Source organism: Syngnathus scovelli, chromosome 7 (genome assembly GCF_024217435.2).
Source record: "Syngnathus scovelli strain Florida chromosome 7, RoL_Ssco_1.2, whole genome shotgun sequence".
NCBI lineage: Eukaryota > Metazoa > Chordata > Actinopteri > Syngnathiformes > Syngnathidae > Syngnathus > Syngnathus scovelli.
Genome location: NC_090853.1, coordinates 19,877,165 through 19,948,541, shown reverse-complemented (window position 1 = coordinate 19,948,541; position 71,377 = coordinate 19,877,165). Strand labels below are relative to the sequence as shown.

Genomic DNA, 71,377 nt, shown 5'->3' with positions numbered 1-71,377 from the left:
GCGTCAGAAATATTTTTGCGGACCTGCCTTTATATATATAAATAAACAATAAATCTATATAAATAAATACTACATTTATAATAAATATATATAAATAGGATTAAATAAAATGATACGACTGGCATAAAAACAAATATAAACCACATAAAAATAAAAGTCACCATTACGTTGAATTATTGGGAGCACCGAGCTTGTTTCTCAGAAACGAGCCGGTCCCATCCAGGCGTAATCGGAGACAATGAAACCCGAAGTGGTTAAGGTTTGTCTTTTAATGCAGGATGCTTGGTCTCCATGTGCCGAAGCAGTTTTGAAGGCTTCATTGGCTTGCTCGCTAGTTTCAGGGGCGATTGTGTCTATAAAATGCAAAATGTTGGGTCACCTCACGGCTTACGGCCATACTACCCTGAGAACGCCTGATCTCGTCTTATCTCGGAAGCTAAGCAGGGTCGGTCCTGGTTAGTACTTGGATGGGAGACTGCCTGGGAATACGAGGTGCTGTAAGCTTTTTCTTTTTCTTATGTGCACTTCAAGCTCTTTTTTTTTTTTTTTTTTCTTATGTGCACTTCAATCGTTTAAGCCAAGACCTTTTTACAACACCCATCACGAATGGCATTCGGAAACTGCAAGCCTAGTTTGAACTCCGACACTGAAACTACAACACGAGTTCAAAACCTCTATGTACAGTGAATAAAGAGCATGGCTCCCTGTGAACTCAAAGCAGCAGTCTTTACTTGTAAAAGAACCCAGCACAACACATTGCGCTTCCATGTAGTGTTTTTACCTTTTTCATGACATTTATTTTGATACAGCCAAATGCAGGTTTTGTGCACTTCACTTTTCCGTTGGGCATTCGCGTAGAACCCTATTCCAGTTACGGCCAGATTCTTTTAGACTAGTGGTCCCCAACCTTTCTTGCGCCACGGACCGGCTACGCGTCAGAAATATTTTTGCGGACCTGCCTTTATATATATAAATAAACAATAAATCTATATAAATAAATACTACATTTATAATAAGTATATATACCGTATTTGCCGGTGTATTGGTCGACCTTTTTCGATCCAAAATCGACCGAAAAAAATCGACCTCGACTTATACACCGAGTCATAAAATTTAACTTCGTATTCATCGCTTCAAATGTGATGGTAACCAAGGCCGTTTCTCATGCATCTCATTGTGCGTTGCACTTAGAAAATTTGAACCGGGCGGCGTGCGCGAGTGCGCGGCCCGCTGGAAGTCGAATGAGGCGCCGCGACCACCTCCGCGGTGCTTATAAACAGCCGATCCGCTCGGCGGGGGCTATTTTCGGCCACTTGGCTCGTGCGCACGGCCTCCCGGATGTGCCGGGCGGGTGCGCGATCTCGCCGGCCGCTGGAAGTCGAATGAGGCGCCGCGACCACCTCCGCGGTGCTTATAAACAGCCGATCCGCTCGGCGGGGGCTATTTTCGGCCACTTGGCTCGTGCGCACGGCCTCCCGGATGTGCCGGGCGGGTGCGCGAGCTCGCCGGCCGCTGGAAGTCGAATGAGGCGCCGCGACCACCTCCGCGGTGCTTATAAACAGCCGATCCGCTCGGCGGGGGCTATTTTCGGCCACTTGGCTCGTGCGCACGGCCTCCCGGATGTGCCGGGCGGGTGCGCGAGCTCGCCGGCCGCTTGAAGTCGAATGAGGCGCCGCGACCACCTCCGCGGTGCTTATAAACAGCCGATCCGCTCGGCGGGGGCTATTTTCGGCCACTTGGCTCGTGCGCACGGCCTCCCGGATGTGCCGGGCGGGTGCGCGAGCTCGCCGCCCGCCGGAAGTCGAATGAGGCGCCGCGACCACCTCTGCGGTGCTTATAAACAGCCGATCCGCTCGGCGGGGGCTATTTTCGGCCACTTGGCTCGTGCGCACGGCCTCCCGGATGTGCCGGGCGGGTGCGCGAGCTCGCCGGCCGCTGGAAGTCGAATGAGGCGCCGCGACCACCTCCGCGGTGCTTATAAACAGCCGATCCGCTCGGCGGGGGCTATTTTCGGCCACTTGGCTCGTGCGCACGGCCTCCCGGATGTGCCGGGCGGGCGCGCGAGCTCGCCGGCCGCTGGAAGTCGAATGAGGCGCCGCGACCACCTCCGCGGTGCTTATAAACAGCCGATCCGCTCGGCGGGGGCTATTTTCGGCCACTTGGCTCGTGCGCACGGCCTCCCGGATGTGCCGGGCGGGTGCGCGAGCTCGCCGGCCGCTGGAAGTCGAATGAGGCGCCCGACCACCTCCGCGGTGCTTATAAACAGCCGATCCGCTCGGCGGGGGCTATTTTCGGCCACTTGTCTCGTGCGCACGGCCTCCCGGATGTGCCGGGCGGGTGCGCGAGCTCGCCGGCCGCTGGAAGTCGAATGAGGCGCCGCGACCACCTCCGCGGTGCTTATAAACAGCCGATCCGCTCGGCGGGGGCTATTTTCGGCCACTTGGCTCGTGCGCACGGCCTCCCGGATGTGCCGGGCGGGTGCGCGAGCTCGCCGGCCGCTGGAAGTCCAATGAGGCGCCGCGACCACCTCCGCGGTGCTTATAAACAGCCGATCCGCTCGGCGGGGGCTATTTTCGGCCACTTGGCTCGTGCGCACGGCCTCCCGGATGTGCCGGGCGGGTGCGCAAGCTCGCCGGCCGCTGGAAGTCGAATGAGGCGCCGCGACCACCTCCGCGGTGCTTATAAACAGCCGATCCGCTCGGCGGGGGCTATTTTCGGCCACTTGGCTCGTGCGCACGGCCTCCCGGATGTGCCGGGCGGGTGCGCGAGCTCGCCGGCCGCTGGAAGTCGAATGAGGCGCCGCGACCACCTCCGCGGTGCTTATAAACAGCCGATCCGCTCGGCGGGGGCTATTTTCGGCCACTTGGCTCGTGCGCACGGCCTCCCGGATGTGCCGGGCGGGTGCGCGGGCTCGCCGGCCGCTGGAAGTCGAATGAGGCGCCGCGACCACCTCCGCGGTGCTTATAAACAGCCGATCCGCTCGGCGGGGGCTATTTTCGGCCACTTGGCTCGTGCGCACGGCCTCCCGGATGTGCCGGGCGGGTGCGCGAGCTCGCCGCCCGCTGGAAGTCGAATGAGGCGCCGCAACCACCTCCGCGGTGCTTATAAACAGCCGATCCGCTCGGCGGGGCTATTTTCGGCCACTTGGCTCGTGCGCACGGCCTCCCGGATGTGCCGGGCGGGTGCGCGAGCTCGCCGGCCGCTGGAAGTCGAATGAGGCGCCGCGACCACCTCCGCGGTGCTTATAAACAGCCGATCCGCTCGGCGGGGGCTATTTTCGGCCACTTGGCTCGTGCGCACGGCCTCCCGGATGTGCCGGGCGGGTGCGCGATCTCGCCGGCCGCTGGAAGTCGAATGAGGCGCCGCGACCACCTCCGCGGTGCTTATAAACAGCCGATCCGCTCGGCGGGGGCTATTTTCGGCCACTTGGCTCGTGCGCACGGCCTCCCGGATGTGCCGGGCGGGTGCGCGAGCTCGCCGGCCGCTGGAAGTCGAATGAGGCGCCGCGACCACCTCCGCGGTGCTTATAAACAGCCGATCCGCTCGGCGGGGGCTATTTTCGGCCACTTGGCTCGTGCGCACGGCCTCCCGGATGTGCCGGGCGGGTGCGCGGGCTCGCCGGCCGCTGGAAGTCGAATGAGGCGCCGCGACCACCTCCGCGGTGCTTATAAACAGCCGATCCGCTCGGCGGGGGCTATTTTCGGCCACTTGGCTCGTGCGCACGGCCTCCCGGATGTGCCGGGCGGGTGCGCGATCTCGCCGGCCGCTGGAAGTCGAATGAGGCGCCGCGACCACCTCCGCGGTGCTTATAAACAGCCGATCCGCTCGGCGGGGGCTATTTTCGGCCACTTGGCTCGTGCGCACGGCCTCCCGGATGTGCCGGGCGGGTGCGCGAGCTCGCCGGCCGCTGGAAGTCGAATGAGGCGCCGCGACCACCTCCGCGGTGCTTATAAACAGCCGATCCGCTCGGCGGGGGCTATTTTCGGCCACTTGGCTCGTGCGCACGGCCTCCCGGATGTGCCGGGCGGGTGCGCGAGCTCGCCGGCCGCTTGAAGTCGAATGAGGCGCCGCGACCACCTCCGCGGTGCTTATAAACAGCCGATCCGCTCGGCGGGGGCTATTTTCGGCCACTTGGCTCGTGCGCACGGCCTCCCGGATGTGCCGGGCGGGTGCGCGAGCTCGCCGGCCGCTGGAAGTCGAATGAGGCGCCGCGACCACCTCCGCGGTGCTTATAAACAGCCGATCCGCTCGGCGGGGGCTATTTTCGGCCACTTGGCTCGTGCGCACGGCCTCCCGGAGTTGCCGGGCGGGTGCGCGAGCTCGCCGGCCGCTGGAAGTCGAATGAGGCGCCGCGACCACCTCCGCGGTGCTTACAAACAGCCGATCCGCTCGGCGGGGGCTATTTTCGTCCACTTGGCTCGTGCGCACGGCCTCCCGGATGTGCCGGGCGGGTGCGCGAGCTCGCCGGCCGCTGGAAATCGAATGAGGCGCCGCGACCACCTCCGCGGTGCTTATAAACAGCCGATCCGCTCGGCGGGGGCTATTTTCGGCCACTTGGCTCGTGCGCACGGCCTCCCGGATGTGCCGGGCGGGTGCGCGAGCTCGCCGGCCGCTGGAAGTCGAATGAGGCGCCGCGACCACCTCCGCGGTGCTTATAAACAGCCGATCCGCTCGGCGGGGGCTATTTTCGGCCACTTGGCTCGTGCGCACGGCCTCCCGGATGTGCCGGGCGGGTGCGCGAGCTCGCCGGCCGCTTGAAGTCGAATGAGGCGCCGCGACCACCTCCGCGGTGCTTATAAACAGCCGATCCGCTCGGCGGGGGCTATTTTCGGCCACTTGGCTCGTGCGCACGGCCTCCCGGATGTGCCGGGCGGGTGCGCGAGCTCGCCGGCCGCTGGAAGTCGAATGAGGCGCCGCGACCACCTCCGCGGTGCTTATAAACAGCCGATCCGCTCGGCGGGGGCTATTTTCGTCCACTTGGCTCGTGCGCACGGCCTCCCGGAGTTGCCGGGCGGGTGCGCGAGCTCGCCGGCCGCTGGAAGTCGAATGAGGCGCCGCGACCACCTCCGCGGTGCTTACAAACAGCCGATCCGCTCGGTGGGGGCTATTTTCGTCCACTTGGCTCGTGCGCACGGCCTCCCGGATGTGCCGGGCGGGTGCGCGAGCTCGCCGGCCGCTGGAAATCGAATGAGGCGCCGCGACCACCTCCGCGGTGCTTATAAACAGCCGATCCGCTCGGCGGGGGCTATTTTCGGCCACTTGGCTCGTGCGCACGGCCTCCCGGATGTGCCGGGCGGGTGCGCGAGCTCGCCGGCCGCTGGAAGTCGAATGAGGCGCCGCGACCACCTCCGCGGTGCTTATAAACAGCCGATCCGCTCGGCGGGGGCTATTTTCGGCCACTTGGCTCGTGCGCACGGCCTCCCGGATGTGCCGGGCGGGTGCGCGGGCTCGCCGGCCGCTGGAAGTCGAATGAGGCGCCGCGACCACCTCCGCGGTGCTTATAAACAGCCGATCCGCTCGGCGGGGGCTATTTTCGGCCACTTGGCTCGTGCGCACGGCCTCCCGGATGTGCCGGGCGGGTGCGCAAGCTCGCCGGCCGCTGGAAGTCGAATGAGGCGCCGCGACCACCTCCGCGGTGCTTATAAACAGCCGATCCGCTCGGCGGGGGCTATTTTCGGCCACTTGGCTCGTGCGCACGGCCTCCCGGATGTGCCGGGCGGGTGCGCGAGCTCGCCGGCCGCTGGAAGTCGAATGAGGCGCCGCGACCACCTCCGCGGTGCTTATAAACAGCCGATCCGCTCGGCGGGGGCTATTTTCGGCCACTTGGCTCGTGCGCACGGCCTCCCGGATGTGCCGGGCGGGTGCGCGGGCTCGCCGGCCGCTGGAAGTCGAATGAGGCGCCGCGACCACCTCCGCGGTGCTTATAAACAGCCGATCCGCTCGGCGGGGGCTATTTTCGGCCACTTGGCTCGTGCGCACGGCCTCCCGGATGTGCCGGGCGGGTGCGCGAGCTCGCCGGCCGCTGGAAGTCGAATGAGGTGCCGCGACCACCTCCGCAGTGCTTATAAACAGCCGATCCGCTCGGCGGGGGCTATTTTCGGCCACTTGGCTCGTGCGCACGGCCTCCCGGATGTGCCGGGCGGGTGCGCGAGCTCGCCGGCCGCTGGAAGTCGAATGAGGCGCCGCGACCACCTCCGCGGTGCTTATAAACAGCCGATCCGCTCGGCGGGGGCTATTTTCGGCCACTTGGCTCGTGCGCACGGCCTCCCGGATGTGCCGGGCGGGTGCGCGAGCTCGCCGGCCGCTGGAAGTCGAATGAGGCGCCGCGACCACCTCCGCGGTGCTTATAAACAGCCGATCCGCTCGGCGGGGGCTATTTTCGGCCACTTGGCTCGTGCGCACGGCCTCCCGGATGTGCCGGGCGGGTGCGCGATCTCGCCGGCCGCTGGAAGTCGAATGAGGCGCCGCGACCACCTCCGCGGTGCTTATAAACAGCCGATCCGCTCGGCGGGGGCTATTTTCGGCCACTTGGCTCGTGCGCACGGCCTCCCGGATGTGCCGGGCGGGTGCGCGAGCTCGCCGGCCGCTGGAAGTCGAATGAGGCGCCGCGACCACCTCCGCGGTGCTTATAAACTGCCGATCCGCTCGGCGGGGGCTATTTTCGGCCACTTGGCTCGTGCGCACGGCCTCCCGGATGTGCCGGGCGGGTGCGCGAGCTCGCCGGCCGCTGGAAGTCGAATGAGGCGCCGCGACCACCTCCGCGGTGCTTATAAACAGCCGATCCGCTCGGCGGGGGCTATTTTCGGCCACTTGGCTCGTGCGCACGGCCTCCCGGATGTGCCGGGCGGGTGCGCGAGCTCGCCGGCCGCTTGAAGTCGAATGAGGCGCCGCGACCACCTCCGCGGTGCTTATAAACAGCCGATCCGCTCGGCGGGGGCTATTTTCGGCCACTTGGCTCGTGCGCACGGCCTCCCGGATGTGCCGGGCGGGTGCGCGATCTCGCCGGCCGCTGGAAGTCGAATGAGGCGCCGCGACCACCTCCGCGGTGCTTATAAACAGCCGATCCGCTCGGCGGGGGCTATTTTCGGCCACTTGGCTCGTGCGCACGGCCTCCCGGAGTTGCCGGGCTGGTGCGCGAGCTCGCCGGCCGCTGGAAGTCGAATGAGGCGCCGCGACCACCTCCGCGGTGCTTACAAACAGCCGATCCGCTCGGTGGGGGCTATTTTCGGCCACTTGGCTCGTGCGCACGGCCTCCCGGAGTTGCCGGGCTGGTGCGCGAGCTCGCCGGCCGCTGGAAGTCGAATGAGGCGCCGCGACCACCTCCGCGGTGCTTACAAACAGCCGATCCGCTCGGCGGGGGCTATTTTCGTCCACTTGGCTCGTGCGCACGGCCTCCCGGATGTGCCGGGCGGGTGCGCGAGCTCGCCGGCCGCTGGAAGTCGAATGAGGCGCCGCGACCACCTCCGCGGTGCTTATAAACAGCCGATCCGCTCGGCGGGGGCTATTTTCGGCCACTTGGCTCGTGCGCACGGCCTCCCGGATGTGCCGGGCGGGTGCGCGAGCTCGCCGGCCGCTGGAAGTCGAATGAGGCGCCGCGACCACCTCCGCGGTGCTTATAAACTGCCGATCCGCTCGGCGGGGGCTATTTTCGGCCACTTGGCTCGTGCGCACGGCCTCCCGGATGTGCCGGGCGCGTGCGCGAGCTCGCCGGCCGCTTGAAGTCGAATGAGGCGCCGCGACCACCTCCGCGGTGCTTATAAACAGCCGATCCGCTCGGCGGGGGCTATTTTCGGCTACTTGGCTCGTGCGCACGGCCTCCCGGATGTGCCGGGCGGGTGCGCGAGCTCGCCGGCCGCTGGAAGTCGAATGAGGCGCCGCGACCACCTCCGCGGTGCTTATAAACAGCCGATCCGCTCGGCGGGGGCTATTTTCGGCCACTTGGCTCGTGCGCACGGCCTCCCGGATGTGCCGGGCGGGTGCGCAGGCTCGCCGGCCGCTGGAAGTCGAATGAGGCGCCGCGACCACCTCCGCGGTGCTTATAAACAGCCGATCCGCTCGGCGGGGGCTATTTTCGGCCACTTGGCTCGTGCGCACGGCCTCCCGGATGTGCCGGGCGGGTGCGCGAGCTCGCCGGCCGCTGGAAGTCGAATGAGGCGCCGCGACCACCTCCGCGGTGCTTATAAACAGCCGATCCGCTCGGCGGGGGCTATTTTCGGCCACTTGGCTCGTGCGCACGGCCTCCCGGATGTGCCGGGCGGGTGCGCGGGCTCGCCGGCCGCTGGAAGTCGAATGAGGCGCCGCGACCACCTCCGCGGTGCTTATAAACAGCCGATCCGCTCGGCGGGGGCTATTTTCGGCCACTTGGCTCGTGCGCACGGCCTCCCGGATGTGCCGGGCGGGTGCGCGGGCTCGCCGGCCGCTGGAAGTCGAATGAGGCGCCGCGACCACCTCCGCGGTGCTTATAAACAGCCGATCCGCTCGGCGGGGGCTATTTTCGGCCACTTGGCTAGTGCGCACGGCCTCCCGGATGTGCCGGGCGGGTGCGCGAGCTCGCCGGCCGCTGGAAGTCGAATGAGGCGCCGCGACCACCTCCGCGGTGCTTATAAACAGCCGATCCGCTCGGCGGGGGCTATTTTCGGCCACTTGGCTCGTGCGCACGGCCTCCCGGATGTGCCGGGCGGGTGCGCGAGCTCGCTGGCCGCTGGAAGTCGAATGAGGCGCCGCGACCACCTCCGCGGTGCTTATAAACAGCCGATCCGCTCGGCGGGGGCTATTTTCGGCCACTTGGCTCGTGCGCACGGCCTCCCGGATGTGCCGGGCGGGTGCGCGAGCTCGCCGGCCGCTGGAAGTCGAATGAGGCGCCGCGACCACCTCCGCGGTGCTTATAAACAGCCGATCCGCTCGGCGGGGGCTATTTTCGGCCACTTGGCTCGTGCGCACGGCCTCCCGGATGTGCCGGGCGGGTGCGCGAGCTCGCCGGCCGCTGGAAGTCGAATGAGGCGCCGCGACCACCTCCGCGGTGCTTATAAACAGCCGATCCGCTCGGCGGGGGCTATTTTCGGCCACTTGGCTCGTGCGCACGGCCTCCCGGAGTTGCCGGGCGGGTACGCGAGCTCGCCGGCCGCTGGAAGTCGAATGAGGCGCCGCGACCACCTCCGCGGTGCTTACAAACAGCCGATCCGCTCGGCGGGGGCTATTTTCGTCCACTTGGCTCGTGCGCACGGCCTCCCGGATGTGCCGGGCGGGTGCGCGAGCTCGCCGGCCGCTGGAAGTCGAATGAGGCGCCGCGACCACCTCCGCGGTGCTTACAAACAGCCGATCCGCTCGGCGGGGGCTATTTTCGGCCACTTGGCTCGTGCGCACAGCCTCCCGGATGTGCCGGGCGGGTGCGCGAGCTCGCCGGCCGCTGGAAGTCGAATGAGGCGCCGCGGCCACCTCCGCGGTGCTTATAAACAGCCGATACGCTCGGCGGGGGCTATTTTCGGCCACTTGGCTCGTGCGCACGGCCTCCCGGATGTGCCGGGCGGGTGCGCGGGCTCGCCGGCCGCTGGAAGTCGAATGAGGCGCCGCGACCACCTCCGCGGTGCTTATAAACAGCCGATCCGCTCGGCGGGGGCTATTTTCGGCCACTTGGCTCGTGCGCACGGCCTCCCGGATGTGCCGGGCGGGTGCGCGAGCTCGCCGCCCGCTGGAAGTCGAATGAGGCGCCGCGACCACCTCCGCGGTGCTTATAAACAGCCGATCCGCTCGGCGGGGGCTATTTTCAGCCACTTGGCTCGTGCGCACGGCCTCCCGGATGTGCCGGGCGGGTGCGCGGGCTCGCCGGCCGCTGGAAGTCGAATGAGGCGCCGCGACCACCTCCGCGGTGCTTATAAACAGCCGATCCGCTCGGCGGGGGCTATTTTCGGCCACTTGGCTCGTGCGCACGGCCTCCCGGATGTGCCGGGCGGGTGCGCGAGCTCGCCGGCCGCTGGAAGTCGAATGAGGCGCCGCGACCACCTCCGCGGTGCTTATAAACAGCCGATCCGCTCGGCGGGGGCTATTTTCGGCCACTTGGCTCGTGCGCACGGCCTCCCGGATGTGCCGGGCGGGTGCGCGAGCTCGCCGGCCGCTGGAAGTCAAATGAGGCGCCGCGACCACCTCCGCGGTGCTTATAAACAGCCGATCCGCTCGGCGGGGGCTATTTTCGGCCACTTGGCTCGTGCGCACGGCCTCCCGGATGTGCCGGGCGGGTGCGCGAGCTCGCCGGCCGCTGGAAGTCGAATGAGGCGCCGCGACCACCTCCGCGGTGCTTCTAAACAGCCGATCCGCTCGGCGGGGGCTATTTTCAGCCACTTGGCTCGTGCGCACGGCCTCCCGGATGTGCCGGGCGGGTGCGCGAGCTCGCCGGCCGCTGGAAGTCGAATGAGGCGCCCGACCACCTCCGCGGTGCTTATAAACAGCCGATCCGCTCGGCGGGGGCTATTTTCGGCCACTTGGCTCGTGCGCACGGCCTCCCGGATGTGCCGGGCGGGTGCGCGGGCTCGCCGGCCGCTGGAAGTCGAATGAGGCGCCGCGACCACCTCCGCGGTGCTTATAAACAGCCGATCCGCTCGGCGGGGGCTATTTTCGGCCACTTGGCTCGTGCGCACGGCCTCCCGGATGTGCCGGGCGGGTGCGCGGGCTCGCCGGCCGCTGGAAGTCGAATGAGGCGCCGCGACCACCTCCGCGGTGCTTATAAACAGCCGATCCGCTCGGCGGGGGCTATTTTCGGCCACTTGGCTAGTGCGCACGGCCTCCCGGATGTGCCGGGCGGGTGCGCGAGCTCGCCGGCCGCTGGAAGTCGAATGAGGCGCCGCGACCACCTCCGCGGTGCTTATAAACAGCCGATCCGCTCGGCGGGGGCTATTTTCGGCCACTTGGCTCGTGCGCACGGCCTCCCGGATGTGCCGGGCGGGTGCGCGAGCTCGCTGGCCGCTGGAAGTCGAATGAGGCGCCGCGACCACCTCCGCGGTGCTTATAAACAGCCGATCCGCTCGGCGGGGGCTATTTTCGGCCACTTGGCTCGTGCGCACGGCCTCCCGGATGTGCCGGGCGGGTGCGCGAGCTCGCCGGCCGCTGGAAGTCGAATGAGGCGCCGCGACCACCTCCGCGGTGCTTATAAACAGCCGATCCGCTCGGCGGGGGCTATTTTCGGCCACTTGGCTCGTGCGCACGGCCTCCCGGATGTGCCGGGCGGGTGCGCGAGCTCGCCGGCCGCTGGAAGTCGAATGAGGCGCCGCGACCACCTCCGCGGTGCTTATAAACAGCCGATCCGCTCGGCGGGGGCTATTTTCGGCCACTTGGCTCGTGCGCACGGCCTCCCGGAGTTGCCGGGCGGGTACGCGAGCTCGCCGGCCGCTGGAAGTCGAATGAGGCGCCGCGACCACCTCCGCGGTGCTTACAAACAGCCGATCCGCTCGGCGGGGGCTATTTTCGTCCACTTGGCTCGTGCGCACGGCCTCCCGGATGTGCCGGGCGGGTGCGCGAGCTCGCCGGCCGCTGGAAGTCGAATGAGGCGCCGCGACCACCTCCGCGGTGCTTACAAACAGCCGATCCGCTCGGCGGGGGCTATTTTCGGCCACTTGGCTCGTGCGCACAGCCTCCCGGATGTGCCGGGCGGGTGCGCGAGCTCGCCGGCCGCTGGAAGTCGAATGAGGCGCCGCGGCCACCTCCGCGGTGCTTATAAACAGCCGATACGCTCGGCGGGGGCTATTTTCGGCCACTTGGCTCGTGCGCACGGCCTCCCGGATGTGCCGGGCGGGTGCGCGGGCTCGCCGGCCGCTGGAAGTCGAATGAGGCGCCGCGACCACCTCCGCGGTGCTTATAAACAGCCGATCCGCTCGGCGGGGGCTATTTTCGGCCACTTGGCTCGTGCGCACGGCCTCCCGGATGTGCCGGGCGGGTGCGCGAGCTCGCCGCCCGCTGGAAGTCGAATGAGGCGCCGCGACCACCTCCGCGGTGCTTATAAACAGCCGATCCGCTCGGCGGGGGCTATTTTCAGCCACTTGGCTCGTGCGCACGGCCTCCCGGATGTGCCGGGCGGGTGCGCGGGCTCGCCGGCCGCTGGAAGTCGAATGAGGCGCCGCGACCACCTCCGCGGTGCTTATAAACAGCCGATCCGCTCGGCGGGGGCTATTTTCGGCCACTTGGCTCGTGCGCACGGCCTCCCGGATGTGCCGGGCGGGTGCGCGAGCTCGCCGGCCGCTGGAAGTCGAATGAGGCGCCGCGACCACCTCCGCGGTGCTTATAAACAGCCGATCCGCTCGGCGGGGGCTATTTTCGGCCACTTGGCTCGTGCGCACGGCCTCCCGGATGTGCCGGGCGGGTGCGCGAGCTCGCCGGCCGCTGGAAGTCAAATGAGGCGCCGCGACCACCTCCGCGGTGCTTATAAACAGCCGATCCGCTCGGCGGGGGCTATTTTCGGCCACTTGGCTCGTGCGCACGGCCTCCCGGATGTGCCGGGCGGGTGCGCGAGCTCGCCGGCCGCTGGAAGTCGAATGAGGCGCCGCGACCACCTCCGCGGTGCTTCTAAACAGCCGATCCGCTCGGCGGGGGCTATTTTCAGCCACTTGGCTCGTGCGCACGGCCTCCCGGATGTGCCGGGCGGGTGCGCGAGCTCGCCGGCCGCTGGAAGTCGAATGAGGCGCCCGACCACCTCCGCGGTGCTTATAAACAGCCGATCCGCTCGGCGGGGGCTATTTTCGGCCACTTGGCTCGTGCGCACGGCCTCCCGGATGTGCCGGGCGGGTGCGCGAGCTTGCCGGCCGCTGGAAGTCGAATGAGGCGCCGCGACCACCTCCGCGGTGCTTATAAACAGCCGATCCGCTCGGCGGGGGCTATTTTCGGCCACTTGGCTCGTGCGCACGGCCTCCCGGATGTGCCGGGCGGGTGCGCGAGCTCGCCGGCCGCTGGAAGTCGAATGAGGCGCCCGACCACCTCCGCGGTGCTTATAAACAGCCGATCCGCTCGGCGGGGGCTATTTTCGGCCACTTGTCTCGTGCGCACGGCCTCCCGGATGTGCCGGGCGGGTGCGCGAGCTCGCCGGCCGCTGGAAGTCGAATGAGGCGCCGCGACCACCTCCGCGGTGCTTATAAACAGCCGATCCGCTCGGCGGGGGCTATTTTCGGCCACTTGGCTCGTGCGCACGGCCTCCCGGATGTGCCGGGCGGGTGCGCGAGCTCGCCGGCCGCTGGAAGTCCAATGAGGCGCCGCGATCTCCTCCGCGGTGCTTATAAAGTGCCGATCCGCTCGGCTTGGAGCTATTTCCGGCCTCCCGTTGGTGCCGGGCGGCGTGCGCGAGCTCGCCAGCCGCGATCTCCTCCGCGGTGCTTATAAACAGCAGCATGCGCACGGCCTACCAGAATTTGAAGACATTTCGTCAATAAATTTCGCATATTGAATTTTGAAGTCTAATATAATGCAACAATTGAGCTCGACTTATACAAAGGATATATCATAAAATCGTAAATTTCCGTCGAATTTTAGGGGGTCGACTTATACACCGAGTCGACCTGTACACCGGAAAATACGGTAAATACGATTAAATAAAATGATACGACTGGCATAAAAACAAATATAAAACACATAAAAATAAAAGTCACCATTACGTTGAATTATTGGGAGCACCGAGCTTGTTTCTCAGAAACGAGCCGGTCCCATCCAGGCGTAATCGGAGACAATGAAACCCGAAGTGGTTAAGGTTTGTCTTTTAATGCAGGATGCTTGGTCTCCATGTGCCGAAGCAGTTTTGAAGGCTTCATTGGCTCGCTCGCTAGTTTCAGGGGCGATTGTGTCTATAAAATGCAAAATGTTGGGTCACCTCACGGCTTACGGCCATGCTACCCTGAGAACCTCCGATCTCGGAAGCTAAGCAGGGTCGGGCCTGGTTAGTACTTGGATGGGAGACCGCCTGGGAATAACAGGTGCTGTAAGCTTTTTCTTTTTCTTATGTGCACTTCAATCGTTTAAGAAGCTATTTTTTACAACACCCATCACGAATGGCATCTGGAAACAGCAAGCCTAATTTAAACTCCGACATTAAAACTATAACACGAGTTTGAAAGCTATATTATGTGGTGACATCCACAGCATTGTAGTTAAATTTTTTACCGCTAGAGAGCAGACTATGTACAGTGAGCATGGCTCCCTGTGAACTCAAAGCAGCAGGCTTGACTTGTAAAAGAACCCAACACAACACTTCCATGAAGTGTTTTTAAACTTTTCAAGGCATTTATTTTGATTCAGCAAAATGCAGGTCGCAACGGCAAATTCGTGCTACCGCATAAAAAGCTGTCAATAACTTTTCATGATAGCCATGTTTCCAGAAAACACCAAAAGCCTTGGAAGAAAGCCTGTTTCGGCCCTGGTTGTCCATCCATCCATCCATCTTCTTCCGCTTATCCGGGGTCGGGTCGCGGGGGCAACAGCTTCAGGAGGGACTCCCAGACTTCCCTCTCCCCAGCCACTTCATCCAGCTCATCCCGGGGGATCCCAAGGCGTTCCCAGGCCAGCTGAGAGACATAGTCTCTCCAGCGCGTCCTGGGTCGTCCCTGGGGTCTCCTACCGGTGGGACATGCCCGGAACACCTCCCCAGGGAGGCGTCCAGGAGGCATCCTGATAAGATGCCCGAGCCACCTCATCTGGCTCCTCTCAACGTGGAGGAGTAGCGACTCTACTCCGAGTCTCTCCCGGATGACCGAGCTTCTCACCCTATCTCTAAGGGAGAGCCCGGACATCCTGCGGAGAAAACTCATTTCGGCCGCTTGTATCCGAGATCTCGTTCTTTCGGTCACGACCCATAGCTCGTGACCATAGGTGAGGGTAGGAGCATAAATCGACCGGTAAATTGAGAGCTTTGCCTTTTGGCTCAGCTCTCTCTTCACCACAACGGACCGGTACAGGGTCCGCATTACTGCCGACGCTGCACCGATCCGCCTGTCGATCTCACGCTCCATCCTCCCCTCACTCGTGAACAAGACTCCAAGATACTTGAACTCCTCCACTTGGGGCAGGATCTCATCCCCGATCCGGAGAGGGCATTCCACCCTTTTCCGATCGAGGACCATGGACTCGGATTTGGAGGTGCTGACCCTCATCCCGACCGCTTCACACTCGGCTGCGAACCGTTCCAGCGAGAGCTGGAGATCACGGCCTGAAGAAGCCAACAGCACCACGTCATCTGCAAAAAGCAGAGACGCGATGCTGAGGTCCCCAAACCGGACCCCCTCAACGCCTCGGCTGCGCCTAGAAATTCTGTCCATAAAAATTATGAACAGAATCGGTGACAAAGGGCAGCCTTGGCGGAGTCCAACCCTCACTGGGAACGAATCCGACTTACTGCCGGAAATGCGGACCAGACTCTGGCATCGGTGATACAGGGACCGAACCGCCCTTATCAGTTGGCTCGGCACCCCGTACTCCCGAAGCACCCTCCACAGAACCTCCCGAGGGACACGGTCGAACGCCTTCTCCAAGTCCACAAAACACATGTGGACTGGTTGGGCAAACTCCCATGCACCCTCGAGGATCCTGCCGAGGGTGTAGAGCTGGTCCACTGTTCCACGGCCAGGACGAAAGCCACACTGCTCCTCCTGAATCCGAGGTTCGACCTCCCGACGGACCCTCCTCTCCAGCACCCCTGAATAGACCTTACCAGGGAGGCTGAGGAGTGTGATTCCCCTGTAATTGGAACACACCCTCCGGTCCCCCTTCTTAAAGAGGGGAACCACCACCCCAGTCTGCCAATCCAGAGGCACTGTCCCCGATATCCACGCAACGTTGTAGAGGCGTGTCAGCCATGACAGCCCCACAACATCCAGAGCCTTTAAGAACTCTGGGCGGATCTCATCCACCCCCGGGGCCTTGCCACCGAGGAGTTTTTTTAACTACCTCAGTGACTTCGACCCCAGAGATTGGAGAATCCGCCTCAGAGTCTCTAGGCCCTGCTTCCTCAATGGAAGGCGTGTAGGTGGAATTGAGGAGGTCTTCGAAGTATTCTCCCCACCGACTCACGACGTCCCGAGTCGAGGTCAGCAGCACGCCATCCCCACTGTAAACAGTGTTGACGTTGCACTGCTTCCCCCTCCTGAGACGCCGGATGGTGGACCAGAATTTCCTCGAAGCCGTCCGAAAGTCATTCTCCATGGCCTCACCGAACTCCTCCCACGCCCGGGTTTTTGCCTCAGCAACCGCCGAAGCCGCGTTCCGCTTGGCCATCCGGTACCTGTCAGCTGCCTCCGGAGTCCCGCAGGCCAAAACGGCCCGATAGGACTCCTTCTTCAGCTTGACGGCATCCCTTACCGCCGGTGTCCACCAGCGGGTTCGGGGGTTGCCGCCACGACAGGCACCAACGACCTTACGGCCACAGCTCCGGTCGGCCGCCTCAACAATGGAGGCGCGGAACATGGTCCACTCGGACTCAATGTCCCCCGCCTCCCCCGGGACGTGGGAAAAGCTCTGCCGGAGGTGGGAGTTGAAGCTCTTCCTGACAGGAGATTCTGCCAGACGTTCCCAGCAGACCCTCACAGAGCGTTTGGGTCTGCCAGGTCGGACCGGCATCTTCCCCCACCATCGGAGCCAACCCACCACCAGGTGGTGATCAGTTGACAGCTCCGCCCCTCTCTTCACCCGAGTGTCCAAAACATGCGGCCGCAAATCCGATGACACGACTACAAAGTCGATCATCGAACTGCGGCCTAGGGTGTCCTGGTGCCAAGTGCACACATGGACACCCTTATGTTTGAACATGGTGTTCATTATTGAAAATCCGTGTCGAGCACAGAAGTCCAACAATAGAACACCGCTCGGGTTCAGATCAGGGGGGCCGTTCCTCCCAATCACGCCCTTCCAGGTCTCACTGTCATTGCCCACGTGAGCATTGAAGTCACCCAGTAGAACGATAGAGTCCCCAGAAGGAGCGCTCTCCAGCACTTCCTCCAGGGACCCCAAGAAGGGTGGGTACTCTGAGCTGCTGTTTGGTGCATAGACACAAACAACAGTCAGGACCCGTCCCCCCACCCGAAGGCGGAGGGAGGCTACCCTCTCGTTCACCGGGGTGAACCCCAATGTGCAGGCGCCCAGCCGGGGGGCAATAAGTATACCCACACCTGCTCGACGCCTCTCACCGTGGGCAACTCCAGAGTGGAAGAGAGTCCAACCCCTCTCGAGAGGGCTTGTACCGGAACCCAAACTGTGTGTGGAGGCTAGTCCGACTATATCTAGTCGGAATCTTTCTGCCTCGCACACCAGCTCGGGCTCCTTTCCAGCCAGAGAGGTGACATTCCATGTCCCAAGAGCCAGCTTCTGCAGCCGGGGATCAGACCGCCAAGGTCCCCGCCTTTGGCTGCCGCCCAGCTAACATTGCACCCGACCCCTTCGGCCCCTCCCACAGGTGGTGAGCCCATGGGAAGGGGGACCCACGTTTCCATTTCGGGCTATGCCCGGCCGGGCCCCATGGGCGAAGGCCCGGCCACCAGACGCTCGCCTTCGAGCCCCGCCTCCAGGCCTGGCTCCAGAGGGAGGCCCCGGTGACCCGCGTCCGGGCGAGGGAAAACTAAGTCCATTTATATTACTCATCATAAGAGGCTTGTGAGCCGTGCTTTGTCTGGCCCCTCACCTAGGACCCGTTTGCCATGGGTGACCCTACCAGGGGCATGAAGCCCCCGACAGCATGGCTCCTAGGATCATAGGGGCACGCAAACCCCTCCACCACGATAAGGTGACGACTCGCGGAGGGGGGCCCTGGTTGTAAAAAAAAAAAGAAAAACAAAAGGGAAGGGTGACCGTCCGGGAATACCAGGTGCTGAAAGCCTTTTTTTTTTTTTTTTTTCCCACGTCAATTGTGAAAGGAAACTTTTACCACAGCCATCAAGTCCCGCCGCTGCTTGGCATGGTTTCAGGGGCGATTGTGTCTATAAAATGAAAAATTCTGAGCGGTCTCACGGCTTACGGCAATACTACCCTGAGAGCGCCCGCTCTCGTCCGATCTCGGAGGCTAAGCAGGGTCGGGCCTGGTTAGTACTTGGATGGGAGACCGCCTGGGAATACCAGTTACCGTAAGCTTTTTTTTTTTTTTTTTTTTTCTTATGTGCACTTCAATCGTTTAAGCCAAGAACTTTTTACAGCACCCATCACGAATGGCATTCGGAAACTGCAAGCCTAGTTTGAACTCCGACACTGAAACTACAACACGAGTTTAAAACCTACATTGTGTGGCGACAGCCATAGCATTGCAGTTCACGTTTTTACCGCTAGAGGACAGACTATGTACAGTGAATAAAGAGCATGGCTCCCTGTGAACTCAAAGCAGCAGTCTTTACTTGTAAAAGAACCCAGCACAACACATTGCGCTTCCATGTAGTGTTTTTACCTTTTTCATGACATTTATTTTGATACAGCCAAATGCAGGTTTTGTGCACTTCACTTTTCCGTTGGGCATTCGCGTAGAACCCTATTCCAGTTACGGCCAGATTCTTTTAGACTAGTGGTCCCCAAACTTTCTTGCGCCACGGACCGGCTACGCGTCAGAAATATTTTTGCGGACCTGCCTTTATATATATAAATAAACAATAAATCTATATAAATAAATACTACATTTATAATAAATATATATAAATAGGATTAAATAAAATGATACGACTGGCATAAAAACAAATATAAACCACATAAAAATAAAAGTCACCATTACGTTGAATTATTGGGAGCACCGAGCTTGTTTCTCAGAAACGAGCCGGTCCCATCCAGGCGTAATCGGAGACAATGAAACCCGAAGTGGTTAAGGTTTGTCTTTTAATGCAGGATGCTTGGTCTCCATGTGCCGAAGCAGTTTTGAAGGCTTCATTGGCTTGCTCGCTAGTTTCAGGGGCGATTGTGTCTATAAAATGCAAAATGTTGGGTCACCTCACGGCTTACGGCCATACTACCCTGAGAACGCCTGATCTCGTCTTATCTCGGAAGCTAAGCAGGGTCGGGCCTGGTTAGTACTTGGATGGGAGACTGCCTGGGAATACGAGGTGCTGTAAGCTTTTTCTTTTTCTTATGTGCACTTCAAGCTCTTTTTTTTTTTTTTTTTTCTTATGTGCACTTCAATCGTTTAAGCCAAGACCTTTTTACAACACCCATCACGAATGGCATTCGGAAACTGCAAGCCTAGTTTGAACTCCGACACTGAAACTACAACACGAGTTCAAAACCTCTATGTACAGTGAATAAAGAGCATGGCTCCCTGTGAACTCAAAGCAGCAGTCTTTACTTGTAAAAGAACCCAGCACAACACATTGCGCTTCCATGTAGTGTTTTTACCTTTTTCATGACATTTATTTTGATACAGCCAAATGCAGGTTTTGTGCACTTCACTTTTCCGTTGGGCATTCGCGTAGAACCCTATTCCAGTTACGGCCAGATTCTTTTAGACTAGTGGTCCCCAACCTTTCTTGCGCCACGGACCGGCTACGCGTCAGAAATATTTTTGCGGACCTGCCTTTATATATATAAATAAACAATAAATCTATATAAATAAATACTACATTTATAATAAGTATATATACCGTATTTGCCGGTGTATTGGTCGACCTTTTTCGATCCAAAATCGACCGAAAAAAATCGACCTCGACTTATACACCGAGTCATAAAATTTAACTTCGTATTCATCGCTTCAAATGTGATGGTAACCAAGGCCGTTTCTCATGCATCTCATTGTGCGTTGCACTTAGAAAATTTGAACCGGGCGGCGTGCGCGAGTGCGCGGCCCGCTGGAAGTCGAATGAGGCGCCGCGACCACCTCCGCGGTGCTTATAAACAGCCGATCCGCTCGGCGGGGGCTATTTTCGGCCACTTGGCTCGTGCGCACGGCCTCCCGGATGTGCCGGGCGGGTGCGCGATCTCGCCGGCCGCTGGAAGTCGAATGAGGCGCCGCGACCACCTCCGCGGTGCTTATAAACAGCCGATCCGCTCGGCGGGGGCTATTTTCGGCCACTTGGCTCGTGCGCACGGCCTCCCGGATGTGCCGGGCGGGTGCGCGAGCTCGCCGGCCGCTGGAAGTCGAATGAGGCGCCGCGACCACCTCCGCGGTGCTTATAAACAGCCGATCCGCTCGGCGGGGGCTATTTTCGGCCACTTGGCTCGTGCGCACGGCCTCCCGGATGTGCCGGGCGGGTGCGCGAGCTCGCCGGCCGCTGGAAGTCGAATGAGGCGCCGCGACCACCTCCGCGGTGCTTATAAACAGCCGATCCGCTCGGCGGGGGCTATTTTCGGCCACTTGGCTCGTGCGCACGGCCTCCCGGATGTGCCGGGCGGGTGCGCGATCTCGCCGGCCGCTGGAAGTCGAATGAGGCGCCGCGACCACCTCCGCGGTGCTTATAAACAGCCGATCCGCTCGGCGGGGGCTATTTTCGGCCACTTGGCTCGTGCGCACGGCCTCCCGGATGTGCCGGGCGGGTGCGCGAGCTCGCCGGCCGCTGGAAGTCGAATGAGGCGCCGCGACCACCTCCGCGGTGCTTATAAACAGCCGATCCGCTCGGCGGGGGCTATTTTCGGCCACTTGGCTCGTGCGCACGGCCTCCCGGATGTGCCGGGCGGGTGCGCGAGCTCGCCGGCCGCTTGAAGTCGAATGAGGCGCCGCGACCACCTCCGCGGTGCTTATAAACAGCCGATCCGCTCGGCGGGGGCTATTTTCGGCCACTTGGGTCGTGCGCACGGCCTCCCGGATGTGCCGGGCGGGTGCGCGAGCTCGCCGGCCGCTGGAAGTCGAATGAGGCGCCGCGACCACCTCCGCGGTGCTTATAAACAGCCGATCCGCTCGGCGGGGGCTATTTTCGGCCACTTGGCTCGTGCGCACGGCCTCCCGGAGTTGCCGGGCGGGTGCGCGAGCTCGCCGGCCGCTGGAAGTCGAATGAGGCGCCGCGACCACCTCCGCGGTGCTTACAAACAGCCGATCCGCTCGGCGGGGGCTATTTTCGTCCACTTGGCTCGTGCGCACGGACTCCCGGATGTGCCGGGCGGGTGCGCGAGCTCGCCGGCCGCTGGAAATCGAATGAGGCGCCGCGACCACCTCCGCGGTGCTTATAAACAGCCGATCCGCTCGGCGGGGGCTATTTTCGGCCACTTGGCTCGTGCGCACGGCCTCCCGGATGTGCCGGGCGGGTGCGCGAGCTCGCCGGCCGCTGGAAGTCGAATGAGGCGCCGCGACCACCTCCGCGGTGCTTATAAACAGCCGATCCGCTCGGCGGGGGCTATTTTCGGCCACTTGGCTCGTGCGCACGGCCTCCCGGATGTGCCGGGCGGGTGCGCGAGCTCGCCGGCCGCTTGAAGTCGAATGAGGCGCCGCGACCACCTCCGCGGTGCTTATAAACAGCCGATCCGCTCGGCGGGGGCTATTTTCGGCCACTTGGCTCGTGCGCACGGCCTCCCGGATGTGCCGGGCGGGTGCGCGAGCTCGCCGGCCGCTGGAAGTCGAATGAGGCGCCGCGACCACCTCCGCGGTGCTTATAAACAGCCGATCCGCTCGGCGGGGGCTATTTTCGTCCACTTGGCTCGTGCGCACGGCCTCCCGGAGTTGCCGGGCGGGTGCGCGAGCTCGCCGGCCGCTGGAAGTCGAATGAGGCGCCGCGACCACCTCCGCGGTGCTTACAAACAGCCGATCCGCTCGGTGGGGGCTATTTTCGTCCACTTGGCTCGTGCGCACGGCCTCCCGGATGTGCCGGGCGGGTGCGCGAGCTCGCCGGCCGCTGGAAATCGAATGAGGCGCCGCGACCACCTCCGCGGTGCTTATAAACAGCCAATCCGCTCGGCGGGGGCTATTTTCGGCCACTTGGCTCGTGCGCACGGCCTCCCGGATGTGCCGGGCGGGTGCGCGAGCTCGCCGGCCGCTGGAAGTCGAATGAGGCGCCGCGACCACCTCCGCGGTGCTTATAAACAGCCGATCCGCTCGGCGGGGGCTATTTTCGGCCACTTGGCTCGTGCGCACGGCCTCCCGGATGTGCCGGGCGGGTGCGCGGGCTCGCCGGCCGCTGGAAGTCGAATGAGGCGCCGCGACCACCTCCGCGGTGCTTATAAACAGCCGATCCGCTCGGCGGGGGCTATTTTCGGCCACTTGGCTCGTGCGCACGGCCTCCCGGATGTGCCGGGCGGGTGCGCAAGCTCGCCGGCCGCTGGAAGTCGAATGAGGCGCCGCGACCACCTCCGCGGTGCTTATAAACAGCCGATCCGCTCGGCGGGGGCTATTTTCGGCCACTTGGCTCGTGCGCACGGCCTCCCGGATGTGCCGGGCGGGTGCGCGAGCTCGCCGGCCGCTGGAAGTCGAATGAGGCGCCGCGACCACCTCCGCGGTGCTTATAAACAGCCGATCCGCTCGGCGGGGGCTATTTTCGGCCACTTGGCTCGTGCGCACGGCCGCCCGGATGTGCCGGGCGGGTGCGCGGGCTCGCCGGCCGCTGGAAGTCGAATGAGGCGCCGCGACCACCTCCGCGGTGCTTATAAACAGCCGATCCGCTCGGCGGGGGCTATTTTCGGCCACTTGGCTCGTGCGCACGGCCTCCCGGATGTGCCGGGCGGGTGCGCGAGCTCGCCGGCCGCTGGAAGTCGAATGAGGTGCCGCGACCACCTCCGCAGTGCTTATAAACAGCCGATCCGCTCGGCGGGGGCTATTTTCGGCCACTTGGCTCGTGCGCACGGCCTCCCGGATGTGCCGGGCGGGTGCGCGAGCTCGCCGGCCGCTGGAAGTCGAATGAGGCGCCGCGACCACCTCCGCGGTGCTTATAAACAGCCGATCCGCTCGGCGGGGGCTATTTTCGGCCACTTGGCTCGTGCGCACGGCCTCCCGGATGTGCCGGGCGGGTGCGCGAGCTCGCCGGCCGCTGGAAGTCGAATGAGGCGCCGCGACCACCTCCGCGGTGCTTATAAACAGCCGATCCGCTCGGCGGGGGCTATTTTCGGCCACTTGGCTCGTGCGCACGGCCTCCCGGATGTGCCGGGCGGGTGCGCGATCTCGCCGGCCGCTGGAAGTCGAATGAGGCGCCGCGACCACCTCCGCGGTGCTTATAAACAGCCGATCCGCTCGGCGGGGGCTATTTTCGGCCACTTGGCTCGTGCGCACGGCCTCTCGGATGTGCCGGGCGGGTGCGCGAGCTCGCCGGCCGCTGGAAGTCGAATGAGGCGCCGCGACCACCTCCGCGGTGCTTATAAACTGCCGATCCGCTCGGCGGGGGCTATTTTCGGCCACTTGGCTCGTGCGCACGGCCTCCCGGATGTGCCGGGCGGGTGCGCGAGCTCGCCGGCCGCTGGAAGTCGAATGAGGCGCCGCGACCACCTCCGCGGTGCTTATAAACAGCCGATCCGCTCGGCGGGGGCTATTTTCGGCCACTTGGCTCGTGCGCACGGCCTCCCGGATGTGCCGGGCGGGTGCGCGAGCTCGCCGGCCGCTTGAAGTCGAATGAGGCGCCGCGACCACCTCCGCGGTGCTTATAAACAGCCGATCCGCTCGGCGGGGGCTATTTTCGGCCACTTGGCTCGTGCGCACGGCCTCCCGGATGTGCCGGGCGGGTGCGCGATCTCGCCGGCCGCTGGAAGTCGAATGAGGCGCCGCGACCACCTCCGCGGTGCTTATAAACAGCCGATCCGCTCGGCGGGGGCTATTTTCGGCCACTTGGCTCGTGCGCACGGCCTCCCGGAGTTGCCGGGCTGGTGCGCGAGCTCGCCGGCCGCTGGAAGTCGAATGAGGCGCCGCGACCACCTCCGCGGTGCTTACAAACAGCCGATCCGCTCGGTGGGGGCTATTTTCGGCCACTTGGCTCGTGCGCACGGCCTCCCGGAGTTGCCGGGCTGGTGCGCGAGCTCGCCGGCCGCTGGAAGTCGAATGAGGCGCCGCGACCACCTCCGCGGTGCTTACAAACAGCCGATCCGCTCGGCGGGGGCTATTTTCGTCCACTTGGCTCGTGCGCACGGCCTCCCGGATGTGCCGGGCGGGTGCGCGAGCTCGCCAGCCGCTGGAAGTCGAATGAGGCGCCGCGACCACCTCCGCGGTGCTTATAAACAGCCGATCCGCTCGGCGGGGGCTATTTTCGGCCACTTGGCTCGTGCGCACGGCCTCCCGGATGTGCCGGGCGGGTGCGCGAGCTCGCCGGCCGCTGGAAGTCGAATGAGGCGCCGCGACCACCTCCGCGGTGCTTATAAACTGCCGATCCGCTCGGCGGGGGCTATTTTCGGCCACTTGGCTCGTGCGCACGGCCTCCCGGATGTGCCGGGCGCGTGCGCGAGCTCGCCGGCCGCTTGAAGTCGAATGAGGCGCCGCGACCACCTCCGCGGTGCTTATAAACAGCCGATCCGCTCGGCGGGGGCTATTTTCGGCCACTTGGCTCGTGCGCACGGCCTCCCGGATGTGCCGGGCGGGTGCGCGAGCTCGCCGGCCGCTGGAAGTCGAATGAGGCGCCGCGACCACCTCCGCGGTGCTTATAAACAGCCGATCCGCTCGGCGGGGGCTATTTTCGGCCACTTGGCTCGTGCGCACGGCCTCCCGGATGTGCCGGGCGGGTGCGCAGGCTCGCCGGCCGCTGGAAGTCGAATGAGGCGCCGCGACCACCTCCGCGGTGCTTATAAACAGCCGATCCGCTCGGCGGGGGCTATTTTCGGCCACTTGGCTCGTGCGCACGGCCTCCCGGATGTGCCGGGCGGGTGCGCGAGCTCGCCGGCCGCTGGAAGTCGAATGAGGCGCCGCGACCACCTCCGCGGTGCTTATAAACAGCCGATCCGCTCGGCGGGGGCTATTTTCGGCCACTTGGCTCGTGCGCACGGCCTCCCGGATGTGCCGGGCGGGTGCGCGGGCTCGCCGGCCGCTGGAAGTCGAATGAGGCGCCGCGACCACCTCCGCGGTGCTTATAAACAGCCGATCCGCTCGGCGGGGGCTATTTTCGGCCACTTGGCTAGTGCGCACGGCCTCCCGGATGTGCCGGGCGGGTGCGCGAGCTCGCCGGCCGCTGGAAGTCGAATGAGGCGCCGCGACCACCTCCGCGGTGCTTATAAACAGCCGATCCGCTCGGCGGGGGCTATTTTCGGCCACTTGGCTCGTGCGCACGGCCTCCCGGATGTGCCGGGCGGGTGCGCGAGCTCGCTGGCCGCTGGAAGTCGAATGAGGCGCCGCGACCACCTCCGCGGTGCTTATAAACAGCCGATCCGCTCGGCGGGGGCTATTTTCGGCCACTTGGCTCGTGCGCACGGCCTCCCGGATGTGCCGGGCGGGTGCGCGAGCTCGCCGGCCGCTGGAAGTCGAATGAGGCGCCGCGACCACCTCCGCGGTGCTTATAAACAGCCGATCCGCTCGGCGGGGGCTATTTTCGGCCACTTGGCTCGTGCGCACGGCCTCCCGGATGTGCCGGGCGGGTGCGCGAGCTCGCCGGCCGCTGGAAGTCGAATGAGGCGCCGCGACCACCTCCGCGGTGCTTATAAACAGCCGATCCGCTCGGCGGGGGCTATTTTCGGCCACTTGGCTCGTGCGCACGGCCTCCCGGAGTTGCCGGGCGGGTACGCGAGCTCGCCGGCCGCTGGAAGTCGAATGAGGCGCCGCGACCACCTCCGCGGTGCTTACAAACAGCCGATCCGCTCGGCGGGGGCTATTTTCGTCCACTTGGCTCGTGCGCACGGCCTCCCGGATGTGCCGGGCGGGTGCGCGAGCTCGCCGGCCGCTGGAAGTCGAATGAGGCGCCGCGACCACCTCCGCGGTGCTTACAAACAGCCGATCCGCTCGGCGGGGGCTATTTTCGGCCACTTGGCTCGTGCGCACAGCCTCCCGGATGTGCCGGGCGGGTGCGCGAGCTCGCCGGCCGCTGGAAGTCGAATGAGGCGCCGCGGCCACCTCCGCGGTGCTTATAAACAGCCGATACGCTCGGCGGGGGCTATTTTCGGCCACTTGGCTCGTGCGCACGGCCTCCCGGATGTGCCGGGCGGGTGCGCGGGCTCGCCGGCCGCTGGAAGTCGAATGAGGCGCCGCGACCACCTCCGCGGTGCTTATAAACAGCCGATCCGCTCGGCGGGGGCTATTTTCGGCCACTTGGCTCGTGCGCACGGCCTCCCGGATGTGCCGGGCGGGTGCGCGAGCTCGCCGCCCGCTGGAAGTCGAATGAGGCGCCGCGACCACCTCCGCGGTGCTTATAAACAGCCGATCCGCTCGGCGGGGGCTATTTTCAGCCACTTGGCTCGTGCGCACGGCCTCCCGGATGTGCCGGGCGGGTGCGCGGGCTCGCCGGCCGCTGGAAGTCGAATGAGGCGCCGCGACCACCTCCGCGGTGCTTATAAACAGCCGATCCGCTCGGCGGGGGCTATTTTCGGCCACTTGGCTCGTGCGCACGGCCTCCCGGATGTGCCGGGCGGGTGCGCGAGCTCGCCGGCCGCTGGAAGTCGAATGAGGCGCCGCGACCACCTCCGCCGTGCTTATAAACAGCCGATCCGCTCGGCGGGGGCTATTTTCGGCCACTTGGCTCGTGCGCACGGCCTCCCGGATGTGCCGGGCGGGTGCGCGAGCTCGCCGGCCGCTGGAAGTCAAATGAGGCGCCGCGACCACCTCCGCGGTGCTTATAAACAGCCGATCCGCTCGGCGGGGGCTATTTTCGGCCACTTGGCTCGTGCGCACGGCCTCCCGGATGTGCCGGGCGGGTGCGCGAGCTCGCCGGCCGCTGGAAGTCGAATGAGGCGCCGCGACCACCTCCGCGGTGCTTCTAAACAGCCGATCCGCTCGGCGGGGGCTATTTTCGGCCACTTGGCTCGTGCGCACGGCCTCCCGGATGTGCCGGGCGGGTGCGCGAGCTCGCCGGCCGCTGGAAGTCGAATGAGGCGCCCGACCACCTCCGCGGTGCTTATAAACAGCCGATCCGCTCGGCGGGGGCTATTTTCGGCCACTTGGCTCGTGCGCACGGCCTCCCGGATGTGCCGGGCGGGTGCGCGAGCTTGCCGGCCGCTGGAAGTCGAATGAGGCGCCGCGACCACCTCCGCGGTGCTTATAAACAGCCCATCCGCTCGGCGGGGGCTATTTTCGGCCACTTGGCTCGTGCGCACGGCCTCCCGGATGTGCCGGGCGGGTGCGCGAGCTCGCCGGCCGCTGGAAGTCGAATGAGGCGCCCGACCACCTCCGCGGTGCTTATAAACAGCCGATCCGCTCGGCGGGGGCTATTTTCGGCCACTTGTCTCGTGCGCACGGCCTCCCGGATGTGCCGGGCGGGTGCGCGAGCTCGCCGGCCGCTGGAAGTCGAATGAGGCGCCGCGACCACCTCCGCGGTGCTTATAAACAGCCGATCCGCTCGGCGGGGGCTATTTTCGGCCACTTGGCTCGTGCGCACGGCCTCCCGGATGTGCCGGGCGGGTGCGCGAGCTCGCCGGCCGCTGGAAGTCCAATGAGGCGCCGCGATCTCCTCCGCGGTGCTTATAAAGTGCCGATCCGCTCGGCTTGGAGCTATTTCCGGCCTCCCGTTGGTGCCGGGCGGCGTGCGCGAGCTCGCCAGCCGCGATCTCCTCCGCGGTGCTTATAAACAGCAGCATGCGCACGGCCTACCAGAATTTGAAGACATTTCGTCAATAAATTTCGCATATTGAATTTTGAAGTCTAATATAATGCAACAATTGAGCTCGACTTATACAAAGGATATATCATAAAATCGTAAATTTCCGTCGAATTTTAGGGGGTCGACTTATACACCGAGTCGACCTGTACACCGGAAAATACGGTAAATACGATTAAATAAAATGATACGACTGGCATAAAAACAAATATAAAACACATAAAAATAAAAGTCACCATTACGTTGAATTATTGGGAGCACCGAGCTTGTTTCTCAGAAACGAGCCGGTCCCATCCAGGCGTAATCGGAGACAATGAAACCCGAAGTGGTTAAGGTTTGTCTTTTAATGCAGGATGCTTGGTCTCCATATCCCGAAGCAGTTTTGAAGGCTTCATTGGCTCGCTCGCTAGTTTCAGGGGCGATTGTGTCTATAAAATGCAAAATGTTGGGTCACCTCACGGCTTACGGCCATACTACCCTGAGAACCTCCGATCTCGGAAGCTAAGCAGGGTCGGGCCTGGTTAGTACTTGGATGGGAGACCGCCTGGGAATAACAGGTGCTGTAAGCTTTTTCTTTTTCTTATGTGCACTTCAATCGTTTAAGAAGCTATTTTTTACAACACCCATCACGAATGGCATCTGGAAACAGCAAGCCTAATTTAAACTCCGACATTAAAACTATAACACGAGTTTGAAAGCTATATTATGTGGTGACATCCACAGCATTGTAGTTAAATTTTTTACCGCTAGAGAGCAGACTATGTACAGTGAGCATGGCTCCCTGTGAACTCAAAGCAGCAGGCTTGACTTGTAAAAGAACCCAACACAACACTTCCATGAAGTGTTTTTAAACTTTTCAAGGCATTTATTTTGATTCAGCAAAATGCAGGTCGCAACGGCAAATTCGTGCTACCGCATAAAAAGCTGTCAATAACTTTTCATGATAGCCATGTTTCCAGAAAACACCAAAAGCCTTGGAAGAAAGCCTGTTTCGGCCCTGGTTGTCCATCCATCCATCCATCTTCTTCCGCTTATCCGGGGTCGGGTCGCGGGGGCAACAGCTTCAGGAGGGACTCCCAGACTTCCCTCTCCCCAGCCACTTCATCCAGCTCATCCCGGGGGATCCCAAGGCGTTCCCAGGCCAGCTGAGAGACATAGTCTCTCCAGCGCGTCCTGGGTCGTCCCTGGGGTCTCCTACCGGTGGGACATGCCCGGAACACCTCCCCAGGGAGGCGTCCAGGAGGCATCCTGATAAGATGCCCGAGCCACCTCATCTGGCTCCTCTCAACGTGGAGGAGTAGCGACTCTACTCCGAGTCTCTCCCGGATGACCGAGCTTCTCACCCTATCTCTAAGGGAGAGCCCGGACATCCTGCGGAGAAAACTCATTTCGGCCGCTTGTATCCGAGATCTCGTTCTTTCGGTCACGACCCATAGCTCGTGACCATAGGTGAGGGTAGGAGCGTAAATCGACCGGTAAATTGAGAGCTTTGCCTTTTGGCTCAGCTCTCTCTTCACCACAACGGACCGGTACAGGGTCCGCATTACTGCCGACGCTGCACCGATCCGCCTGTCGATCTCACGCTCCATCCTCCCCTCACTCGTGAACAAGACTCCAAGATACTTGAACTCCTCCACTTGGGGCAGGATCTCATCCCCGATCCGGAGAGGGCATTCCACCCTTTTCCGATCGAGGACCATGGACTCGGATTTGGAGGTGCTGACCCTCATCCCGACCGCTTCACACTCGGCTGCGAACCGTTCCAGCGAGAGCTGGAGATCACGGCCTGAAGAAGCCAACAGCACCACGTCATCTGCAAAAAGCAGAGACGCGATGCTGAGGTCCCCAAACCGGACCCCCTCAACGCCTCGGCTGCGCCTAGAAATTCTGTCCATAAAAATTATGAACAGAATCGGTGACAAAGGGCAGCCTTGGCGGAGTCCAACCCTCACTGGGAACGAATCCGACTTACTGCCGGAAATGCGGACCAGACTCTGGCATCGGTGATACAGGGACCGAACCGCCCTTATCAGTTGGCTCGGCACCCCGTACTCCCGAAGCACCCTCCACAGAACCTCCCGAGGGACACGGTCGAACGCCTTCTCCAAGTCCACAAAACACATGTGGACTGGTTGGGCAAACTCCCATGCACCCTCGAGGATCCTGCCGAGGGTGTAGAGCTGGTCCACTGTTCCACGGCCAGGACGAAAGCCACACTGCTCCTCCTGAATCCGAGGTTCGACCTCCCGACGGACCCTCCTCTCCAGCACCCCTGAATAGACCTTACCAGGGAGGCTGAGGAGTGTGATTCCCCTGTAATTGGAACACACCCTCCGGTCCCCCTTCTTAAAGAGGGGAACCACCACCCCAGTCTGCCAATCCAGAGGCACTGTCCCCGATATCCACGCAACGTTGTAGAGGCGTGTCAGCCATGACAGCCCCACAACATCCAGAGCCTTTAAGAACTCTGGGCGGATCTCATCCACCCCCGGGGCCTTGCCACCGAGGAGTTTTTTAACTACCTCAGTGACTTCGACCCCAGAGATTGGAGAATCCGCCTCAGAGTCTCTAGGCCCTGCTTCCTCAATGGAAGGCGTGTAGGTGGAATTGAGGAGGTCTTCGAAGTATTCTCCCCACCGACTCACGACGTCCCGAGTCGAGGTCAGCAGCACGCCATCCCCACTGTAAACAGTGTTGACGTTGCACTGCTTCCCCCTCCTGAGACGCCGGATGGTGGACCAGAATTTCCTCGAAGCCGTCCGAAAGTCATTCTCCATGGCCTCACCGAACTCCTCCCACGCCCGGGTTTTTGCCTCAGCAACCGCCGAAGCCGCGTTCCGCTTGGCCATCCGGTACCTGTCAGCTGCCTCCGGAGTCCCGCAGGCCAAAACGGCCCGATAGGACTCCTTCTTCAGCTTGACGGCATCCCTTACCGCCGGTGTCCACCAGCGGGTTCGGGGGTTGCCGCCACGACAGGCACCAACGACCTTACGGCCACAGCTCCGGTCGGCCGCCTCAACAATGGAGGCGCGGAACATGGTCCACTCGGACTCAATGTCCCCCGCCTCCCCCGGGACGTGGGAAAAGCTCTGCCGGAGGTGGGAGTTGAAGCTCTTCCTGACAGGAGATTCTGCCAGACGTTCCCAGCAGACCCTCACAGAGCGTTTGGGTCTGCCAGGTCGGACCGGCATCTTCCCCCACCATCGGAGCCAACCCACCACCAGGTGGTGATCAGTTGACAGCTCCGCCCCTCTCTTCACCCGAGTGTCCAAAACATGCGGCCGCAAATCCGATGACACGACTACAAAGTCGATCATCGAACTGCGGCCTAGGGTGTCCTGGTGCCAAGTGCACACATGGACACCCTTATGTTTGAACATGGTGTTCATTATTGAAAATCCGTGTCGAGCACAGAAGTCCAACAATAGAACACCGCTCGGGTTCAGATCAGGGGGGCCGTTCCTCCCAATCACGCCCTTCCAGGTCTCACTGTCATTGCCCACGTGAGCATTGAAGTCACCCAGTAGAACGATAGAGTCCCCAGAAGGAGCGCTCTCCAGCACTTCCTCCAGGGACCCCAAGAAGGGTGGGTACTCTGAGCTGCTGTTTGGTGCATAGACACAAACAACAGTCAGGACCCGTCCCCCCACCCGAAGGCGGAGGGAGGCTACCCTCTCGTGCACCGGGGTGAACCCCAATGTGCAGGCGCCCAGCCGGGGGGCAATAAGTATACCCACACCTGCTCGACGCCTCTCACCGTGGGCAACTCCAGAGTGGAAGAGAGTCCAGCCCCTCTCGAGAGGGCTTGTACCGGAACCCAAATTGTGTGTGGAGGCTAGTCCGACTATATCTAGTCGGAATCTTTCTGCCTCGCACACCAGCTCGGGCTCCTTTCCAGCCAGAGAGGGGACATTCCATGTCCCAAGAGCCAGCTTCTGCAGCAAATAAGCACTATTTGAGACCAAAAGGCAGTTAAAAGTAAATACTTACCTCAAATAAAATCACAATACTCACCCAAAACAAAAAAATGTGCATACCTATCAAATTTGAATGTAAACAATTGCAAATAAGCATTATTTGGGACAAAAAAAAGCAAAAAAAGCAGTTAAAAGTAAATACTTACCCAAAACAAAAATATACTTACCTAATCCGGAGATCACAAATCCACGCCCAATCGGTGACTGCAAGAAAACAAGTTACTATGCTAAAGAAACAAGCGCAAATCGCTGGCTCCGCCCACTTGGAGGAGTGTATATAAGCACCGTTCGGAGCAGGAGCTCTCAGTCTCGATGCGGCCGTGGAGGAGGAAGCAGCTCCCCATGTGATGAAACTAAACTAAATTTAGATGCAATTCCTGTGTGCCAGACCTGAAGAAGGCACAAAAGATGCCGAAACGTTGTCGATGGCCACACAGATGAACAAAATTTAGCGCAAAATGACGCCGGTACAAAACCAATTGGAAACAAATAGTAATTTACCCACGCTCTACCCAGATAGGAGAGCGCATGGATGCCGCACAGAGCAAGATTCTCTCGCTCCACCCAGATAGGGGAGTCGATGAATTAGGTGCGAGGTACGAATATTTAGTTGAACGCAAGCGCAGCTGTCAATCTTACATGCCAAATCGAGACTCACTTATTAAATATATAACAAAGGCGACCGGATAGGTAAAGTGCAATCAAAAACAAGCATACAATAAGCACAAACACGTGTTCAAGGTCGAAAACGATCTTTATTAAGCCCTAATTAGTCCTGGCCAGCATGGCGGGTGCGGCCGCAACAGGCAGGATGCTCTGGAGCTGGTTGTGGGGTGCGGGCCAGGATGGTAGGACCGTGCCTTTGTTCCTCTCCTTCGGGGGAGGAACTCTTTACCTAATCCTTTCCCTCCTCCAGGAGGGGGGGCTCCCACCATAATCCTAACCCTAACCCTAACCCTAACCTAACCTAACCCTAACCCTAACCCTAACCCTAAACCCTAACCCTAACCCCAACCCTAACCCTAACCCTAACCCTAACCTGACCCCATTTCCCGATAAGACAAAAACGTCAACCTGCAAGTTAAAATTTGAAAATAAACAAGTCAAAATTTGAACGTAAACACAAATTTGAATAATAATTGCAAATAAGCACTATTTGAGACCAAAAGGCAGTTAAAAGTAAATACTTACCTCAAATAAAATCACAATACTCACCCAAAACAAAAAAATGTGCATACCTATCAAATTTGAATGTAAACAATTGCAAATAAGCATTATTTGGGACAAAAAAAAGCAAAAAAAGCAGTTAAAAGTAAATACTTACCCAAAACAAAAATATACTTACCTAATCCGGAGATCACAAATCCACGCCCAATCGGTGCCTGCAAGAAAACAAGTTACTATGCTAAAGAAACAAGCGCAAATCTTTGGCTCCGCCCACTTGGAGGAGTGTATATAAGCACCGTTCGGAGCAGGAGCTCTCAGTCTCGATGCGGCCGTGGAGGAGGAAGCAGCTCCCCATGTGATGAAACTAAACTAAATTTAGATGCAATTCCTGTGTGCCAGACCTGAAGAAGGCACAAAAGATGCCGAAACGTTGTCGATGGCCACACAGATGAACAAAATTTAGCGCAAAATGACGCCGGTACAAAACCAATTGGAAACAAATAGTAATTTACCCACGCTCTACCCAGATAGGAGAGCGCATGGATGCCGCACAGAGCAAGATGCTCTCGCTCCACCCAGATAGGGGAGTCGATGAATTAGGTGCGAGGTACGAATATTTAGTTGAACGCAAGCGCAGCTGTCAATCTTACATGCCAAATCGAGACTCACTTATTAATTATATAACAAAGGCGACCGGATAGGTAAAGTGCAATCAAAAACAAGCATACAATAAGCACAAACACGTGTTCAAGGTCAAAAATGATCTTTATTAAGCCCTAATTAGTCCTGGCCAGCATGGCGGGTGCGGCCACAACGGGCAGGATGCTCTGGAGCTGGTTGTGGGGTGCGAGCCAGGATGGTAGGACCGTGCCTTTGTTCCTCTCCTTCGGGGGAGGAACTCATTACCTAATCCTAACTCGCCTGTGCCACCTCCAGTGGCCCCCCCCCCACGTTTCCGGTTTCCATCGAGCTCCTGTTACGTCTGTGTGCTGTCCCCTAAACTGGTCCTATCCCAGCCCTAATCCTAACCTATCCCCCATCCTAACCCTAACCATAACCCTAACCCTAACCCTAATCCTAACCCTAACCCTAACCCTAACCTGACCCCATTTCCCGATAAGACAAAAACGTCAACCTGCAAGTTAAAATTTGAAAATAAACAAGTCAAAATTTGAACGTAAACACAAATTTGAATAATAATTGCAAATAAGCACTATTTGAGACCAAAAGGCAGTTAAAAGTAAATACTTACCTCAAATAAAATCACAATACTCACCCAAAACAAAAAAAATGTGCATACCTATCAAATTTGAATGTAAACAATTGCAAATAAGCATTATTTGGGACAAAAAAAAGCAAAAAAAGCAGTTAAAAGTAAATACTTACCCAAAACAAAAATATACTTACCTAATCCGGAGATCACAAATCCACGCCCAATCGGTGCCTGCAAGAAAACAAGTTACTATGCTAAAGAAACAAGCGCAAATCTTTGGCTCCGCCCACTTGGAGGAGTGTATATAAACACCGTTCGGAGCAGGAGCTCTCAGTCTCGATGCGGCCGTGGAGGAGGAAGCAGCTCCCCATGTGATGAAACTAAACTAAATTTAGATGCAATTCCTGTGTGCCAGACCTGAAGAAGGCACAAAAGATGCCGAAACGTTGTCGATGGCCACACAGATGAACAAAATTTAGCGCAAAATGACGCCGGTACAAAACCAAATGGAAACAAATAGTAATTTACCCACGCTCTACCCAGATAGGAGAGCGCATGGATGCCGCACAGAGCAAGATGCTCTCGCTCCACCCAGATAGGGGAGTCGATGAATTAGGTGCGAGGTACGAATATTTAGTTGAACGCAAGCGCAGCTGTCAATCTTACATGCCAAATCGAGACTCAGTTATTAATTATATAACAAAGGCGACCGGATAGGTAAAGTGCAATCAAAAACAAGCATACAATAAGCACAAACACGTGTTCAAGGTCAAAAATGATCTTTATTAAGCCCTAATTAGTCCTGGCCAGCATGGCGGGTGCGGCCGCAACGGGCAGGATGCTCTGGAGCTGGTTGTGGGGTGCGGGCCAGGATGGTAGGACCGTGCCTTTGTTCCTCTCCTTCGGGGGAGGAACTCTTTACCTAACCCTAACCCTAACCCTAACCCCTAACCCTAACCCTAACCCCTAACCCTAACCCTAACCCTAACCCTAAACCCTAAACCCTAAACCCTAACCCTAACCCTGACCCTGACCCTAACCCTAACCCTAACACAAAAATATGAACAAAAGTCACCAAATGTTTTCAATAATATAATTACAAATTTGCAAAAACCCAATACACATATATAATCCACCTACCTATGTATTATTTACCTGTAGTTTGAACAGCAATCCGAGATCCTAGACCACGTCTACTTGAAAAACAAAATACATCAAAAACATTAAAAAAAACAATTAAAAAACATTAAAAAACAAAAAACAAAATTAGTATGTTTACATTATTCTACAATACCAATTCCAAGTTGACCAAATTATAATTATTTTGTTTAAACCCAATATGAAGGCTAGTTTAATTATGAAAATTAATTGGAAAATGCAAATATAAGCTAAAACACGTTACATTTCTAAAACGAAATTTCGAAAAACAAAAAAGATTTAAAACTTCAACCGAGCTGAGGGTATAAAAGGAATCCGCAAGGCAAAGAGCCTTTAGTGCGAATTTGGACTGCAAGCAAGACACATTGTTGCACCTTACAAAACAAAAATAGTTTTTCATATAATACATGTGTGCCAGACCTGATGAAGGCTTGAGATAGCCGAAACGTTGTCAGGGCACACATTGCATATTGGCCAGAATAAATCAAAAAAGAAACTTTATTTTTTTTAAAAAACAACTTTATTAAATATATAACAAAGGCAAATTCTAGATCCACAGCCATGGATCAGGGTTGGACGACGGTCCACTATGGCCGACGTCACCGCGTTGCCCGCCGGAACCGTGAGCTGGGGGCTGATTGGAATCCCGGATGGATGGACCGTGCTTTTGCCTTTCCCTCCTCCAGGAGGGGGGCTCCCACCATAATCCTAACCAGCCTGTGCCTCCTCCGGATCCCTCCAGACCTCCTGGCTCTAGGTTCGATTCCTATGCGACAGTAGTTCGCCAAGGCCGCAGGCAACCGCGTCAGGACCAACGTGGTCCCCCTCCAGCTGCAACCCGGACCTCCAAGTGGAGACCAGCAGAGGCCGGATTTGGTCGCCTGATCCGCAAAATCTATAACTTGATTAAGGTCTACCACCACCTGAACAATGTAGACCCCCAGCAGTGGGCTACACAACCTCGGATGATCACCAGGATGGAGGAGGTGTTGTCCACAATGATCAAGCCGGCATTCCTAGATAGCGGGGTTGTGCGGGACATTGTGGACAATGCCAAGACCTGGGGCAAGACCACCTGCCAGATCCTCAAACGTCATTACGAGTCCCACCTACCGTTCTGCCGGTCCGACATGGAATTTGCACTCCAAGACAACAATCTAGAATGGGAGGCTGCTTTCCAAGTGGCGGTTGGTTGGGCCAAGCGAAATTTTCCACGCCTACTACCAGACACAATTTCGGAGGTTGAGAACGAGATTTTGGACTTTCTGGAAGACTTGCCGCGCTCCGATCCCAACCCTGACCCCCACCCTACTCCTAGCCCCAGTCCTATTCTCGCCCCCAACCCTAACCCTAACCCCAACCCTAACCCTATCCCAAACCCTAACCTGGAGCTGCGGTTTCCCGCTCCCACTCCGCTCCCACAGCGACCTAGACTCACACCTGTCGCCAAAAAGAAGACCCAAGATTCGGAGCCAGGGGAAGTGGTTGAGATCCAAACCCAAAAATTGACAGTGTCCCTACGCCCGCAGAGGAAGATCGCAGTGGTGGCCAGTAAGCCCAGCCACTTCCCTCCCCACCAGGACCGCCCAAGAGGGGTGTCTACACAAGGGAGTCGGGCTTTGTCCCCTAACCCCAATCCTAACCCTGCCCTCAACCCTAACCCCAACCCTGACCCTACCCCCAACCCTAAACCTAACCCCAACCCTAACCCCAACCCATACCCCAATCCCAGTCCCTATCTACGTCCCACCAGGAACAGAACTTCCAAACAGTAGGACAATTAACATAATTAGGACAAATTGGTTTTATTTTATTTAGACCCACTTACATCTAATACCTACCTGGATACTTACCTCCAATTGGAACCACGCGTCTGGTCCCCGGACCACGCCCACCTGAAAAAAAGCAGAAAAAATTGACAAAACGGAATAACACAAAAATATGAACAAAAGTCACCAAATGTTTTCAATAATATAATTACAAATTTGCAAAAACCCAATACACATATATAATCCACCTACCTATGTATTATTTACCTGTAGTTTGAACAGCAATCCGAGATCCTAGACCACGTCTACTTGAAAAACAAAATACATCAAAAACATTAAAAAAAACAATTAAAAAACATTAAAAAACAAAAAACAAAATTAGTATGTTTACATTATTCTACAATACCAATTCCAAGTTGACCAAATTATAATTATTTTGTTTAAACCCAATATGAAGGCTAGTTTAATTATGAAAATTAATTGGAAAATGCAAATATAAGCTAAAACACGTTACATTTCTAAAACGAAATTTCGAAAAACAAAAAAGATTTAAAACTTCAACCGAGCTGAGGGTATAAAAGGAATCCGCAAGGCAAAGAGCCTTTAGTGCGAATTTGGACTGCAAGCAAGACACATTGTTGCACCTTACAAAACAAAAATAGTTTTTCATATAATACATGTGTGCCAGACCTGATGAAGGCTTGAGATAGCCGAAACGTTGTCAGGGCACACATTGCATATTGGCCAGAATAAATCAAAAAAGAAACTTTATTTTTTAAAAAAAACAACTTTATTAAATATATAACAAAGGCAAATTCTAGATCCACAGCCATGGATCAGGGTTGGACGACGGTCCACTATGGCCGACGTCACCGCGTTGCCCGCCGGAACCGTGAGCTGGGGGCTGATTGGAATCCCGGATGGATGGACCGTGCTTTTGCCTTTCCCTCCTCCAGGAGGGGGGGCTCCCACCATAATCCTAACCCTAACCCTAACCCTAACCCTAACCTGACCCCATTTCCCGATAAGGCAAAAACGTCAACCTGCAAGTTAAAATTTGAAAATAAACAAGTCAAAATTTGAACGTAAACACAAATTTGAACAATAATTGCAAATAAGCACTATTTGAGACCAAAAGTCAAGTCCCAAAGTCCCAATGATCATCGTCACACACACATCTGGGTGTGGTGAAATTTGTCCTCTGCATTTAACCCATCCCCATGTGATTTTGATCCATCCCCTGGGGGAGAGGGGAGCAGTGAGCAGCAGCGGTGCCGCGCTCGGGAATCATTTGGTGATCTAACCCCCCAATTCCAACCCTTAATGCTGAGTGCCAAGCAGGGAGGCAATGGGTCCCATTTTTATAGTCTTTGGTATGACCCGGCCGGGGTTTGAACCCACAACCTTCCAGTCTCAGGGCGGACACTCTACTACTAGGCCACTGAGCTGACAGTTAAAAGGCAGTTAAAAGTAAATACTTACCTCAAATAAAATCACAATACTCACCCAAAACAAAAAAATGTGCATACCTATCAAATTTGAATGTAAACAATTGCAAATAAGCATTATTTGGGACAAAAAAAGCAAAAAAAGCAGTTAAAAGTAAATACTTACCCAAAACAAAAATATACTTACCTAATCCGGAGATCACAAATCCACGCCCAATCGGTGCCTGCAAGAAAACAAGTTACTATGCTAAAGAAACAAGCGCAAATCGCTGGCTCCGCCCACTTGGAGGAGTGTATATAAGCACCGTTCGGAGCAGGAGCTCTCAGTCTCGATGCGGCCGTGGAGGAGGAAGCAGCTCCCCATGTGATGAAACTAAACTAAATTTAGATGCAATTCCTGTGTGCCAGACCTGAAGAAGGCACAAAAGATGCCGAAACGTTGTCGATGGCCACACAGATGAACAAAATTTAGCGCAAAATGACGGCGGTATAAAACCAATTGGAAACAAATAGTAATTTACCCACGCTCTACCCAGATAGGAGAGCGCATGGATGCCGCACAGAGCAAGATGCTCTCGCTCCACCCAGATAGGGGAGTCGATGAATTGAACAATCTTACATGCCAAATCGAGACTCACTTATTAATTATATAACAAAGGCGACCGGATAGGTAAAGTGCAATCAAAAACAAGCATACAATAAGCACAAACACGTGTTCAAGGTCAAAAATGATCTTTATTAAGCCCTAATTAGTCCTGGCCAGCATGGCGGGTGCGGCCGCAACGGGCAGGATGCTCTGGAGCTGGTTGTGGGGTGCGGGCCAGGATGGTAGGACCGTGCCTTTGTTCCTCTCCTTCGGGGGAGGAACTCTTTACCTAATCCTAACTCGCCTGTGCCACCTCCAGTGGCCCCCCCACGTTTCCGGTTTCCATCGAGCTCCTGTTACGTCTGTGTGCTGTCCCCTAAACTGGTCCTATCCCAGCCCTAATCCTAACCTATCCCCCATCCTAACCCTAACCATAACCCTAACCCTAACCCTAATCCTAACCCTAACCCTAACCCTAACCTGACCCCATTTCCCGATAAGACAAAAACGTCAACCTGCAAGTTAAAATTTGAAAATAAACAAGTCAAAATTTGAACGTAAACACAAATTTGAATAATAATTGCAAATAAGCACTATTTGAGACCAAAAGGCAGTTAAAAGTAAATACTTACCTCAAATAAAATCACAATACTCACCCAAAACAAAAAAATGTGCATACCTATCAAATTTGAATGTAAACAATTGCAAATAAGCATTATTTGGGACAAAAAAAAGCAAAAAAAGCAGTTAAAAGTAAATACTTACCCAAAACAAAAATATACTTACCTAATCCGGAGATCACAAATCCACGCCCAATCGGTGCCTGCAAGAAAACAAGTTACTATGCTAAAGAAACAAGCGCAAATCTTTGGCTCCGCCCACTTGGAGGAGTGTATATAAGCACCGTTCGGAGCAGGAGCTCTCAGTCTCGATGCGGCCGTGGAGGAGGAAGCAGCTCCCCATGTGATGAAACTAAACTAAATTTAGATGCAATTCCTGTGTGCCAGACCTGAAGAAGGCACAAAAGATGCCGAAACGTTGTCGATGGCCACACAGATGAACAAAATTTAGCGCAAAATGACGCCGGTACAAAACCAATTGGAAACAAATAGTAATTTACCCACGCTCTACCCAGATAGGAGAGCGCATGGATGCCGCACAGAGCAAGATGCTCTCGCTCCACCCAGATAGGGGAGTCGATGAATTAGGTGCGAGGTACGAATATTTAGTTGAACGCAAGCGCAGCTGTCAATCTTACATGCCAAATCGAGACTCACTTATTAATTATATAACAAAGGCGACCGGATAGGTAAAGTGCAATCAAAAACAAGCATACAATAAGCACAAACACGTGTTCAAGGTCAAAAATGATCTTTATTAAGCCCTAATTAGTCCTGGCCAGCATGGCGGGTGCGGCCGCAACGGGCAGGATGCTCTGGAGCTGGTTGTGGGGTGCGAGCCAGGATGGTAGGACCGTGCCTTTGTTCCTCTCCTTCGGGGGAGGAACTCATTACCTAATCCTAACTCGCCTGTGCCACCTCCAGTGGCCCCCCCCCCCCACGTTTCCGGTTTCCATCGAGCTCCTGTTACGTCTGTGTGCTGTCCCCTAAACTGGTCCTATCCCAGCCCTAATCCTAACCTATCCCCCATCCTAACCCTAACCATAACCCTAACCCTAACCCTAATCCTAACCCTAACCCTAACCCTAACCCTAACCCTAACCTGACCCCATTTCCCGATAAGACAAAAACGTCAACCTGCAAGTTAAAATTTGAAAATAAACAAGTCAAAATTTGAACGTAAACACAAATTTGAATAATAATTGCAAATAAGCACTATTTGAGACCAAAAGGCAGTTAAAAGTAAATACTTACCTCAAATAAAATCACAATACTCACCCAAAACAAAAAAAATGTGCATACCTATCAAATTTGAATGTAAACAATTGCAAATAAGCATTATTTGGGACAAAAAAAAGCAAAAAAAGCAGTTAAAAGTAAATACTTACCCAAAACAAAAATATACTTACCTAATCCGGAGATCACAAATCCACGCCCAATCGGTGCCTGCAAGAAAACAAGTTACTATGCTAAAGAAACAAGCGCAAATCTTTGGCTCCGCCCACTTGGAGGAGTGTATATAAACACCGTTCGGAGCAGGAGCTCTCAGTCTCGATGCGGCCGTGGAGGAGGAAGCAGCTCCCCATGTGATGAAACTAAACTAAATTTAGATGCAATTCCTGTGTGCCAGACCTGAAGAAGGCACAAAAGATGCCGAAACGTTGTCGATGGCCACACAGATGAACAAAATTTAGCGCAAAATGACGCCGGTACAAAACCAAATGGAAACAAATAGTAATTTACCCACGCTCTACCCAGATAGGAGAGCGCATGGATGCCGCACAGAGCAAGATGCTCTCGCTCCACCCAGATAGGGGAGTCGATGAATTAGGTGCGAGGTACGAATATTTAGTTGAACGCAAGCGCAGCTGTCAATCTTACATGCCAAATCGAGACTCAGTTATTAATTATATAACAAAGGCGACCGGATAGGTAAAGTGCAATCAAAAACAAGCATACAATAAGCACAAACACGTGTTCAAGGTCAAAAATGATCTTTATTAAGCCCTAATTAGTCCTGGCCAGCATGGCGGGTGCGGCCGCAACGGGCAGGATGCTCTGGAGCTGGTTGTGGGGTGCGGGCCAGGATGGTAGGACCGTGCCTTTGTTCCTCTCCTTCGGGGGAGGAACTCTTTACCTAACCCTAACCCTAACCCTAACCCCTAACCCTAACCCTAACCCCTAACCCTAACCCTAACCCTAAACCCTAAACCCTAAACCCTAACCCTAACCCTGACCCTGACCCTAACCCTAACCCTAACACAAAAATATGAACAAAAGTCACCAAATGTTTTCAATAATATAATTACAAATTTGCAAAAACCCAATACACATATATAATCCACCTACCTATGTATTATTTACCTGTAGTTTGAACAGCAATCCGAGATCCTAGACCACGTCTACTTGAAAAACAAAATACATCAAAAACATTAAAAAAAACAATTAAAAAACATTAAAAAACAAAAAACAAAATTAGTATGTTTACATTATTCTACAATACCAATTCCAAGTTGACCAAATTATAATTATTTTGTTTAAACCCAATATGAAGGCTAGTTTAATTATGAAAATTAATTGGAAAATGCAAATATAAGCTAAAACACGTTACATTTCTAAAACGAAATTTCGAAAAACAAAAAAGATTTAAAACTTCAACCGAGCTGAGGGTATAAAAGGAATCCGCAAGGCAAAGAGCCTTTAGTGCGAATTTGGACTGCAAGCAAGACACATTGTTGCACCTTACAAAACAAAAATAGTTTTTCATATAATACATGTGTGCCAGACCTGATGAAGGCTTGAGATAGCCGAAACGTTGTCAGGGCACACATTGCATATTGGCCAGAATAAATCAAAAAAGAAACTTTATTTTTTTTAAAAAACAACTTTATTAAATATATAACAAAGGCAAATTCTAGATCCACAGCCATGGATCAGGGTTGGACGACGGTCCACTATGGCCGACGTCACCGCGTTGCCCGCCGGAACCGTGAGCTGGGGGCTGATTGGAATCCCGGATGGATGGACCGTGCTTTTGCCTTTCCCTCCTCCAGGAGGGGGGCTCCCACCATAATCCTAACCAGCCTGTGCCTCCTCCGGATCCCTCCAGACCTCCTGGCTCTAGGTTCGATTCCTATGCGACAGTAGTTCGCCAAGGCCGCAGGCAACCGCGTCAGGACCAACGTGGTCCCCCTCCAGCTGCAACCCGGACCTCCAAGTGGAGACCAGCAGAGGCCGGATTTGGTCGCCTGATCCGCAAAATCTATAACTTGATTAAGGTCTACCACCACCTGAACAATGTAGACCCCCAGCAGTGGGCTACACAACCTCGGATGATCACCAGGATGGAGGAGGTGTTGTCCACAATGATCAAGCCGGCATTCCTAGATAGCGGGGTTGTGCGGGACATTGTGGACAATGCCAAGACCTGGGGCAAGACCACCTGCCAGATCCTCAAACGTCATTACGAGTCCCACCTACCGTTCTGCCGGTCCGACATGGAATTTGCACTCCAAGACAACAATCTAGAATGGGAGGCTGCTTTCCAAGTGGCGGTTGGTTGGGCCAAGCGAAATTTTCCACGCCTACTACCAGACACAATTTCGGAGGTTGAGAACGAGATTTTGGACTTTCTGGAAGACTTGCCGCGCTCCGATCCCAACCCTGACCCCCACCCTACTCCTAGCCCCAGTCCTATTCTCGCCCCCAACCCTAACCCTAACCCCAACCCTAACCCTATCCCAAACCCTAACCTGGAGCTGCGGTTTCCCGCTCCCACTCCGCTCCCACAGCGACCTAGACTCACACCTGTCGCCAAAAAGAAGACCCAAGATTCGGAGCCAGGGGAAGTGGTTGAGATCCAAACCCAAAAATTGACAGTGTCCCTACGCCCGCAGAGGAAGATCGCAGTGGTGGCCAGTAAGCCCAGCCACTTCCCTCCCCACCAGGACCGCCCAAGAGGGGTGTCTACACAAGGGAGTCGGGCTTTGTCCCCTAACCCCAATCCTAACCCTGCCCTCAACCCTAACCCCAACCCTGACCCTACCCCCAACCCTAAACCTAACCCCAACCCTAACCCCAACCCATACCCCAATCCCAGTCCCTATCTACGTCCCACCAGGAACAGAACTTCCAAACAGTAGGACAATTAACATAATTAGGACAAATTGGTTTTATTTTATTTAGACCCACTTACATCTAATACCTACCTGGATACTTACCTCCAATTGGAACCACGCGTCTGGTCCCCGGACCACGCCCACCTGAAAAAAAGCAGAAAAAATTGACAAAACGGAATAACACAAAAATATGAACAAAAGTCACCAAATGTTTTCAATAATATAATTACAAATTTGCAAAAACCCAATACACATATATAATCCACCTACCTATGTATTATTTACCTGTAGTTTGAACAGCAATCCGAGATCCTAGACCACGTCTACTTGAAAAACAAAATACATCAAAAACATTAAAAAAAACAATTAAAAAACATTAAAAAACAAAAAACAAAATTAGTATGTTTACATTATTCTACAATACCAATTCCAAGTTGACCAAATTATAATTATTTTGTTTAAACCCAATATGAAGGCTAGTTTAATTATGAAAATTAATTGGAAAATGCAAATATAAGCTAAAACACGTTACATTTCTAAAACGAAATTTCGAAAAACAAAAAAGATTTAAAACTTCAACCGAGCTGAGGGTATAAAAGGAATCCGCAAGGCAAAGAGCCTTTAGTGCGAATTTGGACTGCAAGCAAGACACATTGTTGCACCTTACAAAACAAAAATAGTTTTTCATATAATACATGTGTGCCAGACCTGATGAAGGCTTGAGATAGCCGAAACGTTGTCAGGGCACACATTGCATATTGGCCAGAATAAATCAAAAAAGAAACTTTATTTTTTAAAAAAAACAACTTTATTAAATATATAACAAAGGCAAATTCTAGATCCACAGCCATGGATCAGGGTTGGACGACGGTCCACTATGGCCGACGTCACCGCGTTGCCCGCCGGAACCGTGAGCTGGGGGCTGATTGGAATCCCGGATGGATGGACCGTGCTTTTGCCTTTCCCTCCTCCAGGAGGGGGGGCTCCCACCATAATCCTAACCCTAACCCTAACCCTAACCCTAACCTGACCCCATTTCCCGATAAGGCAAAAACGTCAACCTGCAAGTTAAAATTTGAAAATAAACAAGTCAAAATTTGAACGTAAACACAAATTTGAACAATAATTGCAAATAAGCACTATTTGAGACCAAAAGTCAAGTCCCAAAGTCCCAATGATCATCGTCACACACACATCTGGGTGTGGTGAAATTTGTCCTCTGCATTTAACCCATCCCCATGTGATTTTGATCCATCCCCTGGGGGAGAGGGGAGCAGTGAGCAGCAGCGGTGCCGCGCTCGGGAATCATTTGGTGATCTAACCCCCCAATTCCAACCCTTAATGCTGAGTGCCAAGCAGGGAGGCAATGGGTCCCATTTTTATAGTCTTTGGTATGACCCGGCCGGGGTTTGAACCCACAACCTTCCAGTCTCAGGGCGGACACTCTACTACTAGGCCACTGAGCTGACAGTTAAAAGGCAGTTAAAAGTAAATACTTACCTCAAATAAAATCACAATACTCACCCAAAACAAAAAAATGTGCATACCTATCAAATTTGAATGTAAACAATTGCAAATAAGCATTATTTGGGACAAAAAAAGCAAAAAAAGCAGTTAAAAGTAAATACTTACCCAAAACAAAAATATACTTACCTAATCCGGAGATCACAAATCCACGCCCAATCGGTGCCTGCAAGAAAACAAGTTACTATGCTAAAGAAACAAGCGCAAATCGCTGGCTCCGCCCACTTGGAGGAGTGTATATAAGCACCGTTCGGAGCAGGAGCTCTCAGTCTCGATGCGGCCGTGGAGGAGGAAGCAGCTCCCCATGTGATGAAACTAAACTAAATTTAGATGCAATTCCTGTGTGCCAGACCTGAAGAAGGCACAAAAGATGCCGAAACGTTGTCGATGGCCACACAGATGAACAAAATTTAGCGCAAAATGACGGCGGTATAAAACCAATTGGAAACAAATAGTAATTTACCCACGCTCTACCCAGATAGGAGAGCGCATGGATGCCGCACAGAGCAAGATGCTCTCGCTCCACCCAGATAGGGGAGTCGATGAATTAGGTGCGAGGTACGAATATTTAGTTGAACGCAAGCGCAGCTGTCAATCTTACATGCCAAATCGAGACTCACTTATTAAATATATAACAAAGGCGACCGGATAGGTAAAGTGCAATCAAAAACAAGCATACAATAAGCACAAACACGTGTTCAAGGTTGAAAACGATCTTTATTAAGCCCTAATTAGTCCTGGCCAGCATGGCGGGTGCGGCCGCAACGGGCAGGATGCTCTGGAGCTGGTTGTGGGGTGCGGGCCAGGATGGTAGGACCGTGCCTTTGTTCCTCTCCTTCGGGGGAGGAACTCTTTACCTAATCCTAACTCGCCTGTGCCACCTCCAGTGCGCCCCCCCCCCCCCCCACACACACGTTTCCGGTTTCCATCGAGCTCCTGTTACGTCTGTGTGCTGTCCCCTAAACTGGTCCTATCCCAGCCCTAATCCTAACCTATCCCCCATCCTAACCTAACCCCTAACCCTAATCCTAACCCTAACCCTAACCCTAACCTGACCCCATTTCCCGATAAGACAAAAACGTCAACCTGCAAGATTAAAATTTGAAAATAAACAAGTCAAAATTTGAACGTAAACACAAATTTGAACAATAATTGCAAATAAGCACTATTTGAGACCAAAAGGCAGTTAAAAGTAAATACTTACCGCAAATAAAATCACAATACTCACCCAAAACAAAAAAATGTGCATACCTATCAAATTTGAATGTAAACAATTGCAAATAAGCATTATTTGGGACAAAAAAAAGCAAAAAAAGCAGTTCAAAGTAAATACTTACCCAAAACAAAAATATACTTACCTAATCCGGAGATCACAAATCCACGCCCAATCGGTGCCTGCAAGAAAACAAGTTACTATGCTAAAGAAACAAGCGCAAATCGCTGGCTCCGCCCACTTGGAGGAGTGTATATAAGCACCGTTCGGAGCAGGAGCTCTCAGTCTCGATGCGGCCGTGGAGGAGGAAGCAGCTCCCCATGTGATGAAACTAAACTAAATTTAGATGCAATTCCTGTGTGCCAGACCTGAAGAAGGCACAAAAGATGCCGAAACGTTGTCGATGGCCACACAGATGAACAAAATTTAGCGCAAAATGACGCCGGTACAAAACCAATTGGAAACAAATAGTAATTTACCCACGCTCTACCCAGATAGGAGAGCGCATGGATGCCGCACAGAGCAAGATGCTCTCGCTCCACCCAGATAGGGGAGTCGATGAATTAGGTGCGAGGTACGAATATTTAGTTGAACGCAAGCGCAGCTGTCAATCTTACATGCCAAATCGAGACTCACTTATTAAATATATAACAAAGGCGACCGGATAGGTAAAGTGCAATCAAAAACAAGCATACAATAAGCACAAACACGTGTTCAAGGTTGAAAACGATCTTTATTAAGCCCTAATTAGTCCTGGCCAGCATGGCGGGTGCGGCCGCAACGGGCAGGATGCTCTGGAGCTGGTTGTGGGGTGCGGGCCAGGATGGTAGGACCGTGCCTTTGTTCCTCTCCTTCGGGGGAGGAACTCTTTACCTAACCCTAACCCTAACCCAAACCCTGGGGGCTGATTGGAATCCCGGATGGATGGACCGTGCTTTTGCCTTTCCCTCCTCCAGGAGGGGGAGCTCCCACCATAACCCTAACCCAAAACAAAAAGATTTAAAACTTCAACCGAGCTGAGGGTATAAGAGGAATCCGCAAGGCAAAGAGCCTTTAGTGCGAATTTGGACTGCAAGCAAGACACATTGCTGCACCTTACAAAACAAAAATACTTTTTCATATAATACATGTGTGCCAGACCTGATGAAGGCTTGAGATAGCCGAAACGTTGTCAGGGCACACATTGCATATTGGCCAGAATAAATCAAAAAAGAAACTTTATTTTTTTAAAAAAACAACTTTATTAAATATATAACAAAGGCAAATTCTAGCTCCACAGCCATGGATCAGGGTTGGACGACGGTCCACTATGGCCGACGCCACCGCGTTGCCCGCCGGAACCGTGAGCTGGGGGCTGATTGGAATCCCGGATGGATGGACCGTGCTTTTGCCTTTCCCTCCTCCAGGAGGGGGGGCTCCCACCATAACCCTAACCCTAACCCCTAACCCTAAACCCTAACCCTTAACCCTAACCCTATTCCACCCAAAGTAAGGCTCCGGCCAATGGGTGGCGACAAGCTGATGCTCATTTTGGCCTCGTAGTCCGGAAGTTGCACAGCATCATTAAGGTGACCCACCATCTGCGGAATGTGAACCCTGAGGGAGGAGCCCCGCAACCGCGAATGATTGCAAGGATGGTGGAGGTGTTGTCGACCATGGTCAGGCCAGCGTTCCCTACCGGGGATGCGTTGGACCTGATCATGGGCAATGCTCTGAATTGGGGTCACACAACATGCCAAATCCTCACCGACCATTACCTGACCTGCCTTACCCAATTATTGGATGACCTGCTGGTACTCATTACGCCGGAATGGGACGCTGCCTTTGCGGTGGCGACGAGGTGGGCCAGACGGAATTTTCCGCGGCTCTCGCAGGACACTTTGGACTATGTAGCGGGGCAGATCAAGGCAAGCATGGTGGATCTACCTCCTGATTCACCTAGCCCCACTTCCCCTCCAACACCACGTCCGGATCTGGAGCCCGTGACTCCAAAGACGGAGCCCGTGACTCTATTGACGCCAATTCGGACCCAGTCGTCGCCGGCACCAAGTCGAGTTCCGGTGCCCGTGGCTCTGTTGACGCCAGTCCTGGCCCAGACTTCACCGACACCGAGTTTAGTTTCGGTGCCCTTGGCATCTTCCATGCCAGTCCAGGCCCAGAGGACGGTGGCTCGAGAGGGTGGGAAGAACCAAAAATCGGTCTTCTGTATGCCATCGCATTCGCGTAGCTCTACTGCACGTTGGGTTGACGGTCGAGGTCCGACTTCATATGAGGTCGGAGTGCTGAACCCGAACCCCAATCTGGACCCCATCATTGACCCTTTGGGGGAACCTGAACTCGGGTCCTTCTCCGATGAGTCAACTGATTCCGATGATTCAACTAATTGGGAGCCCGAAGAACTCCCTAACATTCAACCTCGATATAATCTTCGTTCTAAGCCCCACCCAAGGGGGACCTAGGCCCACTCCATGTCCTAACACCCAACCCTACCCCCAATCCTAACCCTAACCCCAACCCTAACCCCAACCCTAATCCTTACCTCAATCCAATTCCCTTTTTATGTCCTACTAGGAACAGAAATTCCGAACAGCAGGCTCAATTAACATAATTAGGACAAATTTAATAAAATCAATTCGGACTCACTTACCTTAGATACCTACCTTGGATACTTACCTCAAATTGGTACCACGCCTCTGGTCCCCGGACCATGCCCACCTAAAAAATTAGAAAAGACAAAAATCAAAAAAATATATACGTAAATACCTACCTCAACTAACCACTTACTTGCAGTAAGAAAAATGAGAAACAAAAATTTAAAAAACAAAACAAAAACAAAACAATAAAAATTCAAAATTACAATTCACAAAATATATACGTAAATACCTACCTGAATAATCTACTTACCCGCAGTAAGAAAAATGAGAAACGGAAAATGAGAAACAAAAAATTAAATAACAAAAATTAAAAAAAACAAAACAAAAAACAAAACAATAAAATATTCAAAATCATAATTCATAATATCAAATCGTAATTGGAAAACATTCAATGAGGCTAAAACCAATTTTATTTCCAAAAAAGAAAAAGTCAGAAACAAAAACTAAAATTTGAAAATAGAAACTCTAACCAAACAGAGACTATAAAAGGACACGCGGCGCAACAGACGCTCAGTGCGTGGAGAGAGAGCAAAGAGAAAACAACTCAGCAGCAATTACAAACAGTGGATATCAGCATCAATTTCATTTTTTTGTTTGTGTGCCAGACCTGAGGAAGGCCCTAGCGGCCGAAACGTTGTCAAGGCACACTTACATTATATACTGGCCAAACAAAATCTAACAAAAGAAATTTTATTAAAAACTATTTCAATAAAAACAACCATATTAAAAACATTTTTTTTTGATAAAAACACATTTATTATATATATAACAAAGGCGAATTCCAGCCATGGAGCAAGGTTGGACCACGGTCCACTATGGCCGACGCCGCCGCTTTGCTCATCAGAACCCTGGGCTGGGAGCTGGGAGGTGTGCCGGATGGATGGACCGTGCTTTTGCCCCTGCTTCCAACAGGAAGGGGGGCTCCTACCGCAACCCTAACCCCTAACCCCTAACCCCTAACCCTAACCCTAACCCCTAACCCTAACCCCTAACCCTAACCCCTAACCCTAACCCACCACCGTTGTGTCGTCTGCGAACTTCACGATGTGATTGGTGGTGAACCTGGGGACGCAGTCGTGTGTCATCAGGGTGAACAGCAGGGGGCTCAGGACGCAGCCCTGAGGGGAGCCTGTGCTGAGGGTGATGACATCAGAGGTGTTCTGTCCGACCCGGACTGACTGAGGTCTGTTGGTGAGGAAGTCTAGCAGCCAGTTGCGAAGGGGGGTGTTGAAGCCCAGGTGTTCCAATTTTCCTACTAGATGCTGTGGGATGATGGTGTTAAACGCTGAGCTGAAGTCCAGGAACAGCATCCGAACATGGGTGTTCTTCTCCTCCAGGTGAGCCAGGCTCAGGTGAAGAACGGAGGAGATGGCGTCCTGAGTGGAGCGGTTTTGCCGGTCGGCAAACTGGAACGGGTCAAATAATGGGGGGAGTCTGGAAACGATGTGATCTTTAAGCAGCCTTTCGAAGCACTTCATCATGACCGGAGTCAGTGCAACAGGCCGGTAATCATTAAATGAGGTGATTTGAGGTTTCTTCGGCACCGGAATGATGGAGGCAGTCTTAAAGCACGCTGGCACTGTGGCTTGGCCCAGCGAGGTGTTAAAAATGTCTGTGATGACCCCAGCCAGCTGACTTGCACATTCCCTGAACACACGCCCAGGAATGTTGTCGGGGCCAGGGGCCTTACGGGGGTTGACTCTCCTCAGGGTCTTCAACACATCGGCGGAGTCAAGGCAGAGTACCTCCTCTTCCTGATGGGGGACAGTTTTAACTGCTGGAGTGCCGTTTAGTGCCTCGAACCTCCCAAAGAAGTTATTTAGACCATTTAGAAAGTCAGCATCAACTTCACCCACCGGGGGGGGAGGGTGAGTTGTAGTCTGTAATCGCCCGTATGCCTTGCCACATACTCCTGGTGTTGTTGGCGTCGTGGAAACGATCCTGAATTTTTCGACTGTGGTCTCGCTTCGCTACCCTGATGGCACGGTTCAAGTTGGCTCTCGCTGTCCTCAGTGTCTCCTTGTCGCCAGACTTGAAGGCAGAGTTCCGCGCTCGCAGCGTTTGACGTACCTCCTCAGTCATCCAGGGTCGTTGGTTGCCCCGGGTGATGATATTCTTAGTGGTGCTGACGTCCTCGGTGCATTTGTTGACGTAGGCTGACACAGTCATGGCACACGCATGTCAAATCTACATCGGGAAAACTGGGAGGGAGGGCGGGAGGGAGGCAAGCAGGGAGGCAGGCAGGCAGGGAGGCAGGCAGGGAGGCAGGCAGGGAAGCAGGCAGGGAGGAAGGCAGTGTCTGTCTGTTGAGGTTTTCACCTTGTTCTTCTCCTGCTGAAGTTATAACTGGACGTCCATCAGTTTGGCTCTCAGCTCGTCATTGGCGGCCTGAAAGGCGTCCGTTCGCTCCGCCTTGACCCGCCCTGCCGGAGCTCGTTTGGACATCTCTTACTCGAGTCTCGCCCGGTCGTCAGTCAGAGATCACAACATTTGTACCTGGAGAGCACAAACGCACCGCTGTTTTCCACTGGCTTCGGACTCAACTTCAATCGGTACCGTAACGTGCAACATCATAAACATAGATCTAGCTTGACTTATTCATTGAATAAATGCATTTGGTTCTTCAAAACTGCATCACGCAACATAGCGTGACCGAGACGGCCGTTATCCACCTGTGTGAAGTTATTTCGTGAAATGAATGAGATGTTTAAGACACCATCGTTCTGTCTCTATGTAGATGAAGGGAAATAATCGATTGCTGAAGGTCCAAAGGTGTTGTGATAAACAAATAAACATATTAGTGATTAGTGACATATTTGTGATAAACATATTTGGCAGGATAATCACATATGTTAACTTGACTGCCCACACTGTATTTATTTATGGTTATTTGTTAAATCGAGTACTGTTAGACATGAAATAGGAAGTGTTTAACATAAATGGACGACGAAAGGGGTACTCACCATTGTAGCTCCTGCTGGTCAATGATACGAGCCTTGTTAGGGTTTTCCAGGTTATCTTTATCATAGGATTATGTTGGAATGCAACAGGTAATAAATACCTTACCTTGTCCTCCTTATCACAAGATCGTAAAACATCCCCTGAGATGTTTAGACTAGAGGACAAGGGCTTTCTATTCAGCCCACTCATACCCCCACTCTGTTCCTCCTAATAAATATGCCCTTGCAGGAAGGAGACCTTTCAGACTTCATTCGATAATCGCTGTTCAGACAGCGACGAATGGACTCTCCACCTGCAGGTGTCTAAAAGAACTTCCTTGTCTTCTGTTTGGTTCTTGCAAAATAAGTTGGAGTGAGCAAATCTCTAACATTTTGGTGCCGAAACCCGGGATCCTCATACCCACCATCTGACCGGCGAAGGAGGACGTGCTGCATTGTCGACAAGCCAGCGTCCATTAGGAGGACCTGGAAAAGAAAGTCCTGGGAAGAGAATTCTTCGCTGGGCCAGCATCTTAGGTCTGCCTTCGTCTGACAGAGGTGGATTGACGGGATCCGGCGGTGCAACGAACCAGGGGACAAGTAAGTTAAAGCGCTAAAGATTCGGCTTTGGTTTGTCCGAGCTATGAGATTCGGCTTTGGTTTGTCCGAGCAATGAGATTCGGCTTTGGTTTGTCCGAGCTATGAGATACGGCTTTGGTTTGTCCGAGCTATGAGATTCGGCTTTGGTTTGTCCGAGCTATGAGATTCGGCTTTGGTTTGTCCGAGCTATGAGATACGGCTTTGGTTTGTCCGAGCTATGAGATACGGCTTTGGTTTGTCCGAGCCATGAGGCCTAAAAAAGCGCTGGAGTTTGTGTGATTGAGTGTGTGACTGGTAGGATAAATTGACTAAGAAGCAGTTCTAGCGTTGATCCATGGCAATAAAACAGGCTAGTAATTTGTTGAAAGGTCAATTTAAACCTGCATTGAGGATCCTCAAAGAAAAAAAAATAAATAAATAAATTGAAAAAAAATTGTAAAACCTTAAGCTACTAAAATTAAGATGGGAAATAAGAACGGTAAATATCTTGCTCTGCTCTTCTTTAAAACAAGAAGTTCATGGCAAGTAGATTTCTTAATTGTATGCAATACATGCTGAAGTGGAAGAAAATGTATGGAGTACAAGGAAATTTGAAATGTGGAAGAAGTGGTAGAAGTGCTAGAGTGTGGTTGAAAGCTTCACAAGAAAGAAGAGAACAAATCCAAAAGACAAAAGATAGAAAGTTGAAAAGTGATGAGGCCGCCATTCAATTGAGATTTGAAAAAGAATTCTGGGTACATAGTGGCATCCCATTCAATGATACAGCTGAGAGTGCTTATCAACAACAGCTTAAAAATGCGCTCCTCACTAATTTCCGCCCTGAAATAGGCAACTGGGTGAGGAAACATTTGGTGGAAGTGGATGTTGCAAGTGTGACAACAACTATGCAATGGGCCAGACATGCTGAAAAAGTGATAAAAAAAAAAAAAGGCAAAAGTTCTGATGTATTTCATCTAGATAATGATGATGATGAACTAGATGAAGATACAACAGTCTTCTTCCAAGGGTCCCAGCTAGGCAGAGGGAGAGGTAGAGGCCAACAAGGTCGCAGGCCGCCATATAATTCAAAACCCCCACGGGATTCTGACAACTGTTGGAACTGTGGGAGACGAGGACACTTCGCACGAGAGTGTCGTTTTGCAAAACAATATCAATCAAAGGGTGGAGGAAGGAGCAGAAGAAAAGCAAAATTTTTAGCATGACAAGCTTCCTCCTCTTTGACCGCTTATGCTCATACAGAGAAAGAAAGAATAGATGCCCATATGACAGCAAAACATGTCATCGTCAGATTATTAGAATTTTTTTTAAGATTATTAGAAGTCCTGTCCATCCAAGAAGTATGACAATGCTGTTTGTATGCCCAAATTACAAATGACTAGAGCTCAAATTGTGTTACACTGAAGTTAAAATGTGCAAATCAAGTGGTAAAGGAATGCAACTTGCTTCTAGAAGATAAATAAATAAAATTAGAATGTGCTGTCCTCGTGTGCATGGGAGGGACCAGCTCATGATCGACCACAGGAAATGGCCAGCCTGTGACGAATCATTGTTGCTGGGAACTACCTTTTGCATGCGAGAGCTGTGCATGTGTGTGCGTATATGTTAAAATGATGAACATTGGCTAAAGTTTTAGTATAAAAAAATTTGCTAGACTGTGGTCTATCCAATTTGCACCGCAGAACAGAAATGATTTCGAAAGATAAAAATGAGAGGAAAAAGAGAGAAATCTGTTTGCAAGCAGAAACTAATCCACACTAGTGCATGTAAAGTGTCGAGCCCACATGAGAAATTCGAAGAAAAAAAATGACAGAACATGCTTTCAGGAATTGGAAGAAGCTAAATTGTGAATTTAAGATTTTGCAATGCTACATTTAATAGGAATAATTGATTGGTTGTGTTATAAGATTATACAAAATTCTAAATGCAAGCTAAATCTGAGAGATTGAGTTCTTCAAATTTAAAAACAAAGAAAAACTTCAGATTAATTTGCCAATTGTTTGTTTTAGTTAAGTTTTTTTTAAATTGGTGGATTGTTCTACCAGGAAACCTAAGTTGAAAATGATATATGAATGTTGTGTGGTGAGCTTGGATGAATTGGGACCAATGTGATAGAAAGACTCCTTTTTGGAGACTGCGTGTGAGATGCAAATGAACATTGATGAATGATAGCCTGAATGAAAAGAAATTACAGGTTGAATGGTTGAAGTTGTTGGCGACTACTATAGAAAATTAGTAGAGCGACTTTGATGAGAGAGTGATTTTGAGCAGGTTGAATGTTAGAAAGAAACACGTAGCTTTTGGATTGATAATTAACTACAAAAAAACTGGAGAACCAGTAACACATGTAGAAGATGTGTGAACTGAGAAATTGAGAAGCGTTTTGGAAAGAAAGTCAAATTAAATGATGATGGAATCGTATGTAGTAAAGAACGCATTCTCCCAAAAAGTTTGTCAAGGTGTGAGGCATGGGCGTTGCCCAGCCTCAGAAGGGGGGGAGTGAGTAGGACTAGGACAGATAGTGGAAGATAGTAATAATACAACACTTTATGACAATGAATTTTCGAATACATTTGGTGTTATATTGTGGTAAATTTTTTGTTCTGGTGTAGATAGTTTAGCAACACGAGAGATTTAGAGGTTCAAAAGAAAGACAGTTAAAAGAAAACATTTTTGATTTGGACAATTGCAGGCTAACAGGAACATGAGAAAGATAAGAACTACGAGGTGGGATCCAATTTCATTGGGGAGATTGAGAATTCACAGCACCATACTCTAAGTCACATTTTTGAGCAAGCATGACAATAACATGTGAGAGGTCAAGACATACAGATCAGGGCTTGATGTGGAAAGCAGACCTCGATGAGTTGATTTTCAATAATGATACTGAAGACAACATACTGTCCGATTAAATTGGAACTATAGATAAAATGTAGCTCAAAAATAGGATGAGTTGCAGGATTTACGATATAAAAACGAGACCGCTGTTATTAGGAGAATTTGAAGTTTGGTAAATAAATGTTACCAGCAAATTGATGGAAGCAGCTACATTTGGAAATAGTCTTACAAGTTTTTATGTCCCAGCTTGTCATTCTCAGTGTCAGAGTCCCTGAAACCCAATCCAAGACTTCGCCTGCAGCCGTGAACAACCACAAAATGGTGCCTGGCTCTGAAGCACCTTTGACCTTTGGCGAAGGACAAGAAAAGACTGCTGTTGTGCTTGGAGGAGGACAAGTACATTCCGGAGGAAATACAACATCCTCGGGGACGAGAAAAGACAGTGAAAAGCGGAGGAACTCACAATGATGAAAATTGACTCATTTGAACAATAGACTCATTCAAGAGTGATGGATGGGGTCACTCTGAAGCAACAACAAAAGAACACCAACTTGATAGGGTGAAGTGTGGCAAAAAGATATGGACTTGGAGTGTCTGACAACCAAATCGCACTCCTTGCTACGGCGTTCCCAAATTTGGTGGAGCTTTGTTCAAAGTGGAAGGGAGGTTCATTGTGCACTGAGTTTGACAGAACTGAGGAGATTTGATAAATAAATAATTAAAAATTTGAAAAATACGTAGGGGTACAGATTATAATCAGAGATTGAACGGATTTGGATAAAACAAATAGGCTAAAACGGTAGGAAACAAGAGCAAGATCTTATATTTTGGCTCATCAAGCTTAAGACGTAGAGGTCGAGTTCTATAAATTTTAGAACAGGACATTTGGCAGTCAGGAGGAAGCTAGGTTGCTCAATGTACCTACTCAATACAATAGTAAGTTTTTTTTGCACCACAGTGGAGGTTGGATGGTCAGAAAGTTAGGTACGTTCAATTTTTGACATTCACACAATCATGCATAGGAGTCACAAGGCGACAGTTAACAAAACAATGACTGCAATAGGGGCCACCTACGACTGCACCGACATGGAAAAGTAGAAGTGAGAGAGCAGAGTATGGGATTATATGCTAAAACGTCTGCTATACAGTTACCAATAGGAGATTCTATCAAAAGAAGCTACATGAGAGATGGATTAGAATCTCTTTGTCTGCGTGGGTGCGTGTGTGTGTGTGTGTGTGTGTGTGTGTGTGTGTGTGTGTGTGTGTGTGTGTTCACACCCTGTGTGGGTGCGAGCGTGTGAGGAGAAAGAAGGCATGGGTAAGACAATCTCTTTTAAACCAGGAGGCAATAAATGGGAACGCCCCTGTCATAAATAGTTTTTGGTTAAAGGGAATCATTAGGAAGTGTTCAAACTCTTCCCGCAAACATTCCTATTTGCCCGTTAAATGGGCACTACAATTGACTACGAGAGTTGCAAACAACAGATGAAGAGCAGTCCTTGGCAGATTATATGATCAGGACGCTCAAACTGTGTCAAAGACAAATTTACTGCCGCTTGATCTTTCCTCCTCACAGGTCGACAACCCCATCAATCCAGGAGACTGGGGCTACATCGAGGTCATTAAAGGAAGGAACTGGGCCAGCCACGACGGGAGGGACCATTCCAAGTCTTGCTGACTACACATGTTGCACCCAAGGTTGCAGGACCCACAAATGCATTAACGATGACTGCTCTCCAGGAGGAAACTGGATGGGAGCTTTGGACATCACCGCTGTGTGCCAGGATGAGAGAGCCGTTTTCAAGGAGTAAGGGCTCTACTACCAACATGGCTGCACCATCGGACGGGACCTACTTCATTCAGAAGTTCAGAGGCACTGCCTCACCTGCATCCTATGAGTGCACGTGCCTGTTCAGTACGGCTCATGGTTTTGTGGTCACGAGAGTTGTCCGATGCTGCCTGCCAACTGGACACGAGTGTGTGCGCCAGTGTGTGTGACAGACCTCACCTACAGACTAGAACATCAGCAGCTGACGAAAATGCGAGCACATATACAACTTCTTAGACGTGACAGATGTGATAATGATAATGAGACGTGGATTGCGTAGATGCTGTTCTGTTGAGCATGTATTACGGAAACTTGTTGATTTGACCATCAAATATGCTTCGCAAGTAATGGATACGCTGATGTACTGTTTCTTTGTTTTTCTTTTTGTTTTTATTGATAGCATTCTGGTCGCCTTAAGGCAAAGGGACCGTGTAAGAATTTTCCTGCTAATAACATCTGGCCAGCAGGTTTTTCGCTTACACAATAAGTTTGATCTGGGGTATTAAGGTAATGCCTCATCTTCACTGGAAAGTGTTGCTATCATTGTTTGTTGTTTTTATTTTTCCTATTCTTCTTTCTTCATTATACATATATATGTGTTTTTTTCTTACTTGTCTTTGTTGTTTGGGGTAGCATAATCATATGATAAAACAGGAGGGAGATGTTAGGGTTTTCCAGGTTATCTTTATCATAGGATTATGTTGGAATGCAACAGGTAATAAATACCTTACCTTGTCCTCCTTATCACAAGATCGTAAAACATCCCCTGAGATGTTTAGACTAGAGGACAAGGGCTTTCTATTCAGCCCACTCATACCCCCACTCTGTTCCTCCTAATAAATATGCCCTTGCAGGAAGGAGACCTTTCAGACTTCATTCGATAATCGCTGTTCAGACAGCGACGAATGGACTCTCCACCTGCAGGTGTCTAAAAAACTTCCTTGTCTTCTGTTTGGTTCTTGCAAAATAAGTTGGAGTGAGCAAATCTCTAACAAGCCTCTTCTTGCAGTGGAAAACATACAGCCAACAAACACCGTAGAACCTAAAGGAAGGAAATTAAACATTAACATTTAGCCTCAACCAACATTCACAGATACAACGCAACGCAAACTACACAAACGTAAATCTTTTTAAACACAATGAGTTGTACTTACCGTGTACGCTCTAGACGGTCCACTTGCAAGCAGAAAATAAAGATATTTCTGTTGATAATCGTCGTGTTTGTATCCGTTGTCTCGCTCAAGGCCATTGCGCCCACAGATTTGAATTTTGGCGAGAGTTCAGCCTATTGACGTCATTTCCGCGGTGTAATACCCGCATATCTGAAACGGCAAAGTTAAGAGTAGAGTTAAATAAAGTTTTTAATCAACGCAATAATTTACAAACGTTGACCAGTCGAAATAATCGTCGAAATTTGGCGTCTGTGGCTGGAAGCAGACGCCGAGTTCGACGTTCCTCCCAAATGCCACACTCCCTCGCTTTTCAGGGCTACAAAAAAACATATTTCAAAACAATGAGTTGTAATTACCTTGTACGCTCTAGACGGTCAAGTTGCAAGCTGAAAACAAAAATATTTGTCTTGTTAGTCGTCGTGTTACTAACCGCTGTGTCTTGTTTGCCAGCATTGCCGCTTTCCTACTTCCTGTTGCAAGCCACGCCCACGGATTATAATTTTGCCGTGGGTTCCGCCTATTGACATCATGTCCGCGTCACATGACTGCGACGTAATATCTAAAACTGTTTGTGCGGCATGGTGTTGTTCTGTGCGGTATTGTGTTATTCTGTGCGGCGTCGTGTTGTTCTGTGCGGCGTCGTGTTGTTCAGTGCGGCGTCGTGTTGTTCAGTGCGGCATGGTGTTGTTCAGTGCGGCATGGTGTTGTTCAGTGCGGCATGGTGTTGTTCAGTGCGGCATGGTGTTGTTCAGTGCAGCATGGTGTTGTTCAGTGCGGGATGGTGTTGTTCAGTGCGGCATGGTGTTCAGTGCGGCATAATGTTGTTCAGTACGGCATAATGTTGTTCAGTGCGGCATGGTGTTGTTCAGTGCGGCATAATGTTGTTGTTCAGTGCGGCATAATGTTGTTCAGTGCGGGATGGTGTTCAGTGCGGCATGGTGTTGTTCAGTGCGGCATGGTGTTGTTCAGTGCGGCATGGTGTTGTTCAGTGCGGCATAATAATGTTCAGTGCGGCATGGTGTTGTTCAGTGCGGCGTAATGTTGTTCAGTGGGGCATGGTGTTGTTCAGTGCGGCATGGTGTTGTTCAGTGCGGCATGGTGTTGTTCAGTGCGGCATGGTGTTGTTCAGTGCGGCATGGTGCTGTTCAGTGCGGCATGGTGTTGTTCTGTGCGGCATGGTGTTGTTCAGTGCGGCATGGTGTTGTTCAGTGCGGCATGGTGTTGTTCAGTGCGGCATGGTGTTGTTCAGTGCGGCATGGTGTTGTTCAGTGCGGCATGGTGTTGTTCAGTGCGGCATGGTGTTTTTCAGTGCGGCATAATGTTGTTCAGTGCGGCATAATGTTGTTCAGTGCGGCATAATGTTGTTCAGTGCGGCATAATGTTGTTCAGTGCGGGATGGTGTTCAGTGCGGCATGGTGTTGTTCAGTGCGGCATGGTGTTGTTCAGTGCGGCATGGTGTTGTTCAGTGCGGCATGGTGTTGTTCAGTGCGGCATGGTGTTGTTCAGTGCGGCATGGTGTTGTTCAGTGCGGCATGGTGTTGTTCAGTGCGGGATGGTGTTGTTCAGTGCGGCATGGTGTTGTTCAGTGCGGCATGGTGTTCAGTGCGGCATAATGTTGTTCAGTGCGGCATAATGTTGTTCAGTGCGGCATGGTGTTGTTCAGTGCGGCATAATGTTGTTCAGTGCGGCATAATGTTGTTCAGTGCGGTATAATGTTGTTCAGTGCGGCATAATGTTGTTCAGTGCGGCATGGTGTTGTTCAGTGCGGGATGGTGTTGTTCAGTGCGGCATGGTGTTGTTCAGTGCGGCGTGGTGTTGTTCAGTGCGGCGTGGTGTTGTTCAGTGCGGCGTGGTGTTGTTCAGTGCGGCATGGTGTTGTTCAGTGCGGCATGGTGTTGTTCAGTGCGGCATGGTGTTGTTCAGTGCGGCATGGTGTTGTTCAGTGCGGCATGGTGTTGTTCAGTGCGGCATGGTGTAGTTCAGTGCGGCATGGTGTTGTTCAGTGCGGCATGGTGTAGTTCAGTGCGGCATGGTGTTGTTCAGTGCGGGATGGTGTTGTTCAGTGCGGGATGGTGTTGTTCAGTGCGGCATGGTGTTGTTCAGTGCGGCATGGTGTTGTTCAGTTCGGCATGGTGTTGTTCAGTGCGGCATGGTGTTGTTCAGTGTGGCATGGTGTTGTTCAGTGCGGCTTGGTGTTGTTCAGTGCGGCATGGTGTTGTTCAGTGCGGGATGGTGTTGTTCAGTGCGGGATGGTGTTGTTCAGTGCGGGATGGTGTTGTTCAGTGCGGCATAATGTTGTTCAGTGCGGCATGGTGTTGTTCAGTGCGGCATGGTGTTGTTCAGTGCGGCATGGTGTTGTTTAGTGCGGCATGGTGTTGTTCAGTGCGGCATGGTGTTGTTCAGTGCGGGATGGTGTTGTTCAGTGCGGCATGGTGTTGTTCGGTGCGGCATGGTGTTGTTCGGTGCGGCATGGTGTTGTTCAGTGCTGCATGGTGTTGTTCAGTGCGGCATGGTGTTGTTCAGTGCGGTATCGTGTTGTTCAGTGCGGTATCGTGTTGTTCAGTGCGGTATCGTGTTGTTCAGTGCGGCATAATAATGTTCAGTGCGGCATGGTGTTGTTCAGTGCGGCGTAATGTTGTTCAGTGGGGCATGGTGTTGTTCAGTGCGGCATGGTGTTGTTCAGTGCGGCATGGTGTTGTTCAGTGCGACATGGTGTTGTTCAGTGCGGCATGGTGCTGTTCAGTGCGGCATGGTGTTGTTCTGTGCGGCATGGTGTTGTTCAGTGCGGCATGGTGTTGTTCAGTGCGGCATGGTGTTGTTCAGTGCGGCATGGTGTTGTTCAGTGCGGCATGGTGTTGTTCAGTGCGGCATGGTGTTGTTCAGTGCGGCATGGTGTTTTTCAGTGCGGCATAATGTTGTTCAGTGCGGCATAATGTTGTTCAGTGCGGCATAATGTTGTTCAGTGCGGCATAATGTTGTTCAGTGCGGGATGGTGTTCAGTGCGGCATGGTGTTGTTCAGTGCGGCATGGTGTTGTTCAGTGCGGCATGGTGTTGTTCAGTGCGGCATGGTGTTGTTCAGTGCGGCATGGTGTTGTTCAGTGCGGCATGGTGTTGTTCAGTGCGGCATGGTGTTGTTCAGTGCGGGATGGTGTTGTTCAGTGCGGCATGGTGTTGTTCAGTGCGGCATGGTGTTCAGTGCGGCATAATGTTGTTCAGTGCGGCATAATGTTGTTCAGTGCGGCATGGTGTTGTTCAGTGCGGCATAATGTTGTTCAGTGCGGCATAATGTTGTTCAGTGCGGTATAATGTTGTTCAGTGCGGCATAATGTTGTTCAGTGCGGCATGGTGTTGTTCAGTGCGGGATGGTGTTGTTCAGTGCGGCATGGTGTTGTTCAGTGCGGCGTGGTGTTGTTCAGTGCGGCGTGGTGTTGTTCAGTGCGGCGTGGTGTTGTTCAGTGCGGCATGGTGTTGTTCAGTGCGGCATGGTGTTGTTCAGTGCGGCATGGTGTTGTTCAGTGCGGCATGGTGTTGTTCAGTGCGGCATGGTGTTGTTCAGTGCGGCATGGTGTAGTTCAGTGCGGCATGGTGTTGTTCAGTGCGGCATGGTGTAGTTCAGTGCGGCATGGTGTTGTTCAGTGCGGGATGGTGTTGTTCAGTGCGGGATGGTGTTGTTCAGTGCGGCATGGTGTTGTTCAGTGCGGCATGGTGTTGTTCAGTTCGGCATGGTGTTGTTCAGTGCGGCATGGTGTTGTTCAGTGTGGCATGGTGTTGTTCAGTGCGGCATGGTGTTGTTCAGTGCGGCATGGTGTTGTTCAGTGCGGGATGGTGTTGTTCAGTGCGGGATGGTGTTGTTCAGTGCGGGATGGTGTTGTTCAGTGCGGCATAATGTTGTTCAGTGCGGCATGGTGTTGTTCAGTGCGGCATGGTGTTGTTCAGTGCGGCATGGTGTTGTTTAGTGCGGCATGGTGTTGTTCAGTGCGGCATGGTGTTGTTCAGTGCGGGATGGTGTTGTTCAGTGCGGCATGGTGTTGTTCGGTGCGGCATGGTGTTGTTCGGTGCGGCATGGTGTTGTTCAGTGCTGCATGGTGTTGTTCAGTGCGGCATGGTGTTGTTCAGTGCGGTATCGTGTTGTTCAGTGCGGTATCGTGTTGTTCAGTGCGGTATCGTGTTGTTCAGTGCGGTATCGTGTTGTTCAGTGCGGTATCGTGTTGTTCAGTGCGGTATCGTTGTGTTGTTGGTATTGTGTTGTGTTGTTTGTAATGTGTTGTGTTGTTCGTATTGTGTTGTTGGTATTGTGTTGTGTTGTTCGTATTTTGTTGTGTTGTTCATATTGTGTTGAGTTGTTCATATTGTGTTGAGTTGTTCGTATTGTGTTGTGTTGTTCGTATTGTGTTGCCTCTAACACTTAGCTTCTAACACTTAGCCTCTAGCACCTAGAAGGTAAATAAATAGGAAGGAAGGACTCACCGGTGGCGTCGTCGCCCACGTCCAAGCGTTGCACTTTGTATTTTCATCCTTCTGACAGTGGAAAACATATAGCCAACAAACACCGTGGAACCTAAACGAATGAAAGAAAACTATGATTTGGCCACAGCCAACATTCACAGATACAACACAATGTGACGTGCGGGGTTGAGGTTAAAGGTTGAGTGAAGGGCCCTCGTTTTAAACTACTTTTTTGAAAAGGAGTGGGAACAAGTAAGACGTATTTAATTTATTTATTGGGAAGTAGTAAGACTTATTAAATTTATTTAATCTACTTTTCTTCACAGGCAAAATTTGATGTGCTGCAATTCCAAATTTCCAAAGTGAATGAAGGAATGAAATCTTTTAAATTATGATTTTGTATAAATACTAGGCATAAACACAAAATCTACGGCACAAAATGGGCAGACTTTACTTGTTTAAAAAGGACTGGTTACAAGACAGACTTTTTTAATTTATTTAATGGAAGAAGACACTATTTAGTTTAATTGATCTATTTTTGTTCCCTGGCAAAATTCGATTTGCTGCAATTCCAAATTTCCAAAGTGAATGAAGGAATGAAGTCGTTTAAATTATGATTTTGTATAAATACTAGGCATAGACACAAAATCTACGGCACAAAACGGGCAGACTTTACTTGTTTGAAGAGGACTGGTTACAAGACAGACTTTTCTGATTTATTTAATGGGAAGAAGACTTATTTAGTTTATTTAATCTCTTTTTGTTGCCTGGCAAAATTGGATTTGCTGAAATTGTATTTTGCCAAATCTTGACTTGAGACCTGATAGGAAGTATTAAACGCTCAGTTAAATCGATACAAGTTGGTAATAAGAGCGAGTAATATTGGTTGAAGCGATGAATGAAGGTTAAAAGCAATTTAAATTATGACTTTGTATAAATACTAGATATTAACGGAACATCTACTGCGCAAAATGGGCAGAGTTTACTTGTTTGAGAAGGAGTGGCTTATTTAAGACTAAGATTTATTTAATCTGTTTGTTCCCAGGCAAAATTGGATGTGATGCAAGTCCAAATTTCACCACATGATGGTGCCAAATTTTGACTTCATAGGACATATTCAACACTTGGCGTGTTATTATGTTCAAGGTAATCAGATTTGTTTATTATTCTAATGGCCTTTTCAAAACTATTCTGGATTACTACTTTGGATCTATTCTACATTACTTGGCAACAACATACTCTGTAACAGATTAGGCAGTATAATCACATATGTTAACTTGAGAGTGCCCACACTCAATCTACTTATCGTGATGTGTTAAATCAATTACTGTTAGACATTATTTGTCTGATAATCTACCAAATCTTTGAATTGAAGAATTTGTGATTTAATTAATAGCTTGTTGTTATGTTCAGGGTAATCAGACTTGTATATAATTCTAATGGCCTTCTTTTGAAAACTATTCTGAATTACAACTTTGGATCTTATATTACTTTGCAACAATATACTCGGCGACAGATTAGGCAGTATAATCACATATGTTAACTTCAGTGCCCACACTGTATTTATGTATGGTTATTTGTTAAATCAAGTACTGTTAGACATGAAATAGGAAGTGTTTAACATAAATGTTATGGCTACTCACCATTGTAGCTCGCTCCTGGTCAATGATACGAGCCTCTTCTTGCAGTGGAAAACTTGCAGCCAACAAACACCGTGGAACCTAAAGGAATGAAATTAAACATTAACATTTCGCCTGGACGAATATTCACACGTACAACGCAACGCGGCTACACTTCTGCTAGCGCCTCAGCTACACGTTGCTATTACAAACGTAAATCTCTTTAAACACAATGAGTGTTACTTACCGTGTACGCTGTAGACGGTCCAGTTGCAAGCAGAAAATAAAGATGTTTCTGTTGATATTCGTCGTTGCTCAGTGGCTCACGGCCATCGCGCCAACAGATTTGAATTTTGGTGGAAGTTCCGCCAATTACGTCATATCTGCGACACATGACTGCGACGTAATACCCGCTTATCTGAAACGGCAGTTAAAAGTAGAGTTACATCAAGTTTTCTTTTTTAATCAACGCAATCATTTACAACCGTTGACCAGAAAGAATCGTCGAAATTCGACGTTCCCCCCAAACGCCACACTCACTCGCTTTTCAGGGCAACAAAAGTACTTCTTTTTAAAAACGATTAGTTGTACTTACCGTTAACGCTCTGGACGGTCCAGTTGCAAGCAGAAAATAAAAATATTTCTCTACCAGAGCTGAAATTCCAAATTTGTCCAAAAGATGGCGCCAGACCAAAACATGAGACCAAAAAAGGGGCCAAAATAAGCTAAGCAAGTTAAAATAGAAATAAAACAGGAACACGGTGTCGGATTGTGAGTCACGCATGGACGCACAAATGTGATTTTTACTTTTTGATTTCTTTGCTTGGCTAAAAATGTATTCTGTAACAGCTTAAAGCAATATTGTTAGTCAATTCGATCAAGGGACCCGCCACTATGAGAATAGTGGCGTGACATAAATTGTTTGGAGAAGCACAAATGTGATTTTTACTTCTTGATTTCTTTGCTTGGCTAAAAATTGATTCCCTCTTTCATGAACTGTGTTTTGCAATCGAATTGTTCTGGGATTGAATGATTTTATTAACACGGGTATCAGTGGGTGAAATTGTTCGGTTTCTGGAGTGATTAAGATTTGTAATTCTATTTCATGTTTCTTCAATAAATGTGTTGTGTATATTCATCTACTTTGTTGTGCGCTGATTTGTACTGAATGTACAATCGATGGTTCGGGGTTGATTTGACAATTTGATTAATGTGCGGGGGGTTATTATGGTATAACATAGGACCGTAATAAATAAAAGTAACATCAGACAATTTTAGAGAATTGAATAACTTTCGTAGTTATTTGAGACACGAGTGAATTTCAATCCGTTTGAAAGTTTGCTTCGTCTGAATAAATTAACGGAAGTGTTTGAATCGGATTATCGGTTTGGTGTAGAACTGAAAGTAATTTCATTATTTGAAGGGCGCAGGCCCGTTTCCCCTTTTGACGGGCCGCGTAAAAAGTAACTCCGAACATGTTAGAGAATTAAATAACTTTCGTAGATATTTAAGGGAAGAGTGAATTTCGTCAAAAGTGAATTCGTTTGAAAATTTACTTCCTCTAAATAAAATAACCACGATGGTTAAAATAGATTATTTGAGTTGGTGAAGGATAAAAGTATTTCGATTGTCCGTCGGGCGCGGCCCAGTTCTTAATTTTGTCGGGCCGCGTCAAAAGTTAAACAGGACACGATCGAAAAATAGACTTGCCTTCCAAATTAATTACTGGGCAAATCTAAATAGAGTAAGACATTTTTATTCGTTTTAAGAAAGTTGTTATTCTTTTTAAGCAATCAAGTGGGGTGAAGCACTCCGACAGTTAAGTGCTAGATCTACATATAAGAAGTTAGAATTAATAACGTAAAGTGCATTAATTTTCTCCTTAAATGCTATTATTGTCACACTTTTATTAATTCGATTCTCTTTCGAATAAACAAGTTGGTCGGCTCGCTGCTTGAGCGACCAAGTAGAACGGACCCATATCAACATTTACTTCGGCAAAACTAGTGCTAGGGTGCGCTATACAAACGAATCCCTGAGGTCTTAACAAAGACATCTAAAAATATCCGTAACATAATAAGAACTTCAAAAATTAGCGGGGAGCCATCAATACGATGCGGTCACTTCGAAGTCTTGCCTCGAATTGAGTTACTCGGCTCGAGCTTAGGGTGACTTGAGAGGGATTGGCGTCGTAAAGAAATTAGATTGATTCCGGTGGAGTTAATTTAACTCGGGTGGTTAGATTACGGACGAATCTCCGAACCCGGCTAAGACAAACCCGTTACCGGGAAGCCGGGGGCACCTTATTGAAAGAGGTGCGTTTGACACTACCATCAGCTTTTCTCTGGTCTGAAAGGAGGAGGAGGGAGGCTCCTCCTCCTCCTTTCAGACCAGAGAACACCCGAGGCTGGGTGAGAACGGGGAGGCTGCGACCCGGCCGGGGGTTGCGGGAAGGGGCGCCACCTTGATCTCCTTCTCGGCGTCGTAGTCCCCTCCGCTGGTCTGGGCTAGCAGAGCGTAGGCTCGTTGCAGCGCTTGATATTCTTGCGTCAGCTGGCGGTAGCGAAGCTCCGCCTCCTCATGCACACACCAATGCAACACAGCACTAGTACCAGAATCAGTCAGACCGGCGACAAAGCACCCGCGACGCAAAGACGAGTCCGATTCCAGGCTGAAGAGGAATGTTTGGCGCCAATACGCTGGCAGAAATGGCGGGCTACCTCTTCGGGTTCCGTGTCGGGGGTTCTGTCGGTGTGAAAAGACAAGGACGATCCGTCCGAGTCCACCAACACGTCTTCGTCGTAGCCGTAAAATGTTTCGATGACCTGCGGGCGCGGAAGCAAACATCTCTCTGAACAAACTGACGCGACACCTCACGATGAATCGACGAGAGGAACGATAGCGAGAAAAAGGCCATTTCATCTTGCGCAACACCAAGCAGCCGCAAACAAACAGACTCACCTTGCAGGACCTCACGCTTTGTTCCTCCTCAGAGATTCTCGACGTCGGTATTGTAGCAGCAAATCTCTCTCCTGTCGACACAAATAATCCGCCTTTGAGATTCTTTGGATGCAAAGGGAACGAACGGCTCCGGCGCAGAAACAAACGCGACTCACGATGACATTTCTGACATGAGCTCCTGTCTCCAGAGCCTGAAAAACCCGTCACCGGCGATGATTGGAGGGACGCTCGTCTTTTCCAAAAGTGACTGTTAGGGTTTTCCAGGTTATCTTGATCCTATGATTATGTTGGAATGTAACCTGTAATACTTAAACTCGCCTGTCCTGTCTTAACAAAAGTAGTAGAACAAAGTGACTAGCTGCAGAGGAAGCAATCAAAGTTGTTTAGTTCACACAACATCGTGAAGGACCCCCTGCTGTGCTTTGATCAGCCAGGGGCTTCGGCCATTTGTCTACTCTGACCCCCACTCTCACCCCCACTCTGTTCCTCCTAATAAATATGCCCTTGCAGGAAGGAGGTTCAGATTTCATTCCTGTAGCGAGTGATCTCTCCACCTGCAGGTGTCTAAAAGAACTTGCCTTGTCTCTTGTGGTTCTTGCAAAATAAGTTGGAGTGAGCAAATCTCTAACATTTTGGTGCCGAAACCCGGGACCCTCATACCCATCATCTGGCTGACGGAGGACGACGCGCTGTACACCGTCGACGGGCCAGCGTCCACTAGCCGGACCTGGTAAAGAAAGACCTGGGAAGGAAATTCTTCGCTGGGCCAGCATCTTAGGTCTGCCTTCGTCTGACAGAGGTGGATTGACGGGACCCGGCAGTGCAACGAACCAGGGGACAAGTAAGTTCTTGAAATTGTGTTGTGTTGTTAAACGCGTAACACATAGAGGTGCACGGGAGATAGCTTGGGTTCAAGTCCCAGTGGAAGAAACAGGCTAAGAAAGGCAGAGCTTCTTTTTCGTTCATCGAAGAAGTGTGTAGACTCTTCTTTGTCTGTTTTTCCGAGCTGAGGGATCTGGCTTGGGTTAAAGTCCCAGTGGAAGGAACGTGCTAAGAAACACGGAGCTTCTTTTTTGTTAATCAAAGAAGGGCGTAGATTTTTCTTTGTATGTTTTTCCAAGCCAAAGAATAGCTTGGGTTCAAGTCCCAGTGGAAGAAACGGGCTAAGAAAAACAGAGCTTCTTTTTCTTAATTGAAGAAGGGCGTAGATTTTTTTCTTTTGTCCGTTTTTCCAAAGCTGTTTGGGAGGGTTTTACACCCATCCCTGGATAGGCCTAAAAAAGCGCTGGAGTTTGTGTGATTGAGTGTGTGACTGGTAGGATAAATTGATAAAAAAAAACAGTTCTAGCGTTGATCCATGGCAAAAAAACAGGCTAGTAATTTGTTGAAAGGTCAATTTAAACCTGCATTGAGGATCCTCAAAGAAATAAATAAGTAATAATAGTAATAATAATAATAATAATATTTTTGAGACAGAGATTGTAAAACCTAAAACTACTAGAATTAAGATGGGAAATAAAAACGGTAAATCTCTACCTCTTGACGGAGATGAGAAGTACATGGCGAGTAGATTTCTTAATTGTATGCAATACATGCCAAAGTGGAAGAAAAAGTATGGTGTAGAAGGGAAGTTGAAAGTTGAAGTGTGGAAGATAGTGGTTGAAGTTTTGGAGGACAGTGTGGCTAGGAAGATAGGACCGAAAAAGAAAAGAAAAGAGAGTGAATTGGATTGTGCTAAAATGTGGTTGAAAGCTTCACAAGAAAGAAGAGAACAAATCCAAAAGACAAAAGATAGAAAGTTGAAAAGTGATGAGGCCGCCATTCAATTGAGATTTGAAAAAGAATTCAGGGTGCATAGTGGCATCCCATTCAATGATACAGCTGAGAGTGCTTATCAACAACAGCTTAAAAATGCGCTCCTCACTAATTTCCGCCCTGAAATAGGCAACTGGGTGAGGAAACATTTGGTGGAAGTGGATGTTGCAAGTGTGACAACAACTATGCAATGGGCCAGACATGCTGAAAAAGTGATCAAAAAAGGCAAAAGTTCTGATGTATTTCATCTAGATAATGATGATGATGAACTAGATGAAGATACAACAGTCTTCTTCCAAGGGTCCCAGCTAGGCAGAGGGAGAGGTAGAGGCCAACAAGGTCGCAGGCCGCCATATAATTCAAAACCCCCACGAGATTCTGACAACTGTTGGAACTGTGGGAGACGAGGACACTTCGCACGAGAGTGTCGTTCTGCAAAACAATACCAATCAAAGGGTGCAGGGAGGGGCAGAGGAAAGGCCAAATTCTCAGCATGACTAGACCCCCCCCCTTTGACCCCTGGTGCTCCTATAGAGGAAGAAATAGTAGATGTCCATACAGCATGGGACATTCTGAGTGCATTAAAAGAAAAACCATATGTTACTCTAAACATTGGAGGCAGTGATGTCGAGTTTTTGTGTGATACTGGGGCTTGTAAAACTGTGATAAAAACTAAAGTCCCAAATCTAAAGGCCTCCCAAAATACTATTTGGGTGAAATCTGCTGATGGGCAGGTACACAAGGAGAGTATCTCTAATCCAGTTGAAGTGAGAGATAAGGAAACTGGAAGCATGGCTTCAGTTTCGATTGTCCTATCCCCAAAATGTCCCATAAACCTGTTGGGACGAGATCTGATGACTCGGTTGGGAATTGCAATAATTCCAGTAAAGGATGGCATGCGAGCATGTAGAGTGAGAGATGTGGACTCATATGCTGCACAGGCAGGTGAACAGATTTGCTGCTCCTATGCCATCCCTCCTGAACGAAATCCTAAACTCCCAAGCAGATTGCTGGGTGAAGCTCGAAAACAATTGTCCCAACCTGAATCAGAAATGACTTGTACTGAATTACATGTCACCATGAATATTCTCACTGATCCACAAGATGACTATATTGGAAGTTTTCTCAGCGACACAGAAGTAACTTTAACAATCACTGCTCTGTACACTGATCGCAGGTCATTTGCGGCTGCCGCTGTACTTTTGCCCGCTCCTCAGAAAGATAGATACAAATTGTCGGCTGTACCCCACATCTCATTGTTTAAACCTCACAGTATAACGTGGGCAGATGTGGGTTCCCGAATTAAACTTGCTGGATCTGTGACTGATTATGAGGACAAAGGTGATGGGTGGAGCTACAGTACCAGTTGTGACGTGTGGAAGCAAACAGTGTGTGAAGTGGCTGTAGGCAGAGCAGGCGCTTGTGCGCTTCCCTGACGAGTTGACATTTGTTTGAATGAAAAGGAGGAGGGGGAATTGGCTGGGCTTCCTGAAAAACTGTGGACCAAGGGCCCATCTGATGTAGGACTTTTAAAATCCATTTCCCCAGTACAGATCAAACCAAGATCAGAGTGGCGTCCAAGAGTTAAACAATATCCTTTAAAACAGGAGGCAATGAACGGGATTGCCCCTGTTATAAATGATCTTTTGACAGGAGGAATCATTAGGGAGTGTTCGGATTCTCCTTGCAACACTCCCATTTTCCCAGTCCGAAAGGCCGACAAAATTAATTGGCGAATGATACAAGATTTACGAGCAGTGCATGATGCAGTGCAAACAAGAGCACCCAATGTGCCTGACCCACACACACTTCTGAACACTTTGAAACCTAATCAGAAGTATTTCTCAGTAATTGATCTCAGCAATGCATTTTTCTCAGTGCCAATTCACCCAGACTCACAGTTTTGGTTCGCTTTTACCTTTAAAGGACAAAGCTATACATACACAAGATTGCCACAAGGATTTGCTGATAGTCCAACTATTTTCGTTCAAGCTATCATGTCCTGTTTGGCTGATTTTCAGATGTCAAACAAAAGTCAACTTCTAGTTTATGTAGATGATCTCCTGGTAGCCTCTGAAACTGAAGCTGCTTGCAAGGCAGACTCCTTAGCATTGTTACACTATCTCTTCAAAACAGGGAATAAAGTGAACAAAAATA

The 71,377-nt window shown here is 52.6% G+C and overlaps 1 long non-coding RNA gene and 5 pseudogenes across 1 annotated transcript; 5 read left to right on the top strand and 1 right to left on the bottom strand.

The window, feature by feature from the left end:
- Positions 1–385: 385 nt before the first annotated feature.
- LOC125972965 (5S ribosomal RNA) lies at positions 386–504 on the top strand (annotated as a pseudogene).
- Positions 505–13,846: 13,342 nt separating this feature from the next.
- LOC125972977 (5S ribosomal RNA) lies at positions 13,847–13,955 on the top strand (annotated as a pseudogene).
- A 4,007-nt stretch (positions 13,956–17,962) lies between these two features.
- Positions 17,963–18,081, top strand: LOC125972955 (5S ribosomal RNA; annotated as a pseudogene).
- Positions 18,082–18,924: 843 nt separating this feature from the next.
- Positions 18,925–19,043, top strand: LOC125972951 (5S ribosomal RNA; annotated as a pseudogene).
- An 8,974-nt stretch (positions 19,044–28,017) lies between these two features.
- On the top strand, positions 28,018–28,126 carry LOC125972967 (5S ribosomal RNA; annotated as a pseudogene).
- Positions 28,127–57,566: 29,440 nt separating this feature from the next.
- LOC125971909 (uncharacterized) lies at positions 57,567–64,822 on the bottom strand. The gene is made up of 6 exons (XR_011087140.1): positions 64,692–64,822; positions 64,469–64,546; positions 62,847–62,937; positions 58,735–58,764; positions 58,361–58,528; positions 57,567–58,248 (listed from the first exon to the last, which is right to left on the bottom strand). It is a non-coding gene; the product is annotated as an uncharacterized lncRNA (long non-coding RNA).
- Positions 64,823–71,377: the final 6,555 nt, after the last annotated feature.